This window comes from Triticum urartu, chromosome 1, assembly GCF_003073215.2.
Source record: "Triticum urartu cultivar G1812 chromosome 1, Tu2.1, whole genome shotgun sequence".
Lineage (NCBI taxonomy): Eukaryota > Viridiplantae > Streptophyta > Magnoliopsida > Poales > Poaceae > Triticum > Triticum urartu.
The window spans coordinates 64050108-64121303 of record NC_053022.1 but is presented as its reverse complement, the minus strand read 5'-3'; the positions used below and the strand labels follow the sequence as shown (position 1 = coordinate 64121303).

Genomic DNA, 71196 nt, shown 5'->3' with positions numbered 1-71196 from the left:
GCAAGGCGACCTCCCGGACTCCAGGCGTAAAGGGGATAGAACCCCCAAGGGCTCCAAGTCTGGCCTTGAGCCGGACACCGCGCCGGAACCTTCAACGGTTCCGGACTCCGGTAGGCAGCCTCCTTCCAAGAGGAGCAAGCCTACCGAGCCGGTGACCTCCGTCCAACCGGAGGCACCGGAAAATTTGCTGGAGGTGCTTAATGGCGCCTCCATCGACGAGGAGCACCGCACTACTATGAGTGCGGTGATCCAGAAGGTTCAGTCCGCCAAGAGCGGACTGACTGAAGCCTGTGTCAGCCTTCTAACAGGCTTTGAGGTAAGTAAAGAATATGTAAAAATATTACCGCATAGACAGTAGCCCCTGATGCTCTGTTCGGCGTTCGGAAAGAAAAGCCGAATGGAGGATCTAATAACATTCGCAGGAGTCTAACATAATCAAGTCAATATGCGTATGCAGGCTTCGCTGCTGGCCTCCGCCGCACTGACTGCGGAGGTGGATACGCTGAAGCAAAACCTCGCGCGGTCCGAGAACGAGCTCGGCCATGCCAAGAGGCAACTCGAGGAGAAGGAAGGTAAGTAATACCTTGCGCAAGTATATAGAGAAGATGTGGTTGCAAAAAATGACAGGATCAACGTGCTATTATAGGGGGGCACGACCGAGGTGGCAACCCTTAAGAAAGCGCTGTCCGAGGCCGAAAAAGAGCGGCCGCGGAGCGCACAGAGAGAGGGAAGCAGGAGGCGCGGATGGAGGAGGTGCAGAAAGAGCTCCAGGCTCTCGTGAAAAAACACGAGAGTTTGGAGCTTGACTCAAAGACGCAAGCGTCCGAGCTTGCGGCAGCCCTCGAAAGCGCGAAGTCTGCCAAGGCCGAAGCCCAGAAAGCCCTCCAAGAAATTGAAGCGATGAAGAAGATAGCGGCGGGTAAGGCATTCATTATGCAAAGCAAGCACGTGAAAGTGAATTACTTGTTACTTACCCGAGTCCGCAGCTCTCCAGGAGCATTCGCAGATTTGCCCCGCAGTGCGTCTGATGCCGCCGCCTACTACCGAGCCGAGAAGGGGAGCTCGACGGAGAAGGTGTTCTGGTCTCAGTATGCTGAGGCCGGACACCTAGTGCCTTTGAGCGACCAGCTGAAGCAAATGGTCGAGCTCCACAAGGTGGCCGAACAGGCCATAAAGGGCCTCATAGTTCGGCTTTGGCCTGGAGAGGCTCTGCCTGGTAGCTACTTTGGGCTGGTGAGGCGGCTGGTGGATGCCTGTCCATGGCTTGAAGTAATCAAGCGCTCCGTCTGCATCGAAGGTGCCCGTAGGGCGCTTGCCCGTGCTAAAGTGCACTGGGGCAAGATGGATGCGGAGAAGTTGGTGAAGGACGGGCCGCCGTCAGGCAAGGAGCATCGCGTTCCGGAAGCATATTATGAGGGTGTCCTGAATGGTGCCCGCCTTATAGCGGATGAATGCTCCAAAGATGTAATTTTTTAGTAAACTTGCATTTGTGATCCTGTACGCTGAAAACTTGTTCATATGCGCTAAGCAACGCTTTTGAATTTAAAATATTACCTTCTGTGCGGCCGTTTATCAAATTTAAGAGATGGCGAGTCATCGGCTTCTGCCCCCATGCCACGAGTGCTGGGGTGTTCGGGATAAACATGAGAGCTCTTTTTCCCATTCTTGGGTCCTTCGAGGGAGGCGCTCAACACAACGAACAAGGCAATCGGACTATAATGCTTGAACACTCTCACTTAGCCATATAATTCTATAATTTTAAATTTCGGCGAAGCCCCTAGTGTTCGGAAGACCGAGTTCGGGGCGCTATCCACGCCTAGGCCGGACAAAGTCGACTCCTCGCTCTAAGCGGCATAAGTCTTTAGGGTCTCGAAAACCTCTCAAACAGCGACCAGCTCTCGCCTCATCATGACGGTCAGTTTTAGCTTTCTCTACTGAGGTGCTTAGCCCAGCTCAACTGGGGCACAATCGCAGTAGTTCTCCTAGTGCTACCTTAGCCGATATAATGGAACGTAAGTGTAACACCCCGGATATAACTTTCCCTATTTGTACTCCAACTCTTGCCGTTTCCGGCGTTAAGTTATATTTATTTCCTCGGGTTTGGGTTTTGTCTCCGTGTGTGGTTGTCGTTGTCATGCATCTCATATCATGTCATCATGTGCTTTGCATTTGCATACGTGCTCGTCTCAGGCATTCGAGCATTTTTCCCGTTGTCCGTTTTGCATTCCGGTGCTTCGTTCTCCTCCGGTGGTCATTTCTAACTTTCTTTCATGTGTGGGGATTAAGCATTTCCGTATTGGACCGAGACTTGCCAAGCGGCCTTGGTTTGCTACCGGTAGACCGCCTGTCAAGTTTCGTATCATTCGGACTTCGTTTGATACTCCAACGGTTAACCGAGGGACCGAAAAGGCCTCGTGTGTGTTGCAGCCCAACACCCCTCCAATTTGGCCCAAGACCTACCTAACTCTGCTCCATCATCTAGAGCGTTCGATCACGATCGCGTGGCCGAAAACTGCACCTCATTTGGACTCTCCTAGCTCCTCCTATGCCTATAAATAGGTCCTCCTCGAAATATCTCGGATCCCCCTCCCCGAAACCCTAGATCCGCTCCTCCTCGTGCCGCAGGACAACGTCCGCGCCGAGTCGGACGTGTCCGACCTGCGCGCCGCTGCCGCCAGCCACTCGCCGCCCGCCACGTGGCAACCCGGCGCCCCACATCGTCGCCTCCTCCGCCGGCCCGCCGCGGCCCATCGCGGGCCCTCTCCGCCGCCACTCGGGCCCGCGCCCCGCCGCCCGCGACCCGGCTCGTCCCGCCGCCTCCGCCGCTCGCAGCGCCGCCCTGCCTCCTCGCCCGACGCCGGCCGCCGACCGAGCCGCCCCGACGCACCAGGCCGCCGCCGCCTTCGCCGCTCGCCGCCCGCTCCAGCCCCCGCGGAGCACTCCGACGAGCGCCACCGCTCCGGCCGGCCCTCCCTCCTCTCCGGCGAGTCCTCGTCACCGGCGAGCGCCGGATCCGCTGCCGTGAACAGTGTTTTCGCCAGATCCGGTTTCGGTGAACAGTAAACCCTAGGGGTAAATTTCGTCCAAGTCTCGAAATTCTTGATCCATATGCTCCTGTTCGAGGCCCCGTAACTTTGCATCCGTAGCTCTGATTCATGCATATAGCATATCAAAATGTTCATATCAGAGAGTACATCATTTCATTCCATTGCATCATTTTCATTAGAGTTCATCTTGATGCCCGAAATGTTGTTAGAAGAGGGCTACTTGAGTTAATTGTCAGATCTGCTACTCCGTTTAGCACTTTTGTCATTTTTGCCATGATTATTGTGTGCATGATATGCCCGTGAGTTCTACATGTGTTTTGTTAAGGGTTTTGTCATCTTTCCAGAGGTGCAACCCATGTATTTTTAGGATGTGTGTGATGACTTGTGCAAGCTTGCAAAGTGGTGCACTTGCTAATTCTGTTTTCACGGACTTAGTAATATCACTAAGTCATGTATCTGTTTATCTCATGATGCCATATGTTCTTGTTGTTTCCTAGTGATCCGTGCCTCTTTTGAGGATGATCAATAAGGATGTTTTGTTAATATTATAGTGCTCTATCCATCCATGTCTTTGTTTGCAATTATGGAGCACCCTAGCTTGAGTCAATCGAGCTCTACTTTTGCTACTTTGTGAATCTGGGCAGATTGTCAACTTGTTTGCAATTTTTCCGGTGATGTTGTAGTTGATCCGTGCATGCTATGCTATTGTTCTTGCCATGTCTAGCTTGCATTTTGTGCCTTCTTGATGGGTGTATGCTTGTCTTGCCATGACTTGCACTGTAGTGAGTGTATCGAGCTCGTAAACATGCCTACTTGAGTTATATTTCAGCATGTGTCAGTTTTCACTAAGTATGAAAACTGATTATGTTTTTACTATGTTCACATGCTTGTCATTGTATTTTCTGATCCCTTTTGGCTCAAGGTCACTAAGGGACTTTTGTTAAGATCTTTGAGTAGCTCCATGCCATGCTTTACTTTGCCATGTTCAGGTCCTGTAGCATGTAGTTTTGTTGCTCCGAAGAGGGCTACCTGATCTGAAATTCCAGACACGTGTTAATTTCACTAAGTCTGAGATCTGTTTGCCATTTGCATTTTTGCCATGCTTGTTTGAACCTGTTAATGGATGAATTGGCCGTAGCTCAGTGCTAGACTTTTGTTAAGCATCTTGTGTGCATCCCTACCATGTATTTTGTTGTCCTGTTTGGGTGCTGAAGCATGTTCATTTCATTGCATTCAGAGGCCTACTTGCTGTAAATCACAGACCGGTGTCATTTTTGAATCGCTTGCCATTTCCAAACCGTAACTCCGATTCCGGCGTTCTTTATATCATTTTCAAGCGATTTCATCTCATCTTTCCAGTGGCACTCTTGGATTTCCATGTTGAGGCCAGGTTCATGCATTTCCTGTCATATCTTGCATTTTACATCCCGCATCGCATCCCGCATAGCATATCATCATTTCATCATGTTGCTTGGTCTTGCACGTGGTTGGTTGTATCCTTGTTGCTTGTTTGTCTTGTTTGGGTAGAGTCGGGAGACGAGTTCGCTAACGAGGAGCCCGTTGAGTTTGCTTTCGAGGATCCAGTCAACTCTGACAACTGTGCAGGCAAGATGATCATACCCTCGAAATCACTACTATATTTGCTATGCTAGTTTGCTCGCTCTTTTGCTATTCCATTGCTACGATGTCTACCACTTGCTTGCAAGCCTCCCAAATTGCCATGTCAAACCTCTAACCCACCAATGTCCTAGCAAACTGTTGATTGGCTATATTACCGCTTTGCTTAGCCCCTCTTATAGCGTTGCTAGTTGCAGGTGAAGGTTGGAGGCCGTTCCTTGTTGGAACATATATTTTACTTGTTGGGGATATCATTATATTGCTATGTTATCTTAATGCATCTATATACTTGGTAAAGGGTGGAAGGCTCGGCCTCTCGCCTAGTGTTTTGTTCCACTCTTGCCGCCCTAGTTTCCGTCATATCGGTGTTATGTTCCCGGATTTTGCGTTCCTTACGCGGTTGGGTTATAATGGGAACCCCTTGATATTTCGCCTTGATTAAAGCTTTTCCAGCAATGCCCAACATTGGTTTCATCATTCGCCACCTAGCCTTTTCTTTCCCTTGGGTTCTGCAGACTCAAGGGTCATCTTATTTTACCCACCCCCCCCCGGGCCAGTGCTCCTCTGAGTGTTGGTCCAACCGAGCGATGTCCGGGGCTACCAGGGGAAACTCTGGGCTGGCCTACCCGACGTCTGGCTCATCTGAGTGTGCCCTGAGAAAGAGATATGTGCAGCTCCTATCGGGATTTGTCGGCACATTCGAGCGGTGTTGCTGGTCTTGTTTTAACCTGTCGAAGTGTCTTGAATTACCGAGATACCGAGTCTGATCGGAACGTCTTGGGAGGAGGTCTATTCCTTCGTTGACCGTGAGAGCTTGTCATGGGCTAAGTTGGAACTCCCCTGCAGGGATTTGAACTTTCAAAAGCCGTGCCCGCGGTTATGGGCAGATGGGAATTTGTTAATGTCCGGTTGTAGATAACTTGAACCTTAACTTAATTAAAATGAATCAACTGAGTGTGTTGCCGTGATGGCCTCTTCTCGGCGGAGTCCGGGAAGTGGACACGGTGTTGGAGTAATGTTTGCGCAGGTTGCTCTCTAGTTTCTCGCTCGCGCTTTGCCTCCTCTTCTCGCTCTCTTTTGCGAATAAGTTAGCCACCATATTTGCTAGTCGCTTGTTGCAGCTCCACCTATATTTACCTTGCCTTACCTATAAGCTTAAATAGTCTTGATCGCGAGGGTGCGAGATTGCTGAGTCCCTGTGGCTCACAGATTACTATTACACTAGATGCAGGGCCTGATGATTCCGCTCCAGGAGACACGTATGAGCTCAAGTGGGAGTTCGACGAAGACTCTCAACGTTACTATGTTTCCTTTCCCGATGATCAGTAGTGGTGCCCAGTTGGGGGTGAACGGGACCGTTGTCGCATGTTGGGTTCTCTTTTATTTTGGCGTCGTAGTCGGGCCATGAGTGTTTGGATGATGTAATGTTATTTATGTACTTGATTGACGTGGCGAGTGTAAGCCAACTATGCTATCTCCCTTTTACTATTTATATTACATGGGATGATGTGAAGATTGCCTAATTTGCGACATATGCCTTCAATGCGATTATGCCTCTAAGTCGTGCCTCGACACGTGGGAGATATAGCCGCATCGAGGGTGTTACAGTAAGGTACCAAAAAATAGGGCAAACCCAACTATTGACCCAAGACATGATTCGGAGCTGATGCATATAATGCTATAAGTTCGGGGTGCCGCACTTGTGAAAGTGTTCGGACTTCTCACACCGTATTGTGGGGTACTTAAGCCCCTGGTGTATTGGCCGTACCAAAGTGTACGGGTGCAACATGTCATTAATGAACATATATTCATAAAAAAGAGTAACGCAATAATAGACGGAAGCTATGCATTGTTTATTTAAAAAAGCTGCGATCAAAGCAGAACGATACAAATAGTGCAATAAGCAAAAGATGGGACTATTTAACATGTCCTTTCCAGGGGCGAGCTGCGGAATGGTATGTGAAACAGGTATACTGCTCGTTATAGAGACCATCTTAGAGTTCCATAGTGCGGCGTAGCTTTCTGCTTCCCTGGTTGTATCGTTTGTGCGGCAATTTTTACTGCGGACAAGCCTTCCGAAGAATGGAGTCCTGAAAATAAGAGAAAATTAAGAAATCGGCAGCCCCTAGTGCGGTTTAAGCCGCGTTTCGGGCGTGCCGTGATGGTGCCCCTCCCCCTGTGCCCATGGTATTTCCAGAGCGTAGTTATGTACGCGCAATACTGGTTTCGCAAGTTCGCGAGGGCTGGGGTTGGGGCCGCATTGCTACGCTTGCTCGGAACGTGCCAGGCGGTCTTGTTGTAGGTTACTCCGGGCGCGCCGTTTGGAGCGATGTGGAGGCACAATGCTCCCCAAGAAGCCACTAGGGCCACCGTAATCTCCTCACGCCCTCGCACAATGCAAGATGCCGTGATTCCACTAAGGGACCCTTGAGGGCGGTCACTGAACCCGTACAAATGGCAACCCTTGGGGGCGGTCACCGAACCCGTACACTTTGGAAACCCTTGGGGGCGGTCACCGGTACCCGTCAAATTGCTCGGGGCGATCTCCACAACCTAATTGGAGACCCCGACGCTTGCCCGGAGCTTTACACCACAATGATTGAGCTCCGAACAACACCAACCGTCTAGGGCGCCAAGGCACCCAAGAGGAACAAGCTCTAGGGTGCCCAAACACCCAAGAGTAATAAGCTTCTCAAACTTCACTTCCACGTATCATTGTGGAGAACTCAAACCGATGCACCAAATGCAATGGCAAGGGCACACGGAGTGCCCAAATCCTTCTCTCTCAAATCCCACCGGAGCAACTAATGCTAGGGAGGAAAATGAGAGGAAGAACAAGAAGGAGAACACCAAGAACTCCAAGATCTAGGTCCAAGGGGTTCCCCTCACATAGAGGAGAAAGTGATTAGTGGAAATGTGGATCTAGATCTCCTCTCTCTTTTCCCTCAAAAACTAGCAAGAATCCATGGAGGGATTGAGAGTTAGGAAGCTCAAAAAAGGTCAACAATGGGGGAAGAACACGAGCTTAAAAGATAAGGTTCATTGGGGAAGAAGACCCCCTTTTATAGGTGGGGAAAAATCCAACCGTTATGCTCACAGCCCGCACAGAGCGGTACTACCGCTCCAAGGAGCGGTACTACCGCTAGGGCGGAAGTACCCCTTTGAAAAACAACAGCGAGGAGGAAAAAGGCCAGAAGAACCGCCGGAGCGGTACTACCGCTCGTCCTCATGGTACTACCGCTCGACCTCATGGTACTACCGCAAATGGTAGCGGTACTACTGCTTGCGAGCGGTACTAAAAGAAATACATCCGGGCCTACCACCGCAAGACTTGGGACGAGTTTTTGGTCCGGAGCGGTACTACCACTATAGGAGCCGCCGTAGTACTGCTCTGGAGCGGTAGTAAAAAATTATATCCGCTCCAATTCGCGGTAGTACCGCTGCAGCCTTTTCAGAACACCAAAACTGCCACAACTTTTGCAAACGGACTCCGAATTCGATGAAACCAAGTTTGTTGGAAAGCTAGCGACAAGGGCTAACACAATCTTCAAAGAAATATCAATAAAAGGCAAATGAGAAAAGGCCCATAAGAAAATGGTGAGAACCCTTCCTCGGAAAAGACCGGTAAAACCTCCAACATCGAAAACATCATAGAAGACAGATGCGAACTCCGTTTTCGATGAAACCAAGTTTGTCATCAAGATGACCATAAGCTCTAAGACTCACAAAGAGAACCAAACAAGAACCAAGAAAGATGATGCAAGGATGCAATGGTTTGAGCTCTCTACTAACGATACGATCAAGCTACAAACTTGAGAGCCCCCCTTGATAGTACGGCAAACGATCCTATAACCCGGTCTCCAAACTACCACCATGAGACCGGTAAAATAGAAAACCTATCAAAGGCAAACCTTTGCCTTGCACATGGTCCACTTGAGCTAGATGATGACGATTTTGACTCCCTCAAGTTGGACCATCTTTCTTGATTGCGTTGGCTTGATGAAGACTAGATGATTGCTCTCCCATAGTCCACTATGGGTGAGCCACTCTTCGGCACATCTTCACAAGTCCATTGTCACCACAATGGATGGCAAGCTTCAAGCACTTGATCTCTTCGCGATGATCCACTTGAACTTGCACACGGCAATCTTGATGACGATCACCACTTGATGCCATCCTCTCCATGGGTTGAGTGATATCTTCCCCTTGACACAAGCCCATGAACACGTACCTAACCCCACGTAGAACTCTCACATAGACCATGGGTTAGTACACAAAGCACAATGGACAATGCTTACCAAACCATGGGATCACTTGATCCCTCTCGGTACATCTTCTACGCTTTGTGAGTTGATCAACTTGATTCACTCTTGACTCAGTCTTGATCAACCTTGAATCTTTCCAACTCTCTTCATTTGGATGATGTCTTGAAGGTAAACATGAATGATCACACAATCTTATTCTTCAAGACATGCTTGCAATAAGCTCAACTCTCACATGACCAAGCTTTGGATAATTCCTTAATAGCACCTTGGTCAACCCATAAACTCCTTGAAACCAACACATGGACTCCAAGAAAAGCCTATGGACAAAACCTTCAAATATAACTCAAGGCAATCATTAGTCCATAGAGATTATCATCAATTACCAAAACCAAACATGGGGGCACCGCATGTTCTTTCAATCTCCCCCATTTTGGTAATTGATGACAATCACTTTCGAGAGAGTTTATACAAGGAATTATGCATCACCATGCAATGCAACAACCAATGATGCAAGAGTATGATATGCAAATGCTTAGGAACAAAACCAAAGCAAGAAGAAAACTCTGAAGACTTCTCCACGAAACTCTCTGAAACTTCTCCCCCATTGGCATCGATTGCCAAAATGGGCAAAAAGCTTAGAAGACCAATATAAAAGGTGTTCCTCCAAAAAATTGTGTATTTCTCAACAATAGAGTGGAATGCCATACACATATCCAAAGGTAATACTTGGAGGAAGACCAACTATATTGAGTCACAAAGATTGCTAAAGGAAGATATGCCACAAAGACATAACAGAGAGAAACACAAGCAATCAAGCAATCAAAAGAGACCAATTGAAGCAAGCAATCAATGGATATCAATTGAACCAACTAGACCAAAGATCCTATGATCCACAAGAAAAAAAGGATATTATGATATGAGCATAGGAGTGTTCTAAAGAAACTAGAGAGGCTCCCCATGATTTGTGGACACATAAGAATATTTGTATTTGGATACAAAGTGCACAAAATAGGATCATAGCTCCCCCAAAATCAATAGAAACTTACAACAAGTGCAAGTGAGCATATAGGAAACTAAGCCTAGTACTTGCAACAAACACATGGTTGAGCAACAAGTAAAAGAGGCAACTTAAGAATGGGCTCAACCAAAATTATGTGTGTGAGTCAAGGCAATGCACTTGAGAAGACTAATGTACGGATGAGCATCAAGCATCAATAAAGTCTTGAAGGAATGAGGCAACACGGTGCAAGGCCTATCATTCCCACACACAACAAGCAAATGGGTTCACAAGCTTACTAATAAGCATAAAAAGAACCTATGCTTGTGACAACCCGTGGTGAAGATAGAAGATGAAAGCCTCATCAAGACGAGGGATACCAATTAAGATGGCAAAAGCCTCGTAAAGATAAGCATGAGGAAAGTAATCTTCACCACACAAGAGTGCATCAAGATGCAACGAGATAAGACATGCACTCAAGGCAAAAGCTTTCACGGAGCCACCAAAGAAATAACAAAAGAAAGACAAGGTGGACGTGAAAGAAAGGATATCATCTAGAGATGTAATTTCTCTCAAGTGTATAAGGTTCTAGGTAGACGAAATCATGATGATATATATCTACAAAGAAGGATGTACACCCGAAATAGTTACAACATGAAGGAACAAGATATCCAAAAGGAAGTCATACATATACCAATAAGATATTTGCTTGAGAGCATAGCACAAGGCTAGATATGGTCTTATTGCATATAAATGAATTCCAACCACACGAACATCAAAGACATCACAACTAGCAACAAGACATCATTGTTGGGATGCTTTGAGAAAGGAAACAAGTATCACAAGAGAGAATGGATAACATGCCATGATACAACCTACGAAAGGTTGATGCAAGAAATGTGTGCATGAAGTAGATGATGATACTTGTTACCGAGATACCATTGGATGGATGTAGTAGATGCCAATTAAAGGTAGATAGTAGTTCATTAATCATCCTAGCTTGACTCCAATAAGCACATGGTGACACCACCTTCCTTGTGAGTGAGCCGAGCATCCAATGCATCTCCACTTGTTCCTAGAACAACAACACAAACAAAATGGTACCCAAACTCATTGGGACCAAAGAGTTAGAGAACCAACGACACATAGGACAAACTCCACACAAACATGTGCATATGGATATGAAAATGAATTACATGCACATCTCATCCAATTTGAGACATGGAGGAGTTTCCCCTATATATTGGGTCAAAGAAAGAAAGCATGCCAAAGATACTACACGAAGTTAATATGCATGCTCAAGACTTTCAAGAACCGATAACAAAAGACAAAGAAATACCAAGGAAAGAAAAGATACCAAATGAATAAATCATCACTTGGAGGGTATCCATAATGGATACAACAAGGAATGAGATATCCATTGATATACACAAAGAAGAGACATCAAACTCCCAAAAGAGAGGATGGTCCCAAACAAACCAAGCTCTCTACAAAGTTTCATGATGGCACAAAGTACCAAAACGAAAACGGATTGCCTTCCACCAACACACACTTGACAAGGATCGCAAGATGAGTGTTTTATAGAAAATAGGATAGCTCCCCCAAGACTAGTGCATTATAGAGAATTTGCATTTGAATACAAAATGCACAAGGTGGGATCACCACTTTCACTATATCTAGAAAACACTAGACTAGATCAAGAAACAAGATCCACAAGTGGTATGGAAGACAAAGGGACTTGATACAAACCTTGGCAAGAGAAAGGGAAAATAAAAAGCAAAGGCCAATGTAAAGATGATCAATAGATTCTACCACAAAAGTGAGTACCAATTGTCAAAAGACAAGAAGTAAACAGAAATAATTTCCGGTGGTAGATAACAAGGATATCCGACATCATCTTCACACCAAACAAAAAGCAAAATGCAACTTGTAGAGCTAACATGCCACCTAGGAACAAGATAATTTACAATATCAACTCTAGATGACAATATCTCAAATGTACACATTTTCTAGGCTAGTAATATACACGTAGCATATTACTCCCCCATAATGTGATACCAATTAAAGATAGACAAGAGGCAATTTAAAGGATCCAACAAGAGATAATTAATGGACTATTTAGAATTTGAATTTCTCATGAGAAGACATACCACATAGCGACTAGATAATCTTGAAATATCAATACTAGATGGTATTACTCATGTACACACATATATAGGATTGTGAGGTGCACAAAGCACATCACTCCCCCATAATGGGATATTCCATTAATCTCTCACAAGAGCCAACTAAGATATGACCAAGATGCACAAAGGCTCAACTAATGACACACATGTATATGATGTGCAAACCAACACACACATACTTGATTGCTCAAGATAATCAAGTTGGAAGCACAACATATACAAACACATGCAAGGAACAAAGCCAAACATGCAAAGGGGAAAGTAACTTTCAATGTAAACAATTTAAGCACGAGTTACCACAAGGAGGAACATTGGATATAAGATAGAAACTTGATAATCCGAATGACTTGGCTTGAGACAATAAGAATGATGAAGTCCCCTTAATTCTTCATAATGTAGCCAAGTCTCCAATGACCTCCAACATCACCTATTGATCAAGTTTGAGCTTGTTGATCCCCAACCAAGTTGGGTCCTAAGAGGTTAGTCACAATAGGCTTGGCTACCCAAATGGTTCTTTGCTTCAAACCACTTTGAGTACCAACAAACTTGGCAACCACATTGCCAACCTTATCCTTCCCAAGAGAATAGACATCATCAATAATAATTGGGTTGGATAAGTTACCACTAGTGCATGAAGAAGCAAGGTGACCTTTCTCGCGACATAGGTAGCAATGTCTACTCTTCACTTTCTTCTCACTTGATTTCTCAACTTGAGAAGCATTAGCTTGAGTCTTCTTGGGAAGAGGCTTTTCTTCAACATGAGGTTGAGCATGCGAATGAACTTGTGGCCGCTTCCCTTGTTGCTTGTCACTAATGGGCTTCTTCTTCAATGGGCAAGATCTAACATGATGCCCTTCTACTTTGCACTTGAAGCAAATAATCTTGGCTGAATTCTTGAATTGTTCTTGGCCCTTCTTCTTGATCATCTTGGACTTCTTCTTCTTATTGGAGTTGAATCCAAGTCCACCTTTGTCATTGGGGGATTTTTGCACACTCAAGATATTGTTGAGTGTGGATTTCCCTTCATGACTCTTTTCCAAGTCTTTCTTCAAAGAAGTGACTTGGGCCTTGAGCTCTTTGATTTCCTCTACATGGTTAGTCTCAACACAAGTACTAGAGGAAGTATAAACTTCATCGTTAGAGCAACGAGGCAAGGAAAGTAATTCATCACAAGATGTACCAACATTGTGAGTAGATGAATTACAAGGACTAGCACATGGCAATATAGCATTTTAACCAAAAGTAGTGCTAGTATCCACATGAGAATCACTAGATGTTACCTTAGCAAGCATGGCCTCATGAGCTACCTTTAGCACATTATGGGATACTAGAAGACCATCATGAGAGCTTGTGAGCTTTACATGATTTTCTTCCAACATCCCATAATTGCTAGATAGCAACTCAAGTTGAGCCCTTAGCTCAACATTCTCCTTCAATATGGATGCTTCACAAGAGATAGAGTTAGTAGCACAAGCATCATCATTAGCAACAAGAGGAGAAGACAACTTGGCAAGCTCTTTTAAGTAAGAAGCTTCAAGTTGAGCATGAGACTCGGTGAGTTTGATGAGCTCACCCTTGATGACCCTTGAGCCATTTTCGAGGTGCTCAAAATCCTCAAGGAGTCTAGCATGAGCAACTTCAAGCTTAGCATTTTTAGTTTTGAAATCATTGGCCACCTCGAGTGCTCTATCATAAGATTCCTTTATTCTAGATAATTCTAGAGCAAAGGTCTCCTTAAGAGATTCGGATGTGGTTTGTTCATGTTCAAGAGCTTGAGATAGCTCCGCAATCTCATTTGCGTAATCACGCTCATGAGCTTCCATTTTCTCAATGGTGACCTCATGCTCCTCTAGATGAGATTCCACCTCCTCAATGTATTTCTTGCCTTCAATGACAATAGACATGATTTCCATGAAGTTGGAACGAGCAAGTTTATTTTTGTGAAGAGCTTTAAAAATCATTTCCCCCTTAGTTTTTAAGGAGGCAACATTATAGTTCTCTTCATCATAATCAACATCATCATCATTCTTGCCATCATCAATATCATCACAAGATATATTGGGATTCAAAGTGGGAGATACCTTTGAAGCCTTAGCCATAAAGCAAAATGCAATCGATGATGATGTAGGATCCCTTGAAGCACCGTTCAAGACCACATCTTGTTCCATGGAGTGTTGGGTTTCCTCTACATTGTTAGCACCACAACTCGAGGAAATACAAGCATTTTTATCATGGCAACAAGATATAGCAAACATATCATCATGAGATTTAGTCAAGCAATTTCTACATGATATGCAAGGACTATCAACACAAGCATGTGAAACATTTGGAGTGCTCGAAGTGTTAAATCCCAAAGAAGGAGCATTGCAATAAGATAGTGATGAAGGATCATCCATAATAAGCATACTATCATCATTGCAATGACCAACACTACTCACCATACCACTACCTTGTGGCAAGCCACATGTAGGTGAAGTAGAAGAAGTTGAGAAGACTATACGGCTGGATGTGGAGGGAGAACAATCATCCCCACAAAACTTGGACACGCCATATTTATCTTGAAGCTTTGTCCACAACTCATGAGCATCCCGGAACGGCATGAGTTGAAATATAACTACATTGCTCAAAGCATTGAAAAGCACATTAGAAGCTTGAGCATTGAGATAAGAGTTTTTCTCATCCTCTAAAGATAATCTTTGAGGATCCTTTGGAGGAGAAAAACCCATATCCACAATTCGCTCTAAATTTGGGTCCATGACCCTAAAGAGATTAAGCATGCGAATTACCCAAACATAAAAATTTGTGCCATCGAAACTAAGAGTGTGAGAGAATCCTAATCCCCTAGTCGACATCTTTACTCTCTAGGCGGTTAAGCCTAACAAAGAGAGACGAGGCTCTGATACCAATTGAAAGATCGTGGATGTCGCCTAGAGGGGGGGTGAATAGGCGTTTTAAAATAATTACGGTTTAGGCTTGAACAAATGCGGAATAAACCTAGCGGTTAGTTTGTCAAGCACAAAACCTACAACAACTAGGCTCACCTATGTGCACCAACAACTTATGCTAAGCAAGATAGACTACTAGGTGATAGCAAGATATATGATAAGAAACAATATGGCTATCACAAAGTAAAGTGCATAAGTAAAGAGCTCGGGTAAGAGATAACCGAGGCACACGGAGACGATGATGTATCCCGAAGTTCACACCCTTGCGGATGCTAATCTCCGTTTGGAGCGGTGTGGAGGCACAATGCTCCCCAAGAAGCCACTAGGGCCACCGTAATCTCCTCACGCCCTCGCACAATGCAAGATGCCGTGATTCCACTAAGGGACCCTTGAGGGCGGTCACCGAACCCGTACAAATGGCAACCCTTGGGGGCGGTCACCGAACCCGTACACTTTGGCAACCCTTGGGGGCGGTCACCGGTACCCGTCAAATTGCTCGGGGCGATCTCCACAACCTAATTGGAGACCCCGACGCTTGCCCGGAGCTTTACACCACAATGATTGAGCTCCGAACAACACCAACCGTCTAGGGCGCCAAGGCACCCAAGAGGAACAAGCTCTAGGGTGCCCAAACACCCAAGAGTAATAAGCTTCTCAAACTTCACTTCACGTATCACTGTGGAGAACTCAAACCGATGCACCAAATGCAATGGCAAGGGCACACGGAGTGCCCAAGTCCTTCTCTCTCAAATCCCACCGGAGCAACTAATGCTAGGGAGGAAACTGAGAGGAAGAACAAGAAGGAGAACACCAAGAACTCCAAGATCTAGATCCAAGGGGTTCCCCTCACATAGAGGAGAAAGTGATTGGTGGAAATGTGGATCTAGATCTCCTCTCTCTTTTACCTCAAAAACTAGCAAGAATCCATGGAGGGATTGAGAGTTAGCAAGCTCAAAGAAGGTCAACAATGGGGGAAGAACACGAGCTTAAAAGATAAGGTTCATTGGGGAAGAAGACCCCCTTTTATAGGTGGGGGAAAATCCAACCGTTATGCTCACAGCCCGCACAGAGCGGTACTACCGCTCCAAGGAGCGGTACTACCGCTAGGGCGTAAGTACCCCTTTGAAAAACAAAAGCGAGGAGGCAAAAGGCCAGAAAAACCGCCGGAGCGGTACTACCGCTCGTCCTCACGGTACTACCGCTCGACCTCATGGTAGTACCGCAAATGGTAGCGGTACTACTGCTTGCGAGCGGTACTAAAAGAAATACATCCGTGCCTACCACCGCAAGACTTGGGACGAGTTTTTGGTCTGGAGCGGTACTACCGCTATAGGAGCCGCGGTAGTACTGCTCTGGAGCGGTAGTAAAAAATTACATCCGCTCCAATTCGCGGTAGTACCGCTGCAGCCTTTTCAGAACACCAAAACTGCCACAACTTTTGCAAACGGACTCCGAATTCGATGAAACCAAGTTTGTTGGAAAGCTAGCGACAAGGGCTAACACAATCTTCAAAGAAATATCAATAAGAGGCAAATGAGAAAAGGCCCATAAGAAAATGGTGAGAACCCTTCCTCGGAAAAGACCGGTAAAACCTCCAACACCGAAAACATCATAGAAGACAGATGCGAACTCCGTTTTCGATGAAACCAAGTTTGTCATCAAGATGACCATAAGCTCTAAGACTCACAAAGAGAACCAAACAAGAACCAAGAAAGATGATGCAAGGATGCAATGGTTTGAGCTCTCTACTAACGATACGATCAAGCTACCAACGTGAGAGCCCCCATTGATAGTACGGCAAACGATCCTATAACCCGGTCTCCAAACTACCACCATGAGACCGGTAAAATAGAAAACCTATCAAGGGCAAACCTTTGCCTTGCACATGGTCCACTTGAGCTAGATGATGACGATTTTGACTCCCTCAAGTTGGACCACCTTTCTTGATTGCGTTGGCTCGATGAAGACTAGATGATTGCTCCCCCATAGTGCACTATGGGTGAGCCACTCTTCGGCACATCTTCACAAGTCCATTGTCACCACAATGGACGGAAAGCTTCAAGCACTTGATCTCTTCGCGATGATCCACTTGAACTTGCACATGGCAATCTTGATGACGATCACCACTTGATGTCATCCTCTCCATGGGTTGAGTGATATCTTCCCCTTGACACAAGCCCATGAACACGTACCTAACCCCACGTAGAACTCTCACATAGACCATGGGTTAGTACACAAAGCACAATGGACAATTCTTACCAAACCATGGGATCACTTGATCCCTCTCGGTACATCTTCTATGCTTTGTGAGTTGATCAACTTGATTCACTCTTGACTCAGTCTTGATTAACCTTGAATATTTCCAACTCTCTTCATTTGGATGATGTCTTGAAGGTAAACATGAATGATCACACAGTCTTATTCTTCAAGACATGCTTGCAATAAGCTCAACTCTCACATGACCAAGCTTTGGATAATTCCTTAATAGCACCTTGGTCAACCCATAAACTCCTTGAAACCAACACATGGACTCCAAGAAAAGCCTATGGATAAAACCTTCAAATATAACTCAAGGCAATCATTAGTCCATAGAGATTATCATCAATTACCAAAACCAAACATGGGGGCACCGCATGTTCTTTCACAGGTCCTCTCAACAACCAATTGATTCTACTGGCAAGCTGTTAAGCCAATGCCGAGCTGGTCCTTTAAGCTTGAGTGGGAGGTATTTGATGGCGTGTAGGTCATCACCGCGGGCCATGTGGATATGAAGGAGATAGTCCTCGATCCATACCGCAGGATCTGTTGTGTCATCGTATGATTCGATGTTCACGGGTTTGAAACCCTCGGGGATTTGATGATCCATTACTTCATCTGTGAAGCATAGTGGGTGTGCGGCACCTCTGTATTGGGCTATATCACGACGCAGCTCAAACGAGCTTTGTCTACTGTGTTCGGCCCGGCCGGATTTACTGTATCTGGAGTGACGATTACCGTCTCGTGCCGTAGGGCGCCCACGCGATCCGTAGATCGATCTTGTTTGCCTTGCCTTGTCCTCCAATATATCTCGCAGGTCTGGCGCATTTTCCCGTGCCTTGGTATTTTTTGAGCTGCGTCGGGGTGCGGCTTGAGTGGAGGGCCGAGAGGCCTCTCTGTCGCGGCTACGGGGTGGCCGGTCGGCCGCATCATACGCTGGTGATGTAGGTTTAGGTGCTTCCTCCTCTAATCGGGGTAGCAACCTGCTCTTTGGGTAGCTCTTGGAGGGGCGTTCGAGTTCATACTCTTCGGTCGCAAGGACTTCAGTCCATCTGTCGGCTAGCAAATCTTGATCAGCTCTAAGTTGTTGCTATTTTTTCTTGAGGCTACTCGCCGTGGCCATAAGCCTACGTTTGAATCGCTCTTGTTCGACGGGATCCTCCGGCACGACAAATTCGTCGTCGTCGAGGCTTGCCTCGTCTTCGGAGGGAGGCATATAATTATCGTCCTCGACCTCTCTGTCTGCCGCTTTCTCATGAGGGCTGGCTTCTCCATCCTCCTGTGCTGAATCTTGCCGGAGGTGGTTGTCTTCGGCACTGTCCGGGGTGTTATTATCTCCCGTGCCAGAATCACCGTTTTTGCTTTGGCGGGATTTAGAGCGGCGCCGCTGACGCCGGCGCTTAGGCTGCTTCTTGGAGGGGTCATCCTCCGCTGTTCCATCGCCATTGCCTTCTTTTGGGGTGTCCACCATGTATATATCATACGACGAGGTGGCTTTCCAGTGCCCTATAGGCGCTGGTTCTTGATCGTCTCCTGCATCGGCGTCCATACCGTCGATGTCTTCGGAGTCGAAGTCGAGCATGTCGGTTAAATCATCGACAGTGGCTACGAAGTGGGTGGTGGGTGGGCTTTGAATTTCTTCATCATCCGCATCCCAACCTTGCTGACCATAGTCCGACCAGGGCTCTCCTGATAAAGAGAGAGACTTGTGAATTCAGAATATCGCTGAAGGGCGAGTGCTGAAAGATGTCCGCGGCGGTGAACTCCATGATCGGCGCCCAATCGGGTTCGATCAGTAGGGGCGCGGAGGGCTCGGAGTCTGGAGAGGAGTCCGGCTCCTTGGAGTCACGGGCTTCGCAGAGAATAGGGCTGGTGTTCGGCTCGATCGCCGTAGAGATTGCAGCCCCCGAGGCGGCGTCCAACCACCCATCCTCGATTGGCGCAGTTGGCTCCGAATTAAGGGTCGGAGCTGATGCGGGTGCGGCCTCCAGGGCACTGTTCGGCGGCAGAGCTAGATCATGCCCATCGTGATAGTGCGGCGCGCTCGGTTGCGGCTCGAATCCGTCGAAGATCAAGTCTCCGCGGAGGTCGGACGTGTAGCTCAAACTTCCAAATCTGACCTGATGGCCAGGGGTGTAGCTTTCGATCTGCTCCAGATGGCCAAGCGAATTGGCCCACAGTGCAAAGCCGCCAAATACGAAGATCTGTCCGGGGAGAAAAGTCTCACCCTGGATCGCATCGTCGTTGATGATCGGAGGAGCCATCGGGCCTAAAAGTGACGACACAGAGGAACTCTCAATGAAAGCACCAATGTCGGTGTCAAAACCGGCGGATCTCGGGTAGGGGGTCCCAAAGTGTGCGTCTAGGCGGATGGTAACAGGAGACAAGGGACACGATGTTTTTACCCAGGTTCGGGCCCTCTCAATGGAGGTAAAACCCCACTCCTGCTTGATTAATATTGATGATATGGGTAGTACAAGAGTAGATCTACCACGAGATCAAGGAGGCTAAACCCTAGAAGCTAGCCTATGGTATGATTGTTGTCCGTCCTACGGACTAAAACCCTCCGGTTTATATAGACACCGGAGAGGGCTAGGGTTACACAGAGTCGGTTACAATGGTAGGAGATCTACATATCCGTATCGCCAAGCTTGCCTTCCACGCCAAGGAAAGTTCCTTCCGGACATGGGACGAAGTCTTCAATCTTGCATCTTCATAGTCCAGGAGTCCGGCCGAAGGTATAGTCCGGCTATCCGGACACCCCCTAATCCAGGACTCCCTCAATGGTCAATGAGGGTGAGTGTAGCAGCTACAACGATGAGGGAAGATAGGGCGGGCGTGGTGGCGCCGACGTTGGGAGCGATGAGGATCTATATACCCGCGAATGGACGCGCTCCGGCGGGAAACAGGGGTGGATTTGCCATGTGCTGGTGGGGGAAACGGATGTGAAACGCGACGGTGACCATTAATTGGCTTCCAACAGAAAAGTGGTTGCGGCATTGGCAGGGGTGAAAGCGGTTGCACCATTGTCTGGGCTGCCCGCAAGAGGAAGAGGTCGGGCTGAAACTTCTCTCCCATCTGAGTGGTTCGAGATGAAGGTCACTCCATGTTGACGCCCCCGCCTCTAAATATGAAGGCTCGTGGACTCGATTTAAAGTGTGCTTCATAAATTTTGCAAGCAGAGGGGCCTATGACGACTCTACAATAATGACATTTTCGGTCAAAATCATCGTATCGACGATTATTATGCCAATTGGTCTGATATGATGACCGAACTAAAGTTGTTTTTTTATGCATGCACAATCTTATGCGAATTATTTATCGAGGAATTGAAGAACATCGAGATTTATTTGACAGACGATGAATTATACATTGCTATGATTTTAAAGTTCGGATGGTCTTGTTTTGTTTCATTCGATATGATGCAATATCCCCTTTTGATTAACAAGGTCAAATCATTAGCCACAAAAGAAATAAAGTCATCAGGCTGTTGGCGAAGTATCGGGTGAAAATGGCTTTTCAGTGCAAATCTAGAAATTTCTATTCAACACTGTTGGATCGATGGCGGACGTCCTAGATTAAAGGTGGGACTGCTAACATCTACTTAAACGAAAATTAGCGGATAACCCCCTCTCTCTATTCATCATCATGTCAATAGGGCTTGACCCTTCGTTAATTTCTGGATCAGATCGTCTTCATCGTCATGAGCGCCGCCGCCATGCACCTTCGGCCGGCGCTTATCGCAGCTGGCCGCGACCTGCCCTCCGCTTGTCCGAATGAGCCTTCCATCGTTAGGGAGTGGCCCTCTGCTGACGGCAACTCTCCCTCTGCTCACTGCGTCTCTATCCATAAATTCTCTTACAGATAACTGAATTCATAGTTTCATACATTTAAAGATTAGATGTCTTTCACGGTGTGGTTTTTAAATGAATACAACTTCTGAAGTCAAACTGCATAAGCAAGCTTACACGTTTCATCAATAGACAAATGCAACATTCGGATACGATTTCTGAATTCATAGTACAAAGCAAGAATTCTGCTGCAGAATGTGACTATAGAGCTTTGGCTGCCAAATTCATTGAGTCATCGTCGCCTGAGGTATAACCACGGCTGTCAAGCCATCGTGCGGAAGGAAGTCTCGCGGCCACGAAGTCGTATCGTCAGCGGCAGTTGCGTGGTTTCCGAACCACCGTTGTGTGTCGGTGAAGATGTTGTCGCTGAGTCATCGTCCTGTGTGAGCGGAGTTGTGGCCGTCGAGTCACCAGTTCGTTGGGCAGTGTCCAAGACGCCAGTTGCCGTCGCTCGAGGCATCGAGGCACCGTCGCCGATGTGTGACGGGCAGCCACCCAACCGTCGAGCCACCGTCGCGTGGGGTGAGCTGCGGTCGCGGAATCGCCTCTGCGCGGTGAAAGAGCCTGAGCCAAGGCCGCGTGGGGATAACGCCGCGCCGCCAGAGGGCCGGTCACGGCCGGCTGAGGGCAGGGGCCATGCGGCTGTGGAAGGTGTAAATGGCGGTGACGCTCAAGACGATGAAGACGATCTGATTCAAGAATTAACGAAGGATCAAGCCGTATTACCTGATGATGAAGAGAGAAAGGGGGTTATCTGCTAATTTCTGTTCAAGTGGATGTTAGCAGTCCCACCTTCAATCCAGGACGTCCGCCAACAATCCAACAGTGTAGGATAGGAATTTTTACATTTTCACTGAAAAGCCATTTTCATGGGATACTTGGCCCAAACTATTAGCCCCGAAAGAAATGAGAAGAATGTTTTGAAAGCGGCATCGAAAGAGATCGCACAAACTACGTAAACGCCATGTAGAAGACGGAATTATGAGTCTAAACCCCCGGAGAAGGGCGAGAAAGAAAGGCAGGCAGCATTAGGTTCCCAGCCACCTCGATGCAGCAGCAAATACGGCGATGCGGCGCCGTCGCCTTCGCCGCGCTCCGGCGGGTCCGCCACTTCCCTCACCCCACCGTCGCCGCCGCTGCACCTCCTACGGCGGCGTGGAGACGCCCTTGCACTCCCCGCCTGTACTCCACCGCCGGTGAGCACCTCCCGCGTCTCTCCTTGCTCCATCTGCAGTATGATCTATCTCCGCTTCCTCCACCCCCTTTAGCTTGGGGTTTGTGTGCGGTAGTAGAACTGCGCCGTGTATCCGCTACGGATTTGCGTATTTTATGTCTAGGCCTCTCTTTTGACATTTCCGCCGCTCCAAGAGGAGAAACCTTTCTGGCTCGAGGAGGGAGAAAGAAGTCCAATACTTGATCTCATTTATTTGATTCGGGCACTATTTTGCTTTCCCCCAATTTTGCACCAGACATGAGCCACCAGCTGCCTGCAAACCTGGTACAGATCATGGAGCAGAGAATGAGATTGATAGAGCAGAAGAGTGCATACCTCCAGGAGCAAATCAACCAGGTAATTTCGGATGGAAGACCTCCTCTTTATGCCTCTTGTACACTTCTGTTTCTTCCTAAGGCGGTAAGGTGTCAAAACAGAATAGTGTAAGAACCAACACAGCCATACTGTGATTATCTTTGGTTTGATTTGGGTGTGGTGTTAATGAAGTCAGCCGGCTGCCTCACCGGAGGAATACTCGAGGGCTAACAAGGAGTTCCACAAGCTGGAGAGCACCATTGAATTGATCAAGGAGCTGCGATCAAAGCAGAAGGTGAAGATCCCATCACGTTGTATGTTGTCCGACTTACGGTATGAAAAGTTGTGAACAGTCTGTTCATTGTTAGTAGGAAATTGAGGGATTGACATCCTTGGTGACAAACTCCGTCGAAGAGAAAGACATGCGTGAAATGGCAGCTGAGGAGCTCCTTGAGGCTGTTGAGGAGGAGAAACGACTGCAGCATGAGTTGTTCAGAACTTTGCTTCCGAAAGATGAAGCTGATGAGAGGGACTGTATATTGGAGGTGCGAGCAGGTAAGACAGACCCTGCCCTCTCCATCAATATAATCCGTCCTTTTAGTTGCCTGCTTGTGTTTGCTCATTTTCATCAGGCCAGTAGTGGTTGACGATGATATACTGTTGCAGGAACTGGAGGAGAAGAAGCTTCTTTGTTTGCTATGGATATATTCAAAATGTCGGGTGGATGTTCATGTTTCGCCGGATCAAATGTCTGTTGTGACCCTTGGTCTGTCTTATTAACTAACTTGATTCTTCTATGTTATAGGTATGAGAAGTATTCCCAAAATAATGGGTGGAAATTTGATACTATTGACATAATGGAGTCTGCTGTAAAAGGATACAAGGTACTACAACTCTGTGGGTAACTCCTTGTTGTGAATGTGCACATGGTTTATCACTACACCATAAATATCTCCTTGATCTTCTTTTTTTGAATTTTCACCGGGGGGGGGGGGGGGGGGGGGGGCCGGGGGGGGGGGGGGGGGGGGGGGGGGGGATTCCCCACCTGAATTGTATTCATTTTGCCTATAAGGCTTTGCAGCCCGTCGCAAGATAGGTTCAAGTGAACCAGAAGTACAGAGGGCACAAGGAGTAGAGATAAAGCAAAATAACACACTGACCACACACGTAACAGAGGAGAACAATGAGGGAGAACTCAACACCACACAACACACCAAAGAGCACCGTCAGTGAAATCGAACGGCATCGGCCAGCCGAGTCCAAGCCACGACACTGCATCGTCGACGCAATCGAAAGGCTCCGCGCATTCGAGACTGCACAACGCCGCGACACCACCTGTGTCGAGGGGCACATTCGAAGGGGCACGCGAGGCCGAGACGATGCCACGATACCTGTGTGCCACCAGCATAGTCGAAGGGCATCGCCTAGCAGACCAAACCACGACACTGCACCGTCGATGCACCAAGAAGCACTCCGCACGAACACCACCGAAGAAGAGCACAAAACAACTGTCGACCCCGAGCCGGCCACACCACCACCACCGAGCCGCCACCCCACAAACATCAACGGCACCACCTCCAACCACTGGTCTCTGTAGCCAAGCCAAGCTCCAAGACGAGGCCCTCATGAGGGAATGTGACGTTGAGCGCCACCATCGTCTAACCCAGGAGACCTGGGCCGAAGTTTCCTCCGGAGCATCACAGACAGGCAAGAAGGCGAGCACAGCAACACGACGCCTTCAACAAGGGGACAGTGCAAAGCACTGCCGTCGTTGGCTTTGACCGCAACCGAAGCTCGGCTTTCACCGGCTGTGTCACCACCCCCACCCAATAGCCTGGAATCCACCAAGACGCCCTCCGCCAGCAATGTAGAAGAGGAAGCCACAGCCTGCCCACGAACAGAAGCTGCCACACCACGCGGAGCCTCCAAATGCAGGCACCGAACCGAGCAAAGCTCGATCCAAGGCTAGGCAGACTAGTGCCTGCTTGGCGCCGTGGTCACCGCACACCTCGTGCATCGACGCCGACGCGAACACAGACCCCATGCCAGGGCCTAGCTGGCCGGAAGAGCCGAGTCGCGCCCAACTTGCAGCAGATGAACCCTAGCCTCCTGCGCAGACCCACCGCGGCCCTCAAGCCGAGGGGGATGGCCCCGTCGCCGCCTTCATGTCCGAGGAAGGAGGCCAGCCACCGAGCAGCCGCAGCCGCCACGCGCACCGTGGGTGCCCCAGCTTCTCGCGCCCGATTGGATCTGAGGCGCAGCAACAAATCGGACGGGAGCCGCAGGCCCGATTGGATCTAAGGGAGAAGGACGCCCGTCGCGCGCCGACTGGCCGCAGGTGACAACCGGAAGGCAGCCGGTGCACACAGAGGCAGAAGGCAGGGCACCGAGGTCGGCCGCGGCGTGCCGGAGCGCCAGCCAGAGCACCGACGCGTGAGACCTCAGGACTGAGCTCCGCCGTGCCCGAGAGCAGCCATGCGCCGCAGCAAGGTCCCCGTCGCCGCCGTCAGCCTCACGGCTTTGCGTTATGGCGTCGTCCGGCGGCGGCGGAGAGGGGGACGGCCGGATTTTTAGTGGCGGCGGCTAGGTTTTGCAGGTTCCGCCCGAGTCGCCCACACGGGAGCGACGCGGGGGCGCTAGGTTCTAACTTGCATCTTGTACATACGGAATCCCTCTGAAGTTCTAACTTGCATTTTCTTCAATACATAGGAAGCTAGTGGGACCATTTCAGGTCCTGGGGTATACGGGAAGCTTAAATTTGAGAGTGGCATTCATAGAGTTCAGGTATGAAAAGTTAATAACAAGCCATTTTTCTGTTATCCATCAAATTGGCCTTCTCATCCTTTCAGTTATTTGACTAAACACAATTCATGGCAGCGAGTTCCAGTAACTGAGAAATCTGGACGTGTGCACACTAGTGCTGTATCAGTCGCTGTTCTTCCTCAAGCTGATGAGGTCGGAATTGGCTATAGCCATTATTTTGATAGAGCCTTTTTCTTCTGAAGTTCTTTCTTTTCATCCCTGCAATTTGTGGCATGACTAGTAGTTCTAAACATGGCTTCTGCAAGTGCAGGTTGATGTCCAACTGCGTAATGAGGACTTGAGAATTGATACCTACAGATCAGGTGGCTCCGGAGGCCAGTCTGTCAATACGACTGATAGTGCTGTTAGGATAACTCATCTTCCAACTGGAACAGTGGTTGCAATACAAGATGAGAGATCACAACATCAGGTTGGAAAGCCATAGGTTTCCCTTTCAAGTCAGAAAATGTATACTTGTGTGGCCCATCTTTTTTGGCTTGTCCATTCATAGCATTGATGTCATTAGCATAAATCCATAAACTTAAAAAGATTGCTTCACTCCCAATGAACTGTCTGTACATCTCATGCCCATTATTATGTGTTGATAAATGAGTCTGCTCCATTAATTTTATATCTCTGTAGAACAAGGCCAAGGCTCTCAAAGTTCTCCGGGCAAGACTATATGAATTGGAAAGGCATAGGCTCCATGCAGACCGGTCGAAGCTCCGATCAGAGCAGGTACCTCACTATTCGTTAGCTTCCCATATCAATGCAATTGATGGGATCACTAAGCCCTAACCTTCTGGTAGATTGGAAGTGGTGACAGGTCCGAGCGCATCAGAACATACAACTTCCCGCAAGGACGTGTCACCGACCATCGTGTCGGGGTCACGCACCACTCCATAGTGGACGTCATGGAGGGAGAGAGCCTGGACGTCTTCATCGAAGCGCTGCTGCTGCAAGAAGAGATGGACGCAATTGCTTCGTTTGCTTCATGAGCCCTAATTTTTGTGGATTTCTTCCTGGAGTGACAAACCACATCATAAACACACAGAACACTGAACCAACGAAGAGAGGAAACTTTAGGATTCACACAGTGTATTGTTCGGCTGTTCTGAGTTGACATGTTTCTCCGATCCTTGTTATCTCGGGTTATGGTCTTACGGTCATTTGCTGTCTTGTCATTGTTTTGTGACTGACTATTGGTTCTGATATTTTTCCCCGTGTAATTTTCTTTGGGGTTACTCCCAGATTTTCTGCGGTTACTTCTTTATAGCAAAAAAATGCCCTGGATCTTTGGCCACCTTTGAACTGAATTGAAATGCTAAATTCTCTTAAGAAAACTATATTAATGTGGAACCTGAGGGAGAGAAGATCCTGGGCAATGGGGGATTTGTTTGTTTTGCGTAGGCCATATGGCAAGGTAGGGCAGCCGCCTACCTTGATTTTGTAAACAATAAAACATGTATGCATACAACTTTTACTACTGTATTATTTTGAGGATCATGCAACTTTATTCAAGGATATTAAGAGGTGCAGATACATGATCTTGTGGCATTCCCAGCCAAATATGACGGCCGTAATCTTCTCTTTTTTTTTGAGAAAACTTCCAGTTTATTCATCTTTAATCTTGACATTACAATGCATACTAGAAATAATAAAAATTACATCCAGGTCCGTAGACTACCTACGTTAATCTATCGGCTTCAAAGTTTTTTTTTTCGAAACGGAGGCAAAACTATTTGCCTGATTGATTAATTAAGAAGAAGAGAATTGCTCGGTTAATTTACGAAAAACCAGGCGAAAACCGATACAGACTCCCAAATGCGGACTACTCGCAAAGTAGGAAACACCAAAACCGCTTAAGCGGCCCTCTAAACAAACAACACCCGCAACCCTCAACACTTGAAAAACACAATGAAACTCCTAACAAGCACACTAACGAAAACTGACCACCCTCCATCATGAAACCACGGACGCCTTTCGGATGGCGCCACACTTCTTGTTTTTCTTCTTCTTTGGTTTCTCCTTACTTGCATCTTCTTTGCAGGGTCACTTGTCTTGCCAGATGTCGGCTGGTGAGCCACCCATTTGTCAAGAAAATCGTAAAACCCATTGAATTTCTTGGTGTCGTTGTCATCAACCAAGGGGCTCGTGGGAACAGGCACCAACCAACTGGCAACATCAACATCATCGACCTGAGGAACCACTGACAGAACATCCTCCACCGCAGGAACCAGCGACACAATCGACTTCGGCACCTTTAGTTGCTCACATGATAGAGATGAAACATGTTCCTTACACAACGTCGTCGATGAGTCCACCTCCAATCGCTCCAAGGACATAGGCGAAGCAAGGTTCGGACATATATCCCGAAGCTCGGGCATGAGTTGCAACACCGGAGTCGCAAGCCCGACGATGGACTCGCCCACAGCGGGAGGCAACGCAACGGAAGAAGCAGACACCGATGGTGAACTGTCCCGAACACGAGGAGAGAAACAACCATAGGGCTCTGTCCCCCGGACCTCCGTGGAGTCAACAACTGCCACACCAAGAGGCTGTAGTGTGGCCTGCAACATAGCCGGCACAAGGGAGAGCCTACTCAAAGCAGCCTCTGCCCGCTCCAGGAAGCTCTCAATTCGTGCCTGCTAGCCTTGAAGCAACCCGGTCTGATCAGCAAGGGCGGTCTGAAGCACCATAGAAGATGGGGTTGTCGGGCTAGCAGAAGCAGAAACCACAGACGCCCAAGACCCACGGCGAAGCGCAGTGAGGGGGAGCGTGGATTTCATTTGGCCCTCTCTTAAAGGAGGAGGTGGATGTTGTTGGGTGCCAGGGCGAGAGACGGGCGGGACGACATGACATGCCAATGAACTGAGAGGACGCCATGGGTTGCGTCAGTTGCACGCACGATGACCGTTCTCCAAGCAACGAGAGCATCGGAAGGGATCTCTACAAACCGCATCACGGTGGCCACGGACGAGGCATCTACAGCAGCAACCGTGAAGCCAAGCGGGGATTGGCCGTGGAGCCAGAGCCAAGGCCGGCGACGCCAAACGACGTCGGCCCCCCACCTTCACCCATCCTAGATCCGAAGATGCCTCAGGAGCAGTAGCAACAACAACAACAACAGCCGGATCGCTCACCCTGCTGGAGCATCTGGCAGCCAATGGCGTCAGCTGGGTGAGCTCCTCGTCGTCGTCAATGTTGTAGACTTCATCAGCGAGGGAAACCCACGACACGGCCAGCGGCGGCCGCGAGGCCCGCACAACGGCGTCCGGAGCGAGCACCTCCTTGGAGCTCTGAGAGCCCGGCCGCGCCGGAGCAAGCGCTGAAGGCAGAGAGGGCTCCTCCCCGACAGCAATGGCCGTGACGACCGGGCAGGGGCTCGCCACAGGCAGCAGCGCCCCTTCCAGCAGGAGCTCCGGAGGGGCCACAGAGACCTTGAAGGCGTGCGGTGGAGGAGTCCGCTGCAAATCAAGATCCAGGACGAAGGGCGCCGCCAGGAGCAGAGGAGGTGGTGGTGGTGGCGGCTCCAGCTCAAAGAAGACGAGCGACGGAGCAGGGAGGGTCGTCCGGAGTTCGCAGGTGGCCGAGGATGCGGCGAGCAGCCGGGCAAGGGTCGCCGGCGCCGGGGAAGGCACCGAACGCGGCTGGGATCTCATGCCCTCGTCATGCACACCCCGGGTGCAGGAGAGTAGGGAAGAGTTGAAGGAAGCCGGATCCAGGAGCTGCGGCCTCGGAGGAGGCCGGATCTGGGCGCGGCGCTCGCGGAGGTGGTCGGAGCGGCTGATCCGAGCGGCGGCGGCCGCGTGCTCACGCGGCATCGGACGCGGTCACGGTCATGTTGAATTTCTAGACTTTGAGGATTTCATTTTTGATGGTGTTCCTTGGGTGCTCGCGTAGGCTTCTACCTTGGTGAGTGTACTGGCACGCATCAAAATCATTAATACGTTGGACAATCTCCCGAACAACTGAACAAAAGTAGCACTTTATCCTGGACGTCTCTGATTACATTCCAAACAGTCCAAAAACTACATACAGGCCAAAGGCCGAAGCTTGTCGACACGGCAGGGCTTCAAAAACTGTAGGATCCGTGACCCAGGAACTCGCCCTGATCAGTGCGGCCGCAGAACAACGTTTACCAGCTACTCCAACAAAAAAAACGCGAACCTTGAAGAAAAACAAAGGAGAAATCCCCAGCGGCCTGCGAGCACGAGGCCTCCCCTGCTCCCCGCAGCATTCGCAGCCTCCGAAAACTACCCCAACCCAAAACCCCAGCGCCCCCTTCCCAAACCCTAGCCCCTCGGGCGGCCGGACGGCCTCCTCGCCGGCCCGGCCAACACACCGCGGAGGTGCCGCGGCAGCCCGCCACTCGCCCGGCCCTTCCGTCGCCGGCGCCTCTTCCGCGCCGTTCGCCCCGCAGGCAGGGCAGGCTGCAATCCGCGCTCTGCATTCCGGCAGACCTCTCCAGGCGCCAAGGTAAATTAGGTTCCAATCCGACGTCTGAGGCCGGAAACGCCTCCGGTTGCCATGACTTTAGTTAGGGGCGGCGAGATGATTCTTGCGAGGCTTCCATGGAGATTCTGTTTAGTTGCTCAGGGTAGAGGTGCTGAGCAGCGCCAGTGAGGTGTTATCTGTTTGACTTTAGCTTGTATCTTGACAATCCCCGTGTCATCCTGCCTTGCCTCATGAATTTGCCCCTAGGAAGAGACATTTTGTTTACTCGACGGCCGATTGATTCATGCTATGATCTTAGTGTCGTTTAGGATGTCACGCCCCAATTCGATTCGGTTCCGATTCCATGGCAGCTGTGTGATTTGCATCGTGCCTCTGTTTGCGAGAATGTCATGTGGGAACAGAGTCATGTTGAATAGCAATTCCGCACATATCTCTGCTTTTCTCAGCTTTTCGGAAATTAGCCCTTGATTGCCGTGTCTGACAAACATTTTATTATTGACATAGATGGAGGAAAAGGGACAATCTACATGGTTGGTCACTAGTCATGTCTAAGTTGTTACAAACTAGACCGAGGTTTCATACTTCTGTTTTTCCAGTGCGTGAAGGCTGTGGCTCACTTGTATTTAGATTTTGGAATGCAACTACGGTCTTGTTCCATTAGATCACAAACTACACTTGAAAACGTGTGCACAACAGGACACATCTGACTGTAACATGCATGGTTTGTTTAATCTTAAGTCTATGATGTCCTCTCTGAATGGACCAAAACTTCTCCATCCATGTCTCAATAAAAAGAAATAGATGTGACATTGTCATCTTCTAGCTATTTGGTTTTGTTTTCATCCTTTTAAGGGCGATGACTCTGTGCTTGCAGATGACCAGGTGGGATGAAATTCTCACCCTTCCAGTTCAGAACCCAACCATATTGGAGTTTTCAGCAGCAGATATCACGTGGTCCATGGTGGAGGGCTGGAAGGACTCAATGGACAGGCTTGCACTCATTCCGTTTTCTAGGGTGGGTGATTTTGTCAGAGGAGAATCAAACAACAAAGCATGCCCGACAAGATTCCACGTTGAGGCACGGAGAAGGCGTTCTCCAACCATGACCTGCAAACCAAAAGTCGACGGGATACTTGAGTATATTCTGTAAGTAAATGGAAGCATGCCTAGTGTTTATGCATCACATGTTGTGTGAGTGGCTGGTTGTGTGCCTTGTCCTTGATGCTTTTGGCTTTAGCTGTTTCCTAGTTGAGATGCTAGAATTTAAACAGAATATTTGAATACGGCGACACCATTCCATGCAGGTATTGGTGTTCTTTTGGTCCAGATGATTATAGAAAGGGTGGTGCTGTCCGGCCTAGCAGATCCTCTTGCGGAAAGAGGAAAACACCCGCTGGTCGCCCTAATACAAAGAGGGGGTGTGTTTGCCATTTTATTGTGAAGCGTTTGATCGCTGAACCATCATTGGCTCTTGTGATATATAACCACAACAAGCATGTAGATAAGAAAGGCACACCATGTCATGGTCCCATGGACAAGATGGCTGTAGGGACGAAGGCAATGTTTGCACCTTACATATCGGATGAATTACTTCTTGAAGTTATGTCTTTGCTCTATGTTGGTATTCCTGTCGAGACCATAATGCAGAGACATACTAAAATGGTTGAAAAGCAAGGAGGACCATCAAATCGTGATGATCTTCTTACTCACAGATATGTTAGGAGGCTGGAAAGAAAAATGCGGCGTTCTGTTTATGAACTTGATGATGACGATGCTGTTAGTATGAACAAATGGGTTGAAAATAACCAGGACTGCGTATTTTTCTATGAAGATTTTTCTGATAATGATACCTTTGTCTTGGGCATTCAGACAGATTGGCAGCTACAGCAGATGATTCAGTATGGCAACCGCAGTTTACTGGCTTCTGATTCAAAGTTTGGAACAAACAAGTTAAAGGTCTGTCAATGTCATCTGGTTCATTTTTTGTTTTCTCATAGTACTTTAGTTTGCTTGATTTCTTAGTAGTATCGTTGTTTGCCATTTTGCAGTATCCTGTACATAGCATCCTTGTTTTCGACCAGCAGAAAAATGCAATTCCTGTTGCTTGGATCATCACTCCCAATTTTACACATGGTGAGATACATAGATGGATGGGTGCTCTATATGATCGAGTTCGTACAAAAGACCCGATGTGGCAGTTGGGTGGCTTCATTATTGATGATCCCTTGACCGATATGCGCACTATAAGGTAACTAATGCTTCTCTGCCAGTGTACTGCTTCCTGGGTTTGTGGTGCCTGAGTATATTGCTTGCTGAACAGGGAAGTGTTTCAGTGCCCGGTGTTGATTTCCTTATGGCGTGTCCGTCACGCTTGGCATAAAAATTTGATGAGCAAGTGTTCAGATTTTGAGAGGCGTTCAATGATGGCTAAACGACTCGGGGAGGCAATATCCAGCATCTGTAGAGGAAATGGTGATATAGAATTATTTCAGGCCTTCCTGGAAGATTTTATTGATTGCTCTGGCTTTGTGGACTACTTCAAAGCTCTATGGCTTCCAAGACTTGGTTGGTCCATGTACCTTGCTTTTCTAGCCAAAATATCTGGATTTTACTTGTTACAGGGTATTTGATAAGTTCTCTTATCCAACCATTTAATCTCAATATCTTCCAGGGGCATGGACGGACATCTTGAAGACCAACCCGTTGGCTACTGCTGAGGTAGCTTCAGCAATTGAGAGATACCATCACCTGCTAAAACTTCGGCTGTTGAATGAGGCAGATGAAAGCATCTACCAGCGTGCAGACTGGTTGGTTCATAAGTTGGGTACGAAGGTTCACTCGTACTGCTGGCTGGATGAATTTTCTGGGAAGGACAGCTTCTCTCGTTACTGGAGGAGTGAGTGGAAAACTGGTCCAAACCCATGGCAGCAGGGATTGCAAATTCCGGATTCTGATATTGTAATTGAAGGCAACTGTGCTAGAGTGGTCTGCCAGAAACACAAGGAGAAGTCCCATGCCATACTGAACCCAGGTTCTGAGCTTGCATTGTGTGACTGCAGCTGGTCAAGGAAGGGAAACCTTTGCAAACATGCAATGAAGTCGGCAAAGGTTTGCCGTGACAGGGGATTGGCACCGCCATCTTTGGCGCTGCTTCGCTACTACCAGGCACTGGCAAATGTTGTTCATTGCCCACCCAGTGACTCTGTGATATGCGACCATGCAATCGCGGTGGCAGTTTCTGTGAGAACACAGTTAGATGCGTTGCTTTCCGCCACCAACGGCAGTTCTCCAGATACCTCACTTTTCAAGGGTCCACAATCAACCAGTGACAATGAACCCAGAGAACTTGATGTTCGGGAAGCCCACATTGAAAATGGCAGTGAAGTTCCCGCTGACGAGGATAGCGATGAGGACAGTCCTGCTTGCAAGAAAAGAAAGCCTAGAGGACCATCTGATGAAGACGAAATCGCTACAGCGACGCAAGTTTCTGAAGCTGAGAGCAGTCAAGCAACTTCTATACGGGAACTTGATCGATCTCAGGATAGTCCTGCTCCCCAGGAAAGAGTGCGCAGAGAAACTTCTGACGGGTATGAAGGAACTGCAGTGATGGAAATTTCTGATGACGAGGAAGAAACTGCAGCGGTGCAAATCACACAACCTTCTGAAAGTGAGAACAGTCAAGCGACTTGTGTGCAGGAAGTTGATCGCAATCAGGATAGTCCTGCTCGCCAGGAAAGAGGGGGCAGATAACCTTGGGACGGTGATGGAGGAACTGCGACGGTGCAAGCTAGCGATGGCGACAAGGAAACTGCAGCTGCTTAAAGAAACTGATGGACTGAATGATTCTTCTGTCGAGGTTAGATTAGCTGATCGGATAGATGGGACATGACGCCTTAGGCCTCTCGTTTCTCGTCTGAAACCACCAGTTTGTTTGTGCGGTTTGTATGTTTTCAGCTACCAAAACTTCATGCTTACTGAATGAAGTCAGGCAACACGCAACCAATGCTTATCCTTGTAGCGGATCAGGGAACCATGTGAATAAAGCGCAACAATCTCATGTACGTGGTTTACAATCACATGAGCTTGTTACTTTGTCCCCTGTATTACGACGATTTTCCCCAAATGATGGGCAAATCTGAATTGCTGCTGATGGAGGTTATGTTAATCTTCTCTTCCCGCAGCGTGCTCGTACTGGGAGCGAGCAAGCTCGAAATAACAAGCCGCTTCATGGCAAGAGTGCATACATCTACTAAATTTCAGCCGACACGACTCATAACCTTCACCAAACTGAACTTTCATGGGCGTGAAACGAGCCTCGTGTTCTACCCGAGCTCCCCAACCCAAACACCAACAAAATCAGGACAAATCCCTCAATCAATACTTGTGGAGTACGACAATGGAACAAATGATTCGAACAGTTCTTTATTGACGATGAATGAACGCTTATATACAATGGCAACAGTCGCCTCTAAGGGACGCGATGGTTCATCGAGATGCCTTCCAAAAACTGCCGTGATCGGTTGCTGGCCACACATGTGAGAAGGAGCAGGGACTATCCCCTAAAAATCGTTTTTAACATGTACTGTACTAATTTGAACTAAAACCACAACGAGTAATTTGGAACGAAGGAAGGATTTTTTTTTGAAACTATTATGATTTTTATAGCAAATTCAGAAACTATACACCCTAATGAAGAAAAATCAAGAGTATCACCCCGTCGGCCTCCTGTTGACCGAAAAGAGACATTTCGGCCTCCTAATTTTAAATAATCCTAAAATTCATCAATTAATTACTACTAATAAACAAAGTCACAAAGAACCAGTAGCAAAAAGAATCATCTAAAAAGAATACTCCTAGCTCAAATTATAGGCAATCTAGTGATTTGAGAAAATTCATGAAAATTCAAATTCAAACTTCCAAATCTAGTCAAACTTGATATCTACAGAAACTTCATAAAATTTCTAATCTAATGCAAAAAGAATCAAATTAAAATACTAAAAATCCTATTTGATATGAATTTTCTAAAAAGTAGAGCAGGTGTTGGCCGAAGAGGGACTCTTTGGCCAACTGTTGGCCGAAAAGTCCTTTTTGGCCAACTGTTGGCCGAAAAGTCCTTTTTGGCCAACTGTTGGCCGAAAAGTCCACAAGAGACCAACGGGGTGATACTTTTGATTTTTCTCCATTAGGGTGTATAGTTTCCGAATTTGCTATAAAAATCATCATAGTTTTTTTTTAAAAAGGGAGTATATGGGACGGAGGGAGTACTTTCTACTGAGTGTGGAGTTCTCTAGGCATAGTCATATTTGTTCGTTGGATCTCAACCCGCCTGGATTCTAATGAATTCGAAGATGGAGAGAAGGCAGAGTGAGCTAGCTAGGGATGCCATTGGGAATTCTCAAAAAAAAAAAACTGGGGATGCTATTGGTGCACTGTATTCATGCAAGGGTTTCGGGTAGTGCCATAGGGGGGGTTTGAGTTGACACAAACATGAAGAGATTCTCTTTGGGGTTTCTGGGCTCTTTCCCTAAGATTTTGGTTTGTTGCGGTGTTGGTTTGATTTGGACTGGTTCAACCATCCATAATCTCAGGCATCCAAATTGTTCATGGTTTGATTCGATTGGTTCAACCACAGGTATCTCATGTGTGTAATTTGTTCAATTTTATTCTTGTGCGCGGAATAGTTCACCCCGGTTGCTTTGAACCGTGAGTTCGCCATCGGGAGATGAGGACGGCGATGACAGAAGCATGTGTTAAAAATTGAGTGATCATTTAATGAAGTAAGTAACAAGCTTTCCACTCACCAAATACGGGCTTTCAATGAAGATGAATTACAACTTCCAATTGTTGGATCACAATGTGCATATCCTGAAACACCTGACTCCACACCATTTTTTTAAAACACTGATTTCAAACACAAAAAATACTGAACTCTATGGCATGCCTCTTGCCTCATGTGGCCAGCAATGGTGACGGGGCAGTGCCACACCAATGGTGAGCTTAGCGAGGAAGCAGCATAGGTGAAGCTGCTGCGGAGGGGTGGCACCAGGATGTGGGGCCTCAATACGATTTGAGCCTCACCAACAGTTTTGTTAAGCAAGTAAGGTGGGGCTTATGGATGACTACCAAAATTCTACTCTAGAAGCCACCCATAAGCCCCCCAAAAAAATGGCCTAAGTAAGACTTCCAGAGTAACATCATCATTTATGAGCATATCAGGTAGGAGTATATTACAACTACACAAACAACAAACAATAGACATGCTCGATCATGACTCATGAGGCATGGAAAATCATGTAAACAGTTCGCAAAATTTAGCACATGTGGAAGAGTGCTCAAATACAGAGTTTGCATGTGTTGTGCCAGAAAAGGATTTGGATGAGTTGTGCAAGGGTATCAAGACCTGCACATTTCATTTTTGGCAAATGTCCACCCTGCCATTATACCAAGTCATGTTCAGGAAATGGTACTATGCTCTGGGTAATTTTCAATCTGCCATCACACCACTTCTTTGATTTTCCATTGTGTACTGAATGGGGATAAAGATTACGACCACTTGGTGGATTTACACAATATTGCAAAGGAACTTGCACACTCAACAAGATTATGCCAAATGACAAAAAAGAAAGAACTGTGTAGTTATATGGAATAATAAAGTTTTGACTCGCTTAGGTTTCCTCGATCTACAAGTCTGAAGACCGATTGCGATAAATTATCATCCAATAGAGTATAATAAGGAATAGGACACGGAGGTGAAGCAGCTACATAAATAAGAGGATCATCTAACATGACAGGACTAGAATTTACGGTGAGGTGGTTCCAGGATAGGGATTCATTAAATTCAAGCAAAGCCTCCTTGCGGTTCACTTAGCAACAACAAACAAATGGAAGCAGATCAAACAGACGGGCGATTTTGGTACCCCAACGTTATGATTGCAAGGTCCCAAACAACCCCTTCGCATCGTCATCTGCTACTGTGTCCGTTGAACCTGCAAGAATGATAATACTGATTATTGAACAGAACAATTGGCTGCCCATTTGAAGTATTCCGGTAGTTATTCACCTTGCTGCTCCTCCAGTTTCATGGGCTTCTTGTCCTCCTTGGGTGTTGGGTTTGACAGTGGGGTCGACGATGGCGTTGACAACGGCATTGAGCTGGCTGCGGCAGCCGCTGCCGCAGCAAATGCCAGCGCCGGCTGCTGCATGGCATTGAACTTGAGCATCTTATCCCTGTCCCTGCTCGACTCGCTGCTCTTAGGGGTCTTCTTCTTGGGCGGCTGGGCCGCGGCGGGCTTCTCCTTCTTGTTCTTGGCCTCCCTGGCCGCCGCCTCCTCCTCCTTGATCTTGGCGGCCCTGGCCTCCTCCTCGAGCGCCCGGAAGGCCGCGTCGAGCATTTCCCGCGAGCGCTTCCGCGCGACAGCAGCCTCCTGGACGCGGCGCTCGGCCTCCTCGCGGGCGGCGGCGGCGGCGCGGCCGATGGACTCGTGCGCGAGCCGGGCCGCGACGAGGAGGATCCGCGCGGCGCGCTCGTCCATCACGCGACGGGCGGCGGGCGCGTAGGTGAAGGGCCGGCCCTCGGCCTCCGCGGCGCACGGCGGGCAGACGAAGGAGACGGGGTCCGGGACGCAGGCGACATGGGCGACGAAGAGGCCGCAATTGGAGCACTCGGCGGTGGGGCCCGGCGGGGCGACGGCGGGGTCGAAGTGGGGGTCCTGCCCGGCGGCGGCGGCGGCGATGGCGGCGGCGTCCGTGTGGAGGAGGAGGAGGCAGGCGGAGCAGAAGGAGGCGGGGTGGTAGAGGAGGACGCAGGAGGAGCAGAGGCGGCAGAAGACGTCGTTGTGGCGGACGTGGTGGAGCGGCCAGGCGTCGCGGCCGGAGGCGCAGCGCTCGCCGCCGCAGCCGCGCGGGGCGGGGGCGGTGGAGGAGGGCGACGGGCGGAAGGGCGGCGTCATCGCTGCGAGCGGCGGCTTTAGAGGGGAAGGGAGGAGAGGGGAGGGGAGGGGAGGATTAGGGTTTCTGAGGGAGGAAAGGCTCGGCCGAACGGCTCCTGGGGGAGAGATTTTCCTCTCCTTTTTTCTTTCCTTGCGGGAATTTCGTGCTGAGACGGGGTTCCACGAGCAGAGGAGGTAGGTGGGAAGAGGCTTGGATAGTTGGATTGCCGGTGGAGTGGGAAGAGGGAGTGGAAGGGGGCTGCATGAAAGCTCGGTAGATCGACTCGCTTCTTTTTCCCATGAAACTTTCTATATCTATTTATCATGCTATACTATGGCAGTGCAAAGAACATATAAATAAATAGATCACCTAACGACGACTATAATCACTGGAGCGAGTCAAAGATGCATCATCCTGGGGGTCCGTGACCTCGCCACGCAGAATGACGCCCTCCTTCTGAATATCCTGCACGGACTCCACTCTATCTCCTTGTCTCGCTGGGCGACCTGGGTTCGGGGCACCTTGGGGGAGCGCCTTCTTCTGGACCCCCGTAGCTCGGGGCTTGCTGGCGAGCACTGGGCCGCGCTTCGAGGGCTTATGCCTGTCTACTGCGCTCTCACTCGCGTCTCGCTGGGATATGGCAGGATGACGGCCTTCTGGGAGGATCATTGGCTCCCCTGTGGGCCCGTGCGGTGTGCTTTCCCGGCTCTGGCCTCCCATGCGACGTGCTCGGAGGTCTCGGTCTGGGCTGTACGCAACCTTGGGCTGGACGCGATGCTCGTGCCCCGGCTTTCCACTGCTGCTGCCCGGGAACGCCTTCTCCTGCTCCCACTCATTGGGGGGGGGGGGGGGGGGGGGGGGGGGGGGGAGGGCGAGGGCGAAGCCGACCATCGCAGCCTGATCCTCTGTGATCAGAAAGGCGGGCGACTGTCGTCGAGCGTAGCCTATGGACTCTTCCGCCTAGGCGGCGAGGTTGTGGAGAACGCCGCCTTTCTCTGGAGATCGCCGGCGCCCTCCAGGGTTCGGTTCTTCGCCTGGTTGCTGACGCTCGGCCGTATCCACACTCGGGACAATCTTCTGAAGAAACACATCGTCGAGCTGCTGGGCGTCGGGTGCCCGGAGTGTGGGGCGAGCCTGGAGATGCCTGATCACTTGATCTTCGCCTGCCCCTTCGCGCGTGCGTTCTGGGGCTCTCTGCGCCTCACCACTTCAGGGGCCTCTGTGCGTGCCCTGCACCTCTTCGACGCCTCCATGGCGGTCGGCGCAGCCTCGCCGCATGCGTTAGTGCAGCTATGCTGCTGGCACCTCTGGAAGCGGCGAAACGCGGTTGTGTTCAGGCAGGAAACGCCGTCCCTGACCGCCACTTTGAAAGCCTGCCGCGACGATGCCATCCTCTGGCGCGGCCGGTTTCGCTCTGCGGATCGTGGACATGTTGATGCATGGCTGCTGGCCCTGCGTGAGTAGTACGACACTGCATGTAACATAGCTGAAGGGGGTTCCCCCTGCCTCCTTCTCTCTGCTGCCTCCCCGGCATTTGTACCATTGTATTGGATGTTGGGTTTGAGAAATATATTCAGGTGGGGGGGGTCCCCCCGGTGAAAATTCAAAAACAAAAGACGCGTCATCATCGTCGCCTCTCCTTCATCGGAGTCATGCCAAACTTGTTGTATTATACAGTCAAAAAGACATCGTGCTAAGGCCCATGAAAACAACGCATCGGAACAACAACCTGATAAAAAGAAATATAGACCCCTGCAAAAAAGGAGATAAAAAGAACTATAGATAGAAATGATCCAACTTGTACATAGTGCGCCAGTGGGCGGGCCAACAAGAAGACAATAGCTTAGGGCTGTTGTTTTAAGGCCCGGGAGTAAATGTATGTTGTATAAAATTTCATGGGCTAGGCTGCTGGCCATAACCTATTTAGCCTTGTTGAAGCTCCACAGGTGTCTGTACACACGACTGAAGACTAACATCGATCATATTCTGTGAGATCTGTCGGAGAAAGACCTTCATGTGCCCATCTGACGACACTAAATGTGTCACCAGAATGCGTATTAGGCGAGGAGAACCTTATTCCATGTCAAGGGAACCGCCACCGCCTCGTCTTTCTGAGCAGGACACAAACCCTAAATAAACTCATAAAAACACCTAAAAACAGAGTAAGATCCCTTCTGCCAGCAAGGGCTAGGGTCCAACACACCTCCATGGCCCTAGGTCCAGCGGAGATGAGGTGGACCGGCGCCAGCGAAAGGCTGAGAAACCCTAGGTTTTTTTGTTAGGGAAAAGTGTTGGAAATATGCCCTAGAGGCAATAATAAAATGGTTATTATTATATTTCTTTGTTCATGATAATTGTCTATTGTTCATGCTATAATTGTGTTATCCGGAAATCGTAATACATGTGTGAATACATAGACCACAACACGTCCCTAGTGAGCCTCTAGTTGACTAGCTCATTGATCAAAAGATAGTCATGGTTTCCTGACTATGGACATTGGATGTCATTGATAACGGGATCACATAATTGGGAGAATGATGTGATGGACAAGACCCAATCCTAAGCATAGCTCAAAGATCGTATAGTTCGTTTGCTGTAGCTTTTCCGAATGTCAAGTATCATTTCCTTAGACCATGAGATTGTGCAACTCCCGGATACCGTAGGAGTGCCTTGGGTGTGCCAAATTCACAACGTAATTGGGTATCTCCGAAAGTATCTATTGGGTTGGCACGAATCGAGACTGGGATTTGTCACTCCGTATGACGGAGAGGTATCTCTGGGCCCACTCGGTAATGCATCATCATAATGAGCTCAATGTGACCAAGTGGTTGATCACAGGATCATGCATTACGGCACGACTAAAGTGACTTGCCGGTAACGAGATTGAACGAGGTATTGGGATACCGACGATCGAGTCTCGGGAAAGTAACGTACCGATTGACAAAGGGAATTGTATACAGATTGATTGAATCCTCGACATCGTGGTTCATCCAATGAGATCATCGTGGAGCATGTGGGAGCCAACATGGGTATCCAGATCCCGCTGTTGGTTATTGACCGGAGAGGCATCTCGGTCATGTCTGCATGTCTCCCGAACCCGTAGGGTCTACACACTTAAGGTTCGGTGACGCTAGGGTTGTAGAGATATTAGTATGCAGTAACCCGAAAGTTGTTCGGAGTCCCGGATGAGATCCCGGACGTCACGAGGAGTTCTGGAATGGTCCGAAGGTAAAGATTTATATATGGGAAGTCCAGTTTTGGCCATCGGGAAGGTTTCGGGGGTTACCGGTATTGTACCGGGACCACCGGAAGGGTCCCGGGGGTCCACCGGGTGGGGCCACCTATCCCGGAGGGCCCCATGAGCTGAATTGGGTGGGGAACTAGCCCCTAGTGGGCTGGTGCGCCCCCCCTTGGGCCTGCCCTGCGCCTAGGGTTGGGAAACCCTAGGGATGGGGGCGCCCCCCACTTGGCTTGGGGGGAGCCACCCTTGGCCGCCGCTCCCTTGGAGATCCATCTCCCTAGGGCCGGCGCCCCCCAAGGCCCCTATATAAAGAGGGGGAAGGGAGGGCAGCCGGACCCCTTGCTCTTGGCGCCTCCCTCTCCCTCCGTAACACCTCTCCTCCCCGCTTGCGCTTGGCGAAGCCCTGCCGGGATCCTACTGCATCCACCACCACGCCGTCGTGCTACTGGATCTTTATCAACCTCTCCTTCCCCCTTGCTGGATCAAGTTGGAGGAGATGTCTTCCCAACCATACATGTGTTGAACGCGGAGATGCCGTCCGTTCGGCACTAGGTCATCGGTGATTTGGATCACGTCGAGTACGACTCCATCAACCCCGTTCTCTTGAACGCTTCTGCGCGTGATCTACAAGGGTATGTAGATGCACTCCTCTCTCCCTCGTTTCTAGATGACTCCATAGATTGATCTTGGTGATGCGTAGAAAATTTTAAAATTCTGCTACGTTCCCCAACAGTGGCATCATGAGCTAGGTCTATGCGTAGTTACTATGCACGAGTAGAACACAAAGCAGTTGTGGGCGTCGATATTGTCAATTTGCTTTCCATTACTAGTCTTATCTTGATTCGGCGGCATCGTGGGATGAAGCGGCCCGGACCGACCTCACACGTACGCTTACGTGAGACTGGTTCCACCGACTGACATGCACTAGTTGCATAAGGTGGCTGGCGGGTGTCTGTCTCTCCCACTTTAGTCGGATCGGATTTGATGAACAGGGTCCTTATGAAGGGTAAATAGAAATTGACAATTCACGTTGTGGTTTTGGCGTAGGTAAGAAACGTTCTTGCTAGAAACCTATAGCAGCCACGTAAAAACTTGCAACAACAATTAGAGGACGTCTAACTTGTTTTTGCAGCAAGTGTTTTGTGATGTGATATGGCCAAAGGATGTGATGAATGATATATGTGATGTATGAGATGATCATGTTCTTGTAATAGGAATCACGACTTGCATGTCGATGAGTATGACAACCGGCAGGAGCCATAGGAGTTGTCTTTATTTATTTATGACCTGCGTGTCAACATAAACGTCATGTAATTACTTTACTTCATTGCTAAAGCGTTAGCCATAGTAGTAGAAGTAATAGATGACGAGACAACTTCAAGAAGACACGATGATGGAGATCATGGTGTCATGCCGGTGACAACGATGATCATGGAGCCCCGAAGATGGAGATCAAAAGGAGCAAATGATATTGGCCATATCATGTCACTATTTGATTGCATGTGATATTATCATGTTTTACATCTTATTTGCTTAGAACGACGGTAGCTTAAATAAGATGATCCCTCGCAATAATCTCAAGAAAGTGTTCCCCCTAACTGTGCACCGTTGTGAAGGTTCGTTGTTTCGAAGCACCACGTGATGATCGGGTGTGATAGATTCTAATGTTCGAATACAACGGGTGTAAGCCAGATTTACACACGCAATACACTTAGGTTGACTTGATGAGCCTAGCATGTACAGACATGGCCTCGGAACACGGAAGACCGAAAGGTCGAGCATGAGTCGTATAGAAGATACAATCAACATGAAGATGTTCACCGATGTTGTAGTCTGTCTCACGTGATGATCGGACACGGCTCGTTACTCGGGGATCATGTTATACTTAGATGACTGGAGGGATGTCTATCTAAGTGGGAGTTCATTATATAATTTGATTAGATGAACTTAATTATCATGAACTTAGTCTAAAATCTTTACAATATGTCTTGTAGATCAAATGGCCAACGTTGTCCTCAACTTCAACGCGTTCCTAGAGAAAACCAAGCTGAAAGACGATGGCAACAACTATACGGACTGGGTCCGGAACCTGAGGATCATCCTCATAGCTGCCAAGAAATATTATGTCCTACTAGCACCGCTAGGTGACGCACCCGTCCCACAGAACCAAGACGTTATGAATGCTTGGCAGACACGTGCTGATGATTACTCCCTCGTTCAGTGCGGCATGCTTTATAGCTTAGAACCGGGGCTCCAAAAGCGTTTTGAGAGACACGGAGCATATGAGATGTTCGAAGAGCTGAAAATGGTTTTTCAAGCTCATGCCCGGGTCGAGAGATATGAAGTCTCCGACAAGTTCTTCAGCTGTAAGATGGAGGAAAATAGTTCTGTCAGTGAGCACATACTCACAATGTCTGGGTTGCATAACCGCTTGACTCAGCTGGGAGTTTATCTCCCGGATGACGCGGTCATTGACAGAATCCTTCAGTCGCTTCCACCAAGCTACAAGAGCTTTGTGATGAACTTTAATATGCAGGGGATGGAAAAGACCATTCCTAAAGTATTTGCAATGCTGAAATCAGCAGAGATAGAAGTCAAAAAGGACCATCAAGTGTTGATGGTGAATAAAACCACTAAGTTCAAGAAAGGCAAGGGTAAGAAGAACTTCAAGAAGGACGGCAAGGGAGTTGCCGTGCCCGGTAAGCAAGCTGCCGGGAAGAAGCCAAAGAATGGACCCAAGCCCGAGACTGAGTGTTTTTATTGCAAGGGAAGTGGTCACTGGAAGCGGAACTGCCCCAAATACTTAGCGGACAAGAAGGCCGGCAAAACGAAAGGTATATGTGATATACATGTAATTGATGTGTACCTTACCAGTACTCGTAGTAGCTCCTGGGTATTTGATACCGGTGCAGTTGCTCACATTTGTAACTCAAAGCAGGAGCTGCGGAATAAGCGGAGACTGGCGAAGGACGAGGTGACAATGCGCGTCGGGAATGGTTCCAAGGTCGATGTGATCGCCGTCGACACGCTGCCTCTACATTTACCTACGGGATTAGTTTTAAACCTCAATAATTGTTATTTAGTGCCAGCTTTGAGCATGAACATTGTATCAGGATCTCGTTTAATTCGAGATGGCTACTCATTTAAATCCGAGAATAATGGTTGTTCTATTTATATGAGAGATATGTTTTATGGTCATGCTCCGATGGTGAATGGTTTATTCTTAATGAATCTCGAGCGTAATGCTACACATATTCATAGTGTGAATACCAAAAGATGTAAGGTTGATAATGATAGTCCCACATACTTGTGGCACTGCCGCCTTAGTCTCATAGGTGTCAAACGCATGAAGAAGCTCCATGCAGATGGACTTTTAGAGTCTCTTGGTTATGAATCATTTGACACGTGCGAACCATGCCTCATGGGTAAAATGACCAAGACTCCGTTCTCAGGAACAATGGAGCGAGCAACCAACTTATTGGAAATCATACATACTGATGTGTGCGGTCCAATGAGTGTTGAGGCTCGCGGTGGCTATCGTTATGTTCTCACCCTCACTGATGACTTGAGTAGATATGGGTATGTCTACTTAATGAAACACAAGTCTGAGACCTTTGAAAAGTTCAAGGAATTTCAGAGTGAGGTTGAGAATCAACGTGACAAGAAAATCAAGTTCTTGCAATCAGATCGTGGGGGAGAATACTTGAGTCACGAATTTGGCACACACTTAAGAAAATGTGGAATAGTTTCACAACTCACGCCGCCTGGAACACCTCAGCGTAATGGTGTGTCCGAACGTCGTAATCGCACTCTATTGGATATGGTGCGATCTATGATGTCTCTTGCCGATTTACCATTGTCATTTTGGGGCTATGCTTTAGAGACTGCCGCATTCACTTTAAATAGGGCTCCGTCGAAATCCGTTGAGACGACACCGTATGAATTATGGTTTGGGAAGAAGCCTAAGCTGTCGTTTCTAAAAGTTTGGGGATGCGATGCTTATGTCAAGAAACTTCAACCTGAAAAGCTCGAACCCAAGTCGGAAAAATGCGTCTTCATAGGATACCCTAAAGAAACTATTGGGTATACCTTCTACCTCAGATCCGAAGGCAAGATCTTTGTTGCCAAGAATGGATCCTTTCTAGAGAAAGAGTTTCTCTCGAAAGAAGTAAGTGGGAGGAAAGTAGAACTTGATGAAGTATTACCTCTTGAACCGGAAAGTGGCGCAACTCAGGAAAATGTTCCTGTGGTGCCTGCACCAATTAGAGAGGAAGTTAATGATGATGATCAAGATACTTCTGATCAAGCTCCTACTGAACTTCGAAGGTCCACAAGGACACGTTCCGCACCAGAGTGGTACGGCAACCCTGTCTTGGAAATCATGTTGTTAGACAACGATGAACCTTTGAACTATGAAGAAGCGATGGCGGGCCCGGATTCCGACAAATGGCTGGAAGCCATGAAATCCGAGATAGGATCCATGTATGAAAACGAAGTATGGACTTTGACTGACTTGCCCGATGATCGGCGAGCCATAGAAAATAAATGGATCTTTAAGAAGAAGACAGACGCGGATGGTAATGTGACCATCTATAAAGCTAGGCTTGTCGCTAAGGGTTATCGACAAGTTCAAGGGGTTTACTACAATGAGACATTCTCTCCCGTAGCAAAGCTGAAGTCCGTCCGAATCATGTTAGCAATTGCCACATACTATGATTGTGAGATATGGCAAATGGACGTCAAAACGGCATTCCTTAACGGTCATCTTAAGGAAGAACTGTATATGATGCAGCCGGAAGGTTTTCTCGATCCTAAGAATGCTGACAAGGTGTGCAAGCTCCAACGCTCGATTTATGGGCTGGTGCAAGCATCTCGGAGTTGGAACATTCGCTTTGATGAGATGATCAAAGCGTTTGGGTTTATGCAGACTTATGGAGAAGCCTGCGTTTACAAGAAAGTGAGTGGGAGCTCTGTGGCATTTCTCATATTATATGTAGATGACATACTTTTGATGGGAAATGATATAGAGCTTTTGGACAGCATTAAGGCCTACTTGAATAAGAGTTTTTCAATGAAGGACCTTGGAGAAGCTGCTTATATATTAGGCATCAAGATCTATAGAGATAGATCAAGACGCCTCATAGGTCTTTCACAAAGCACATACATTGATAAGATATTGAAGAAGTTCAATATGGATCAGTCTAAGAAGGGGTTCTTGCCTGTGTTGCAAGGTGTGAAATTGAGCTCAGCTCAATGTCCGACCACGGCATAAGATATAGAAGAGATGAGTGTCATCCCCTATGCCTCAGCCATAGGTTCTATTATGTATGCCATGCTGTGTACCAGACCTGATGTAAACCTTGCCGTAAGTTTGGTAGGTAGGTACCAAAGTAATCCCGGCAAGGAACACTGGACAGCGGTCAAGAATATCCTGAAGTACCTGAAAAGGACTAAGGAAATGTTTCCTGTTTATGAAGGTGACGAATAGCTCATCGTAAAGGGTTACGTCGACGCTAGCTTCGACACAGATTTGGATGACTCTAAGTCACAAACCGGATACGTGTATATTTTGAATGGTGGGGCAGTAAGCTGGTGCAGTTGCAAGCAAAGCGTTGTGGCAGGATCTACATGTGAAGCGGAGTACATGGCAGCCTCGGAGGCAGCACACGAAGCAGTCTGGGTGAAGGAGTTCATTACCGACCTAGGAGTCATACCCAATGCGTCGGGCCCGATGACTCTCTTCTGTGAAAACACTGGAGCTATTGCCCTTGCCAAGGAGCCCAGGTTTCACAGGAAGACCAGGCATATCAAGCGTCGCTTCAACTCCATTCATGAAAGTGTTCAAAATGGAGACATAGAGATTTGTAAAGTACATACGGACCTGAATGTAGCAGATCCGTTGACTAAACCTCTCCCTAGAGCAAAACATGATCAACACCAGAATTCCATGGGTGTTCGATTCATCACAATGTAACTAAATGATTGACTCTAGTGCAAGTGGGAGACTGTTGGAAATATGCCCTAGAGGCAATAATAAAATGATTATTATATTTCCTTGTTCATGATAATTGTCTATTATTCATGCTTTAATTGTATTATCCGGAAATCGTAATACATGTGTGAATACATAGACCACAATGTGTCCCTAGTGAGCCTCTAGTTGACTAGCTCGTTAATCAACTGATAGTCATGGTTTCCTGGCTATGGACATGGGGATGTCATTGATAACGGGATCACATCATTAGGAGAATGATGTGATGGACAAGACCCAATCCTAAACATAGCACAAGATCGTATAGTTCGTTTGCTAGAGTTTTTCCAATGTCAAGTATCTTTTCCTTAGACCATGAGATCGTGTAACTCCCGGATACCGTATGAGTGCTCTGGGTGTACCAAACGTCACAACGTAACTGGGTGACTATAAAGGTATACTACGGGTATCTCCGAAAGTGTCTGTTGGGTTGACACGGATCAAGACTGGGATTTGTCACTCCGTATGACGGAGAGGTATCTCTGGGCCCACTCGGTAATGCATCATCATAATGAGATCAAAGTGACCAAGTTTCTGGTCACGGGATCATGAATTATGAAACCAGTAAAGTGACTTGCCGGTAACGAGATTGAACGAGGTATTGGGATACCGACGATCGAATCTCGGGCAAGTAACATACCGATTGACAAAGGGAATTGTATACGGGGTTGCTTGAATCCTCGACATCGTGGTTCATCCGATGAGATCATCGAGGAGCATGTGGGAGCCAACATGGGTATCCAGATCCCGCTATTGGTTATTGACCGGAGAGCCGTCTCGGTCATGTCTACATGTCTCCCGAACCCGTAGGGTCTACACACTTAAGGTTCGGTGACGCTAGGGTTGTAGAGATATGAATATGCAGTAACCCAAAAGTTGTTCGGAGTCCCGGATGAGATCCTGGACGTCACGAGGAGTTCCGGAATGGTCCGAAGGTGAAGAATTATATATAGGAAGTGCAGTTTCGGCCATCGGGAGAGTTTCGGGGGTCACCGGTATTGTACCGGGACCACCGGAAGGGTCCCGGGGGTCCACCGGGTGGGGCCACCCATCCCGGAGGGCCTCATGGGACAAAGTGGGGAGGGGAACCAGCCCATAGTGGGCTGATGCGCCCCCCTTGGCCCACCCCATGCGCCTAGGGTTGGGAACCCTAGGGTGGGGGGCGCCCCACCTGGCTTGGGGGGCACTCCACCCCTTGGCCGCCGCCCCCCTAGGAGTTCCCATCTCCTAGGGCCGGCGCACCCCCTTGGGGGCCTATATAAGGGGGGGGGGGGAGGGGGCAGCCACACCCTTGAGTCTTGGCGCCTCCCTCTCCCCTGCTACACCTCTCCCTCTCGCAGTATAACGGTGAAGCCCTGCTGCGGTGACGCCCTGCATCCACCACCACACCGTCGTGCTGTTGGATCTTCATCAACCTCTCCTCCCCCCTTGCTGGATCTAGAAGGAGGAGACGTTACGCTGACCGTACGTGTGTTGAACACGGAGGTGCCGTCCGTTCGGCGCTAGGATCTCCGGTGATTTGGATCACGTCGAGTACGACTTCCTCATCCCCGTCCTTGAACGCTTCCGCGTGTGATCTACAAAGGTATGTAGATGCAATCCGATCACTCGTTGCTAGATGAACTCATAGATGGATCTTGGTGAAACCGTAGGAAATTTTTTGTTTTCTGCAACGTTCCCCAACAAACTAAGTAAGAGGGCCTACAGACCAATCAACCTATGTTAGCTCTATGAAACGTGTAGCTCATTCAGAGGTTGACATTGATCCAGGTCTGTAGACAAACAACATATTTGTCTTTAACTCCGTATAGAAGCAAAGATATGCCCTCTTTGAAGCATCTCCTCCAAGAAGTGACTGAAGGGTTGGCGTTCTTGAAGATTTTTCTATTACATTGCAACCAAATATGCTAGCCTCCAAGAATAAGAAATTCAAGGCTAATTTCTGTATGCAGAGTTTTCAAAAGAAGCAAAAAATCATCATAAACCAAAGTACCTCAAAGGTGTGCCAACAATTGGAGATTGGTTTTTTTTATAGCTTACCATGAAGGAAATATGCCCTAGAGGCAATAATAAAGTTATTATTTTATATTTCCTTATATCATGATAAATGTTTATTATTCATGCTAGAATTATATTAACTGGAAACTTGATACATGTGTGGATACATAGACAAAACACCGTGTCCCTAGTAAGCCTCTACTAGACTAGCTCGTTAATCAAAGATGGTTAAATTTTCTAACCATAGACATGTGTTGTCATTTGATGAACGAGGTCACAACATTAGGAGAGTGATGTGATGGACAAGACCCATCCGTTATCTTAGCATATTGATCGTTCAGTTTTATTGCTATTGCTTTCTTCATGTCAAATACATATTCCTTAGACTATGAGATTATGCAACTCCCGGATACTGGAGGAATACCTTGTGTGCTATCAAACGTCACAACATAACTGGGTGATTATAAACATGCTCTACAGGTATCTCCGAAGGTGTTTGTTGGGTTGGCATAGATCGAGATTAGGATTTTCCACTCTGAGTATCGGAGATGTATCTCTAGGCCCTCACATCATAAGAAGCCTTGCAAACAAAGTGACTAACGCGTTAGTTACAAAAGATGATGTATTAAGGAATGAGTAAAGAGACTTGCAGGTAACGGGATTGAACTAGGTATGTGGATACCGACGATCGAATCTCGGGCAAGTAACATACTGATGGACAAAGGGAATAACGTATGTTGTCATAACGGTTCGACCGATAAAGATTTTTGTAGAATATGTAGGAGCCAATATGAGCATCCAAGTTCTGCTATTGGTTATTGATCGGAGAGGTGTCTCGGTCATGTCTACATAGTTCTCGAACCCAAAGGGTCCGCACGCTTAACGTTCGATGACGATATAGTATTATATGAGTTATGTGATTTGGTGACTGAATGTTGTTAAGAGTCCTGTATGAGATTACGGACATGAAGAGGAGTCTCGAAATGGTCGAGAGGTAAAGATTGATATATAGGATGATGGTATTCGGACACCGGAAGTGTTCTGGAGGGTACCGGATACTTATCGGGTCACCGGAAAGGAGTTTCGGGCACCGCCGACAAAGATATGGGCCTTATGGGCCAAGTGAGGGAACACACCAGCCCTGGTCCGCCCCTTTAGAGGTCAGCCCTATGAAGAGGAGAAGGAAAGAAGGGAGGGCAAGGAATGTGTGGATTAGGATTCCTACTTCCTTCCCTCCCCCCTGCTCTTTCCTTCCACCTCGGTTATATATGGCAGGGGGGACACATGGCTTGGGAGGGACTCCAAGTAGGATTCCTCCTACTTGGGCGCCTCCTATGGCAGCTCCTCCCTCCCTCCCACCTATATATATGAGGAGGGGGGCGTCTAGCACACAACAGACAATTGCCTAGCTGTGTGCGACGCCCCCTCCACAGTTTACACCCTCGGTCATATCTTCATAGTGCTTAGGCGAAGCCCTGCGAGGATCACTTCACCATCACCGTCACCATGCCATCGTGCTGACTGAACTCATCTACTACCTCGATGTCTTGCTGGATCAAGAAGGCGAGGGACGTCACCGAGCTGAACGTGTGCAGAACTCAGAGATGACGTGTGTTCGGTACTTGATCGGTCGGAGCTAGAAGAAGTTCGACTACATCAACCACGTTGTCAAACGCTTCCGCTTTCGGTCTACGAGGGTACGTAGGCACACCCTCCCCCTCTCGCTGCTATGCATCTCCTAGATAGATCTTGCGTGAGCGTAGGAATTTTTTTGAAATTACATGCTACGTTTCCCAACATACCACATATGCCAGGTGGCAACTAAAGATATAGTTACAATGCCAAAGAAGATGCAAGATGGTTTCTTCAGCAAGTTGGTTCAAAAAACTTTCTCTTCACTATAGCTCCAGTATTGAGTTAAGGAATATCATTACTGGTATCTTCAACCAAAGAAAATTGGAATGCGGAGAGCTGCAAAGACCCCTATAATAATTCAGTAGATAAGCTTTTGGATGGTCGCGACCCACGATGAACTCCTCATCTTGTTTCCCGAACTAGGCTTTCGCCCTACTTTTTTTAAAAAGGAGTGACCTCTGACCTCTGCATTTGAGCGATGCATACGTCCACTTTATTAATTATTCTCATAAGACCTTACAAAGTCATACAATAGCAAAACTAAAGCCACCGTCTAAGCAACAACTGTCGCTACACCTATCCAATTGATGAAAAGGCACTGATAGCCTGGGCCTAATACCAACAGACATCGCAACCAAACCTAAACATCTGAGACCTGAGGTCCCAACCAGGACGCCTGCCTGGTATGGGGCACCTACCAGTCTGGCACACTCCTCAACTAGGAGTCCAGGACGCCTACCGGGTATGAGGCCGCCGCAGCCACCTGCCACGAGTCCATCTTCAGAGCTGTACTGTTGCATCTATCGTGCCAGGTCTCTCTGCCATCAACGCCATCATGACGCCAGACAACGTCGCCCTCCTGCGCGAGTCCATCCTCCCACATCGAACTCCGAATCTGCACTGCATCACACCATCAAGATCCGTCACCATCAATGTATGGATGAAGCACCGCTCCACCAAAGAAATCGTCCGCTGGTCCCGTGAAGCAAGGCGCAACACCAAGTAGAAGGCCGAAGCGCACTGCCACCAGCAGCCCCGCCACCAAGAGTTGTTCCCAGCCGCCGACTTCAAGAAGGAACACGACACCAGGGTTCTGTCGACACCCAGAACAGGGGAACAAAAGCTTTCGTCATAGCTCTAGGAGGAGGCGGAAGGGAGAGGATCCACCCCAAAGCCTCCAGGAAGGGGATCGGCGCCAAAGGCGTCAACTTTGGGGAGGCCGGTGTGCCAGCCAGGGGTTTCCCCCGAAACCTCACCCGCACGCCAGATCCGCCAGTCCGGCAACCGGCGCCAGCACGGATCGGGACAGATCGGAGCAGGGGCGGATCTTTTACATGAAGCCATGACGGATTGCGAGGAGCCGCCACTGCGCCAGCGTCCACAGCCCCCACGCCGCCCGCGCGGCTGTGGGAGGCTGCCCACCAGAGCCTGCCTGCGCAGCCCACCGGCTGCACCGCGCCCACCAGCCGGGGCCGCCGCCCCGGGGAACCAAGGCCCTCCACCGGAGAGGAAGCGCCAGATCCCGCCGCCACCATCATTGGGGCCGAGCACCCGCGCCTCGGAGGCCCTCAGGCGGCGGCGGAGGGAGGGGAGGAGAGGGGGAAACGCGGCGGCGACGCCAGGGTTGGCCCCCGAGTCGCCTCAGAGGAGGCGACGCGGGGGGAGGCGACTTGTGCCTTTAAAATTGGGGGAGAATTTCACTTCCCCGGCCTCTGCACCAACTAGGGATGCATACGACCATTTTAGTATGAGTACCAAGATAAACATGGTCCTCAGAATTTTTTAAATGAGTATCAAGATATTTTTTTGATGAGTGGTTTCACTACACACCAAACTTGTTCCTCAATAAATGGGGAAAAACCCCTGTGCATCACCTGTCAATTATAGGAATTGAACTCAGGTCGTTAGGCTGCACAACCGCATGCCCAACCACTGAGCCAAGGCTCTCGATAAAGCAAACATTCATACAGACCAGTCTAGGAACATAAGCGTAGGAAAGCAAGAAGAAACAAAAAAGGCACCTAGTGGCAAGCTAAGAAGACAACGAGCGGGTGGAAGCGTAGGAAAGCAAGAAGAAACAAAAAAGCCACCTAGTGGCAAGCTAAGAAGACAACGAGCGGGTGGAGATCCGTCACGCAGAAGCCAGGAGAGCGTCCAGGCGGTCGCGGTCTCGCTGCCTAGCGAGCGGGTGCCAGTGCTACAAGAAGGCTTTTAGATGGTCGCGACCCACAATGAACTCCCCCATCTCTTTCAAGCTGACAGTTTCTCCTTCTCGATGTTTTCCATCTGCAATCAAATGAAATAAACCTTGAAGTTGTAGACAAAAGCTAAATCAAACCCTGGATTTTAAATCCCAGAAATTGGCACTCTGAACTTGTAATCCCGGTTTATTTTAGACTCTAGACCTGTTTGGCACACCGGGAATACAACATCCCCGGCCGGGTGACCAGCTACTCTCACGGACAAGAATTTGGGCCAGCCCACTATAACACAACAAGAATTCATGAAATTTAAAAAATGTTCACACATTTCTAAAATTGTTCAAAAGTTTAAAAAAATGTTCCTGTTTTATGTTTTTGGCACGAATTCAATTCATTTTGTGTTTCTCAAAAAGATAATTGGAATTCTGAAATTCTGTTCGCATTATAAAAAACTGTTCGGAAAAATGTTCAGAATTACAACAGTTTTTCACAAGCTATGAATTTTTTTTCGGATTTATAGAATTGTGTCGCATTTGTTGAATAACTTTTTTGGAATTTCATAAATTATCTCGTAAATAATATTTTTTTAAAATGTTATGGATTGTTGGCTGCGGACTCGACTGGGCCGGCCCACCAGACATAAAGTGATTTTTTTTCTTATCACGCGCATAAAAATTCCTTCTTTCTTTTTCTTAACACGGGACATAATAAAATCCGTAAGACAAAAACATGCCATGGAGTCGAACTTTGGACCTGGCAGGGTTGACATGATTTTGCTAGCCACTACAACAGACAACTATGACTTACATAATAAGTGGCCGAAAATATTTAATCAGAAACAAAAGTGTCAAACTTTGAAAACTTTTTTAGGGGCAAACAAGTATTGAACACGTATTTATTTGTGAAATCTTCGAATGTTATAAAGTGCGTTTTGGAAAATTTCGAATACTTTTAAAAAACCAACAACTTCCGAAAAGAGAACACATTTTGAAACATAAACATTTTCTTAAACCTTAAAAAAAAATTTAAGGTGCAGACACTTTTTGAAACATAAAAATTTTCTGAAACCTGAACAAAATTTTAAAGTGCCACTTTTTCTACAATGTAAAAAAATGTTTACGTGTTGTAAAAAAATGTATCATAACCTTAACAGCATGTATGTGACATGTGTTTTGAAAAAAGTGCATGCAAATTTTAAAATATTGAACCATGTAAAAGAGTGTTCGTGTAGTTTTATAAAATGTTTATAGACAATAAGAAAATGTAAAACAGGTATTTGTAAAAATATTACCATGTACTGAAAAAAGTTTTGAAAACATTTAATTTAAAAATCTCCATAATGTATGTGTGCGTTAAAAATGTATATTGGGTATTGATTAAAATTAGACATGAGTAAAAATGAAAAAAGAAAAGAAAATGTAAAAGAAAAACACTAAGAAACAACAAATTAGTGTGCGCACATGAGCGACTACGCTACTGGGCCGGCCCAATTCAGCAAATACCGGCGAAGTCCTCTCAATGTTTAAAATAGACCGGGATTAAAGAGTTTGGTGTGCTGATTTCAGGGATTAAGAGTTTGAAGATTGATTTAGCTTTCGCCTATAAATTCAAGGTTTGTTTTAGACTTTTTCCTATTATTAACACCTCCAGTTACTTTTGCCCGTCAAGTCCATTTGGTTTCTTCCTCGCGCAAAACAAACACCTGAATGCAAATGATTTCTTCGTGTGACGAATAAGATTAACCGCAGATTCGCCGCACCAAAAATCTCTTTTCAGATCAATCACCTCCCATTGCCCGTCCAAACACCACCACCACCACAATCCTACATTGTTCACGAGATCGACATTGCGGGGCTTCTGGTTCACGGCCTAGGCATTCCGCTCCCAGATCAAAATCAAGAGGTGTGTGCGCAATAAAATAGTAACAACACACGACATTGTTCCTTGTGTACTCCTACGGCAATCCTCGCCGACCCCCTACCTCACCTCACCTCGCACGGCCAGCACATTTCTTGCAGTGAACGGACACATGCCTTGCCACTCACATCACTCACTCCTACTGCTACTACTCCGGTCTCTCTCCGGTGCCCACCTGTTATAAATACCACCCACATCTTTTGTCTATTCAGCATCCAACTTCACCTCGAGCAGGGCGAGTAAAGGAGCCGCAGAGAAAGGAGTGAAGAGAGGCAGGCCCCAGGCCATAATTCTCACTCTCAGCAGCCAAATCAAGGACAGGCAGGCGCAGAGCGGAGGACCAAGCTCGCAATGGGCATGGGCATGGCTTCTCCCTTGCTTTCCTGCGCCATCATGGCGCTCCTCGCCTCCGTCCTCCCCCCGCCGTCCGTCGCCGGCGACCCCGACCTGCTCCAGGACATCTGCGTCGCTGACCTCTCTTCCGGTAAGCCGCCACGGCCTGATTCCGTGCGTGCTCTCTGCTGCTCACAGATCAGAAAGATGGTGCAAATTAATCACGTCTTCGACTTGTGTGCAGGGGTGAAGGTGAATGGGTTCGCGTGCAAGGCCACGGTGACCGAGGACGACTTCTACTTCAAGGGGCTGGGCGCCGCCGGCAACACCAGCACCACCTACGGCTCCGTGGTGACCGGCGCCAACGTGGAGAAGGTGCCCGGGCTCAACACCCTGGGCGTCTCCATGGCGCGCATCGACTACGCGCCGGGCGGGCTCAACGCGCCGCACACCCACCCGCGCGCCACCGAGATGGTCTTCGTCCTCCAGGGCGCCCTCGACGTCGGCTTCATAACCACCGCCAACAAGCTCGTCTCCAAGACCATCGCCGCCGGCGACGTCTTCGTGTTCCCGCGCGGCCTGGTCCATTTCCAGAAGAACAACGGCGCCGGCCCCGCCTCCGTCATCTCCGCCTTCAACAGCCAGTTCCCCGGCACGCAGTCGCTCGCCATGACGCTCTTCGCGGCCACGCCGCCGGTGCCCGACCACGTGCTCACCACGGCGTTCCAGGTCGGCACCAAGGAGGTGGACAAGATCAGGTCCAGGCTCGCCCCGAAAAAGGCCTGACTAAACAATGCTTACGTACTCCTAAGATGTTTCTTCCGAGTGACATGATTCAGTTCCTGATTTGTGCTATTTCTACTCACTTTTACTCACCTGCGTTGTTTTCTTGATTTGTTGGATCCTCATTGTGTAATGCTGCCCTGAAGTAGCAAGTACAAAAGCTGGTAGGTCTGTGCTGCTTGTAATAATCAGACCAAGTCATTTGTTGGTTCTAAATCTAATCATTCCACCATTATGGTTGCAGCAGCTTCACAACTCAAGAACCGTCCCCTCTTTGTACTTTTTATCGATTATATTCTTTGCTTCTGCGTTGGAGTATGATAACTCCAACAACAGAAAAGAACCTTTGTGGCCCTGCAAACATCCGAATGAGTAATCCGACGACCAACATAAAGAACCACCGATGCCACATGAGAGCATCTCCGATAGAACACGTAGATGCAAAAATACCTAACTTTTGCATCTCCGAGGGCCAAAAATACCTCTCCAACAGATGGTGTAGATGATTTTTTTTTACATCTTTGCCTCCTGAAGATGTAAACTATAACACCCCTCGGTGTAAATTTGCATCTCCACCTATAGAAGATGTAAAATCGCGACCGTCCGCCAACTGCCCAACTGCCCTTCCTTTCCCTTCCGCGCGACCAGCCGCCACCCGCCCGACTCCACGACCGGCCAAATCCGCACCAAATCGCCCCCCCCCCCCCGCGCACCGCCGGGCCCGCCGCGACTTCGCTGCCCCCTCTCCCCCCTCCCCCCCGGTCCCCTGCCACCTGCCTCGTCGTTGAACGAAGCTTCTCTCGCGGTTGTGGCTGGCCTAAACGCCTTCCCCGGCGAGGTCTACGATGGGCTAAGCTTCTTCCTAGCCTAGACCCCCCGCCGGAGTTAGTGGAGGCGCGCCACTCCGCCCACCCGACGGCCGCAAGGCTCGGCCATTCTTCCGGCCGTGCGAAGCCGCCCGCAGGCCGCACCGAGCTCCCGACTTCTTCTCTGCCGACGTGCGGCCATCTCCTCTGTCGTGCAGTTGCCGCCGCCCGCACCCGCCGCCGTCGACGGCTGCGCAACCCGCAGCCGGCCAATTTCGTCCACCACACAAGCAAGGTATTCGACCAAATTCCCGAAGGTAAGAAAACGATGAAACTTGACGGGTTTTTTTTGTTGGGGATGGAAAGTTAGTTTGACGGTGATTTTCTGCATTGTAGATGAGCTCGTGTGACTCCTTTTTCGTTGACGATTCCTCGTCGGATGAGGAATTTGATTTGAATGAAGAAGAGGACATTGCAATGCTAGTGGCAATGCACAAGGGGAAGAAGCCGAAGCACAGTGGTTCCGTGTATGGCCGTGCGTTCATTCGGAGAGAACGGGTTCATGCGCACAAGAGGTTGATGCACAACTACTTTGGTTCACCACACGTTTTTCCGGAGCGGTACTTCCGACGCCGGTTCAGAATGTCCAAAGACTTTTTCATCCACATTTGCAATTCCGTGAAGCAGCATGATCGATCCTTCGAGCGGAGGAGGAATTGTGCAGGGTTGCTTGGACATAGTACCGAACAGAAGGTCACTGCCGCATTGCCCGATGGCCTACGGTGTTCCAGCAGACTACATTGATGACAACTTGGCGATGGCAGTGAACACTTCTATCTTCTATGTCAAACAATTTGCAAAGGTTATGGTAGAAGTGTTTGGTGCAGAGTACTTGAGAGCTCCCAATGCTTAGGACACTCAGAGGCTGTTGGAGATGAACAAAGCTCGTGGGTTTCTAGGTGTGCTAGGGTCCGTCGTTCGCATGCATTGGAAGTGGAAAAATTGCCCAAAAGCATCGCATGAACAATTCAAGGGTTGCGGGAAGGATGCCAGTATCCTTCTTGAGGCCGTTGCCGATCAAGAAAAAATGGTTTTGGCATTCATATTTTGGGATGCCTGGATGTTGCAATGACATCAACGTGCTCGACCGGTCACTTCTTTTTGCCAAGTTAGCAAATGGAGAAGCACCACCGGTGACCTTCGAAGCAAATGGTCGCACATATAACTACGAGTACTATCTTGCAGATGGCATCTACCCAAGGTGGAGTACTTTTGTCAAGCCAATTGCAAAGCTCCAAGGTAAGAAAGAACTCATCTTTCACAATGCACAAGCGGCGGCTAGGAGAGATGTTGAGAGGGCTTTTGGGATTTTGCAATCTCAATTTGCTATTGTGTGTGGGTCATCTAGATTCTGGGATCAAAAACCCTTTGGTATATAATGACTGCTTGTGTGATCATGCATAGCATGATCATTGAGAATGAGCGTAGATAGAGTTTTGATTACACCTTCTATCACTTGATGGGCATACGCGTTATGCCCATAAGAAGAGAGGAGCAAATTAAACGCTTCATGAAGGTGTACAATGAAATTAGAGACTCCAATGCGCACGATCAACTTCAGAAGTATTTGTTGGAGGAGTATTGGAAATATCATGACGAAAGAGGCGCCTAGTTTCATTTATTTGTTTGTTGTATTATGCAAAACTATGTTGTATGTTGTTGCATTTGATCTTGTGGATTCAATGAACAATGTAATAATTTGATATTGTGGACTTGTGCAATTTTTAAGTTGATTATCGGATGTATTATTTCAATTTGTGCGGCTGTACAGTGGCTACAGCGGCCGCGCAGCCAGCAACCGGTTTTGCATCTATAGTTTGCATCTTCTACCGGAGTTGCTCTTTTACATCTACGTTTTGCATTTTCTGTTGGAGTTGGAACTTTTTTGGAGATGCAAAAAGTACTTTTTAAAGATATAAATTTTTACATCTCCTATTTTACATTGCCAAATTTGCATTTTTTATTGAAGATGCTCTTACCACATTTACATGGTTTATTCCATGTATGTAAATGGCCGCGCAGCTCGTATTGGGAGATCGGCATTTTTTGTTCTCTTCTGAAAATTCAGTTAAGCATGAGCACAAAGAACATGTATAAACACATATGCCAAGAGAATAAGAGCAAGTGGAGGGAATGCATTGCTTTACGGCGAAAAGCGCATCATATCGTTGGGGTAGGGACCTGCTAATGCTATGGAGCAGAACGTAAATCAGCTTTCCTTCTCGCACTTTTTTAATGTGCCGGGCACGAACAGCAGGGCTCCGTGCCGTCACTTTCACATCAAGCAATTCGACGACCCCGTTCATACAGGAAAAAGGCCCACAAAGCTAAGCTCAACAGCGCCTAACTTGAGCAGTTTAAAACTTTAAATGGCATGCATATTCTTTTTCTTTTCCGGTGCATATTGTTGTTGTTGATGGCAGTACAGTACTAAGGACATGTACAATGCATAGCCTCGCATGCCATGTAGGATCGGATATGACATAAAGTAGGTTCGGATAGGGAAGTGCTTGAAGAGAAAAAATGTGGTCCGGTGACAAAAGCTGAAAAAGTTGAGTGAAAAGTAGAGATGCATGTTTACTAGAGTCTTTATTTTCTATTCTTAATGAGGCCTACTAGTGATAGCTTGCATTGAAGAGAAAACATTAATGTAGATGCCTCAAATTACTTTTTGTCATGGGGCATATGTATCCATATGGCACCATTGTACATGCTTTAAGAGATCTCTACTGGAGTAGTAATTGTCACCATGTGGTGAAATAGAACAAGATGTCGTTTACTGAAGGACAGAGACATTTTTATGATGACGTCTACACTGCTGGAGCATACAGCTAGGGAGGTTTTCTCCCAACATGGATTGCGGTGTAATCTCCAGATAGGAGTTGCCCCACCCTAGGTTGGAACGATTTACTTCTGCCGCAAAACGATACTCCCTCCATTTTTATATACAAGGCCACAAACTCATTTTACAGGTACCAAGATAAAATTTAATTCATACTTTGCAGGTCAATCTTTTTTTTGTTTACAGGAATCATTAATACGCTGCATGTATGCAAGGAAACTGAATGGAGGAACTAGTTAGTGTCATTATGATGGCATGCATGCAAGCATTAAACATGTTGCTAGTATGAGAAAATATCATTAATTTTTTTCTCTATTACTGTTTGTGGCCTTGTATAGATGCAAAATGTATATCCCATAGTGGCCTTGTATAAGTAAATGGAGGGAGTATTTATTTTTAGGCTTGTTGGACATGTTGGCCGTGTGCATCGCGCTATGCAGAGGCCGGGCATTCTTCAATGCGGTTGTATCACCTCAATATATCAATTGAATGAAATGTTCTTTATAAAAAAAACTCCTTCTTTTCAAAATAAGTGAAGTTCTAGGATTTTTTAAAAAGCTAAAGTTTTTAAAATTTGACAAAGTTTGTGGGAAAATCCACAAAGATCTGTAATATCAAATATATACAATATTAAAATATATTTCATAATGAACTAATGAAGTGATTATATTTCTGCTTCAAGAATCTCAATTAGAAATACTAATCGTCAGCCCGTGCAAGTGCACTGGCTAGCATTTAATAATTTTATGCACTATATGCACATTTATAAATACAACACATATATGTTTTTACGGGATCCCATGTTATTTTTTTCCCTTGGTCATATCAATATCAATCTAATCATGATGCCCGTAAATGATATATTGGTTCCCTTTCTTCTCAAAACATGTCTATATTAACCGCGAGCAAAGAAAATTACCTTGACCAGAGCCAATAAATGCTTATGCATGATCATATATGTCAACATCCAATTCGTCAAGTTTGAAAATAAACACATGGAATATCACTAATTCATAGATGCTTGAGATGAGTTCCTGCACCAAGATTGAAAATAAATGAAGCACACATATAAGTCATGGATCTCTTTGGACAGAAAGATAATGTGTCAAGCAGAACAGAATAACACATATTGTGTCATATATCGGAGCTTCCACTTTGTCCAGGATACTTTTTTGTGCTTGCTATGTATCCTAAATATATGAGGTAAATTGACACTGAACAAAAGATATTCATGTGTAGTACATAATATGCTACAAACAGGTATACTCCTACCTAAGTGATTTATCTACAAACATGAAAAGTACTCCATTCCATAGTAAGTGTCGTGGTTTTAGTTCAACGGAGGGAGTAGCATCTAAGAGAGTCGTTCCTTGAAAAAAATCGATATTCATTCTTAAACTGTAAATGCTTTGCAGAATTAAATATCAATTTTGCAGATTGTTAAGTAAGTCTAAAACCAATTTTGAGCTATTAAGCTAATTGCAACATCTTAATGCTACATTGACTTCAATCAGAGATTGAAGTGCACAATTGGATTCTCGTGATCTTATAAGCATTCATATTTGATATCTTAACTTGCATGAAATACTTCTACGAATTTCTAGCTTCTATTTGTTAAATCTGCAACATAACTACTTAGAAACAGTTTTTTGTTCACTTGAAAAGTCCGATCATATCTCAGACATACAACATTTCAAGTTTGTCTTCTATTTGTAGTAGTTGAAAACATAGTCTTAGTACAACATCCCATATGATTTGCAAGGCATACGTGTATCTCGAGATCGTCAATTTGATAAATGTGATAGGAGTGTATGTAAGGCCCACGTGTATCTTGAGATCTTCAATTTGATAAACGTAATACAAGTGTATGTAAGGCCAACATGTATCTCGAGATCGTGAATTTGATCAACGTAATACAAATGTATGTAAAAAAAATACCATTAGGAACCTCTTTCGAATATAACTTTGCCATATAGTTTTTGTAACATATAACTCATATTTCTTTGCTCAAATTGACGATATTTCGATATGCTCAGATATTATCAGTCGGAGCAGATGAAGTAGTTATGTTAAGTTGTCTTCGAACCATGGCAATGGTATGAAAATATAGACCATCACCCACAAATCACTTATCTTTGCACTTGTAAGATTGACTATAAGAGCAGCTCTTACAATATCCCAATATCCTTCCTTTGTCTGGCAGGAGTTTGGATTATCTTATGGCCCTTCTTGGTGCCAACTTCTTCAGGATGGTGATATGTTCAGATCGTGATCACCGATGTTTTCTAGTATACATAACGACTTCTCGGCTGTTGCTTCTTCAAGGTCTCGGTTTCAACAAGATTGATTCGCTAAGATGGATGCACAGAGAAGGCAAGAAGTTTTTCTCACGACGTTCTATCGGTGGATGCAGAAGGAAGATGGTGTTGATCTTTTTCAGGGACACAATTCAGCCTTTCCGCAAAGAGAGAGTAGTGGGAAGTCAAAATTGTTAGAGATCTAAACTTTGTCCATTGTGAGCAAGATGGAAACATCTATATTATTTTTTCAGTGCAACATGGAGATATATGAAAATAGACTTAATGTCTTGACCATAATTTCTTATTGGACCAAATGTGATGGCTAACATGCAGTAAAGGAAAAATCTATTTAACGCCCCCATTCCGTGACATAGCATTGTTTTCGTAACTAACCTGCACCCACTGCGAGCTCATGGGTCGGGCCATCTATCCGGTTTTGGAAAGCCGCCGATTCCTTGAAGCTTCTATTATGGGTTTTTCCTTTTCTTTTCTGAGTTTCTCTTCCTTTTTACCTTTTTCTTGTATATTTTAATTTTTTATTTTAGGTCCGTCCTACCACCCTTCCCACCTACCGCCGCCTGCCACTCCGGCAGCGGCGTCCACCCCCTGCAGCCTCTCGCCGCCGGCCACCCCGGCTCCGGCGACCACTCAGGCCGGTCTTCCCTCTCCCACCTTCGGGCCCCGCTACGGCATGGCCAGTCCAGTGCATTGGAGCGACATGTCCTCTTCCGACGAGGACGACCTTGGGCCGGTGCGCTCGTACTGCGAGGTCCTGAGGAGCGGCTCACCTCCGACGTCCCCTCCCCTCCCCCCTCCCCGCCGTCGGTTTCGCGTGTGGCTCCGGCTAGGGCTTCGCCGCCGCCGCTCCCTTGTCCCCAGGCCCGGCCTTCGCCTGTCCGGGGACTCCCCTCTGTCATGGTTCGTCCTGAGGCGGTGGAGCCGCCGGCGACCGGTCGTGGCGGCTGGCAAATGGCTGGCCGCAAGCGTCGCCGCCCCCGCCACCGCCCCGCGCCCTCCCTCCCCTCCATGTTCATCCGGGCTGATCTCCCACTAGATCTCGCCGACCTGTGCTTCAACTGTCTCAGCGATGAGCATGTCGCCGGCATGTGCACCAACGAGACCATTTGCCTTTGCTGCCGCCGTCCGGGTCATATCGCCAGGCAGTGCTGCGCGTCGCGCTCTCGCTCACCGCCTGTGCCGGCCGCCGCGCGCCCTGTGAGGGAGCGTCTTGGCCCGCGCACCGTCCCTCCGCCTCCGCCTGTGCCCCCCTCGACCCCCGCTGGCCCTGCCGCGCCAGTTCAGCAGCGCAACACCCCTGTGCACGCTCGCCTGGGTCCGGTCGGGCTTGCCGCTACTGGGGCGCTGGCGGAGGGCGGTCGGCGTCCCGTGGCGCCTGCGCACGCTTGCTTGGGCCCTGCAGCTTCCACTGACAGGGTGCCCACGGAGCCGGCGCAGGGTGCGACCATGGATGTGGGTGACCCGGGCAGGCGGGGCAGGCCGGGCGTGCCGGAGTCGAGACCGGCGGTGGAGCGCTGTGTCATCCCCTCGCTCGGCGGAGGTGTCTGCTGCGGAGGATGCGCTGCGTTGGAGCGTGGTTGCGGTCGTCATTGGCGGCCGGCCCCGGGTGGCGATGTGTAGGGTGGCCGAGGCTGTCGAGGCGGCGGCTCCGGAGGCGGTGGGTGTGTTCTCAGTGCACCGCTTTTGGCCGGCAGACTTCCTGCTGGTGTTTGATTCGCAGGTGGCGCGGAATGCGGCGCTCAGGGCAGCCTTCGTGGATGGCGACGGGTTCTTGCCGAGGCTCTTGCCGTGGAATAGGCAGTTGCAGGCTACCCGGAGACAATTCAACTACCGGGGGCGCGTCGGCATGGAGGGCATCCCGCCGCATGTGTGGAGCCGCGGAACGGCGCAAACTGTGCTTGGTTCATCGGCATGGGTGGAGAGGCTAGGCACGCTCACCGCGAGCAGGGCAGACCTGGGTTGCTTCGAGGCCTACCTGTGGACGGATGATCCTTCGCTGATTCCCAAGGAGAAGCTCATCATAGTGGAGGAGCCAGATGGGGCCATGAGGTCCAGATTGCTGATGGGCTGGTCTTGCCGACGGACGCTTTGGTGCCACTGGAGAAGAGTTTGCTGGAGTACAAGGTGATCATACATTTGATCCACACTGAGAACATGGAGCAGGGATCTGACCCGTCCTCCGGCGATGATGATGGTGGCGACGAGTTCGACTTCCCGGAGACTGATCCCCATGGCCCTGGCGGCGCACGCAACACTCGTCGCCGCTTCGCACACACCAGCGGAGTGGCCGACGGTGTTGGCCGGCCGAGGCAGGCGCCCCGCAGGCAAGGTGATGGGTTGGGGCACACGACAGTGGCGGTGGATCTACCCAGGTCTGTTCAGCCATGGAGAAGGCGGCCGGGCGGTGAGGGCGCCGCCGGCGTGGTCTCTGGCATCCGCAGCCCCGTGAAGCCGGATGCGGACAAGGCGGGAGATGGGCCCGCAACGGCTGACGCGGTAACGACAGAGGCTGATGCACAAAGGGAGGTGGGGCCTGAGAACCCAGTGGAACCGCTTTTGGCTGAGGCGGTTCGATCGGACCGGATCCGAGGCTTCCAGAGGGCGGGTCGGCCGGCGCGCTGGTGACACCTGGCTCCAGCGGCTCGAGGCGGTCGCTAGGTTGGGATAACCAAGGTGAGTGGATGACTCCGCCACGTGCGCTGGGTAGCGGGAACCAGCTTTTGCTCACTCCAGGGGGGACGGGAAGTTTTCAAATTTCGAGCCAATCTTCCGCCTCCTTTTTCTCCTGGAGTAGCAACAAGACCGCTAGGGGATCGTGGAACGTGGGTGCCAGTGGGAGGGCTGGACTGGAGACTTTCCTAGTCAGCTTATCCTATTCTGACTCGCCTGCGGGTGGGACACCGAGCCCGGTGGGTGGCCAGATTGAGAGCCTGAGATCGAAGTGCCAGAAGAGCATTGAGCCTTTGCTTCACCGCCCAACTGTGGTACGCAACAGACGAAAGAGGAGGACACCCCCCACCACGCTCAGGTGTAGTGTCAGGATTAACGGGTTCACAGGGGGCTCGTCAGTCAAGCAACAACAACGAACACTGATGATGCATCTTGGCATTGCTCGTGAGGGGGAGGTGATTGGAGATGAAGCCATGCAGGCGTACGTGGACCTCTTCTCTCGTCCCCTGAGCCAGCAGCACATCGCGGCCATTGTTGGCCTATTCGGTTGGCAGGCGGATGTGCCGCCGTTGGGACGTGTGGTGGACGGGGAGGTAGCGTAGTAGGCTGGTCCTAGTGGTCTTAGGGTAGGCCTCTCCTAATGGCTGACCCAATAATGTCTATTGTGGTGTGGAACGTGAGGGGCATCAACAACCCCGCTAGGCATAATGCAATAAAAAATCTCATTTCGTACTCGGGTGCTAGTATCGTGTGTTTACAGGAGACCAAGGTCCAGAACATGGACTTGGCCATGGTCCAGCAATGCTTAGGTTTCGACTTTGACTGTTTTTTCTGCTTGCCGGCGGTGGGCACTTGTGGGGGGATTCTGCTGGCTAGCAAATCTGCGACTGTTCGCCTAACAAACCCACATTTTACAGATAATACGGTCACGGCCAGGGTGGTGTTCAGCGACCTGTCCGGGTGGTGGTTTACTGGGGTGTACGGACCCCAGGAGGAGATAGACAAGATTTGTTTCATGCAGGAGCTCAGGGAGATTCGGGTTTTGCATGTAGGCCCCTGGATGGTGGCGGGAGATTTTAATCTCATAGCGGATCCCACACACAAGAGCAACGGCAGGCTAAACAGACGCATGATGGGCCGGTTTAGAAAGTGCATCTCTGATCTAGAGCGGCGAGACATCTATCTGAACGGCAGGCGTTACACGTGGTCCAATGAGCGCCAAGCTCCGACCTTGGAGAAACTTGATATACTTCTTGTTTCTGTGGACTGGGAGTCGCAGCACCCCACAGCCTTCTTATCGGCGTTGAGCACCAGCGTGTCATACCACTGCCCATTGCATTTGGCGCTTGACACTGATATGCGCCGGGGCAGGCGGTTCCACTTCGAAGCTTTCTGGACTAAGGTCGATGGGTTCCATGAGGTGGTCAGGTAAGCTTGGGATGGACAGCCATACGTGCAGAACCCCTTCAAAAGAATTGCTATCAAGCTAAAGGCAACAGCCAAGGCGCTGAAGAGTTGGAATGATAGATACATTGGCAGCATAAAACAACAAATTAGCATCGCAACAGAAGTGATTCTACGACTGGATATAGCTATGGAAGACCGATCCCTTTCGGAGGCAGAGGTGGCCCTGAGGAGACTACTAAAGTGAAAGCTGTTGGGTTTGTCCTCGATGGAGAGATCAATTGCGCGACAACGATCGAGGGTGCTTTGGCTCAAGGAGGCAGACGCTTGCACCGAGTTCTTTCACGCGCACGAGCCACCGACGACGCAAGAAATTCATCACTAAACTGAAAGTGGATGACGTGATAACCACCAAGCATGAGGAGATGGCCGAGGGGATCGACTCGTTCTTCGCTGGTCTACTCGGCGGGGCAACGGATCGCGCTTTTACGATCAACCTTGATGAAATCGGCATGCCGTGCAAAGACTCGACCCACCTTGATCATGATTTTACGAAAGAGGAGGTATGGGCAGCTATCTGCGCGCAAGGGCTGGATAAGTCACCAGGGCCCGACGGATTCACACCTAGATTCTACATGGCGTGTTGGCAAATAATCAAGGAAGACATTATGGAAGCATTCAGGGATTTTGGCAATATGGATTTTCGGGGCTTAACATCTATAAATCAGGCACTCATCACTCTTCTGCCCAAGTCGGCGGCTGCAATCAACGTACGAGATTACTGCCCGATAAGCTTGATTCACAGCTTCCCGAAGCTTGTGGAGAAGGTACTTTCCACGCGTGTGGTACTGGAGATGCCTGGCCTTGTCGGTGCACACCAGAGCGCATTCATAAAAGGCTGATGCCTCCATGACAACTACATGCTGGTCTAGGGCATGGCTAGAAGGTTACACGCCGCCGGCCGGCCGGCGGTGATGTTGAAGCTAGACATCACTAAAGCTTTCGACACCGTGGATTGGGCATTCCTGCTCAAAATCCTTCGACATATGGGGTTCAGCAGCAAGTGGATCTCATAGGTGACTCGACTTTTAGCCTCTTCCTCGACGCGGGTGCTGCTCAATGGAGTGCCAGGGGAGGTGATATATAATAGATATGGGCTGCGCCAGGGAGATCCCTTCTCCTCGTTGCTTTTTGTCACGGTGATGGAAGGGCTACACTACCTGCTTAAGCATGCGGCTGATGAGGGGGTTCTGCAGCCGCTCGCACCAGCCGGTTTTTATAGCCGCACCTCGATCTTCGCTGATGACGTCATTACCTTCATCATGCCTGACAGAAATAGCTTGAGGGTGTTTTCTCTGCTTCTAACCGACTTCGGAGTGGCCTCGGGTCTCAGAACCAACCTCGCCAAATGCTCGACGCACCCGATCAGATGCTCTAATGAACACTTACATCTGGTCGCCGAGGAGCTGGGTTGCCAGGTGCTAGGATGGCCGTGCCGCTACCTTGGGCTCCCGCTTGGGCTGAGGAAGATCACGGCAACCCAGCTGCAGTCGTTGGTGGATAGAATGGCAGATAGACTGCCGGCTTGGCAGGCGCGACTCTTGTACAGATCGGGGAGATTAGAACTGTTGAAGACCATGCTAGCGGCAATGCCCATTCACACCATGATTGCGTTGGACTTGCCGGCAAAAACTCTCGAGGCAATGGTCAAGATCTGTAGAGGTTTCCTCTGGAAAGGACGCCGGGATGTAAGTGCCGGACACTGTCTGGTGGCCTGGGAGAAGGTGTGCTCCCCTAAGGAGCACGGTGGGCTCGGGGTACCCAATCTACGGCTGCTCAACTTGGTGCTTCGAGCTCGATGGCCATGGCTCACTAGGACAGACCAAGACAGGCCATGGAAGGAATTCAACCTTCAGGTGCCGCCGGAATCAATGGCAATATACAAAGCGGCCACCAAGTGTACTCTGGGAGACGGAGCCATGGCCAAATTATGGACAGATTGGTGGCTCCCAGAGGGAAGAATTCAGGATCTAATGCCCCCTCTGTTCGCGGCCGTCAAGAAAAAGGCAGTGGCTGACTGCTCGGTGTGGCACGCCCTCTTGACGGGATGGTGGCAGGAGGTTTCGCCTAACATGAGCGCCCAGGGACTGATTGAATTTCTGGGCTTAGTGGATCGACTACAGGACATCCGACTTGCGGAAGGGGTAGACGACGAGATTGTATGGTTATGGGAGGCCAACGGATCCTTCTCCTCAAGATCGGCCTACCGGGCATTCTTCGCTGCTAGAGTGGAGGCGGCAGGCGCCGTCCAAATATGGAAATCGCGAGCCACTCCAGCCTGCAAATTCTTTGTGTGGCCGGCCATGAAGAACAGATGCTGCACGGCGGAAAGACTGGAGCGCCGACAGCTACCGCACCCAGCCGCCTGCCCTTTCTGTGACCAAGAGTCGGAGACAATCAACCACATCCTCCTTGGGTGCGTCCTGGCTCGACAAGTGCGGACAGTCGTGGCTAACAACTGGGCTAGGCCGACGTGGGTGCCACGGCATGACAGCAATCTGGTGGACTTCGCTGGACCCACAACGAGATATGAGGAAGGAAACATGGACACTCGTCGCCTTAGTGGCATGGATGCTCTGGAGGCACAGGAACGACATCGTTTTCAATGGTGCGGTACCGTCGGCGGATGTAGTGCTGAACAAGATTAACGCCGAGGGACAAAACTGGCGGGCAGCAGCTCTGCTGAGGGAAGATAGATCCCTACCGATGAGGGTGGACAAGTTGGATAGAGACGAGCAGTACCAATAGGTGTCGTGGTGTGGCTGCCTAGCCATGGGTGAGTTGTAAAAACCTTTGCCTTTGTGGCATTTTCTATCTATGATCTCGATACGTCATTGCATTGACGTATCCTTGAAAAAAATTATTTTAAATTCGTGAATTTTTTTAATTCATGAAAACTTTTACCTTTGTAAAAAAAGTCGAATTTGTGTTTTTTAATATGAACACTTTTAAATTTATGACCATTTTAAAATTTATGAACATTCTAAAAAACTTCAATATTTTTTAAAATAATAAATATGTTTTAATTCGTGAGTTTTTAAAAAATTACAGAGATATTTTTAAATCCATAAACATGTTCTGCTTTGACGAACTTTTTAATTTTTCTTGGTCACGCATTTTTTCCAAGCCAACAAAGGAATGAACTACAAGAAAAAAGCAAAGTGAGAAACTAGTCAAGGGTTACCCTTGCAGGAGCCCCGCAAGGGTCACTCTGGTGCGCTACCAGCGCGTCAAGTGGTGCATCCCGTCGCCGTCATGTGTCGCGTGCTGGACGCTCCCTTAAGAATTTTTTATTTCTTTTTCTATACGCATTTTCGTATTTTAGATGGGTTTTCCATGGTTTTTTTTTTGGGTTTCGAGTTTTGTCTTGTTTTCCCTAGGTTTTAAAGAAAAATCGCATATTTTCTTCATTTTTTGCGTGCTTTTTTTTGTGCGTCCACAAGAAGCACATATCTGCTTCCCATGGAGGCACTGAATTGCTTTCGCGAGTAAAGGAAAAATACGCATTTTTTCTTCCATGAGAAGCACAAATTTGTTCCATGAGATGCACAACTGTTCCTCTCGAAAAGGGAAAAAATAAAATTAAAACCTTGATTCCGGCATCCGTGTTTTTCGTGAATTTTTTTCTATCAAAACTATTAACATGTGATCTAGTTTCGAAGATCTTGACATGGGTAATCCAGTAGTGAAAACAGTTCGGAATTTAGACGCACGGTTCAAGATATAAAACATTTTAAATAAACGAAGGTATCAAAAATAAAATTCTCAGGTTGCGATAAGTGGCACACTTCATATGCGCCACTTCTAAGCACCTGAGAAGGTGTGAGTCATGTTTGCAATGGGTACCCCTTAATTACTAATTTCGCGGGACAACCGAACAAAGAGTCAGAGAACCGACCGAGACATTTGCCGGCCCATGAGTGTAGCGGGCTGAGCGTTTTATAGCGGGACACTATTATTCAACACAATGGACATGGAATAGAGGGGGAGATATATCTAGCTTATTGCGAGATGCGGCCCCGCCTTGCCCAGTAAACGGGTCGGCCCAACATTGTAGCTCCTTGGAGCGGTTTTGGTATGGACCGTTATTAGAACCTACCATGTGTTTTTTCCCCTCATTTGTTTCTATGTGTTTTTACGGGTTGTCAATGGTTTTCTTCATGTTTCCTTTTCCCATTTTGTTTTTTCAAATACCTGATGAACATGTTTTATAATACGTGTTTCAACATTTGTTTTTGAAACATGTTAAATATTTCAAATACACGTTGAACATTTATTTTGAATGGAATGAAACACTTTTTAATATTACAAGGACATTGTTTTTCCATTGTATTACAATGTAATGAACATATTTTTTGAAATTTGTGAATATTTTATGTCATTAAAATTGTTTTGAATGGCATGAAATATTTTTTGAAAAGTATACAAACATTTTTATACATAGCACACAATTTTAAAATGCATGAACACAATTTTGGAAGTGTGTAATTTTTTTTAAATGTCACATACATTTCTTTGAATGGCATGAAACTTTTTTTACATTGTATACACCTATGTTTTAATGTCATGGATATTTTTTTGAAGCTCGTAACAATTTTTAAATGGTACAAACATTTCAAACAATTTTCTACACTGCATTAATATTTTCCAAGTTTGTGGTGTAGGGTTTTCAATTTATTAAGTAAATTAAGATTTTCCATGAAAAAAGTGAATTAAGTTTCAAAATAATGTATTTATAACCTTTAAAACATACTCTCTCCGTTCCTAAATATAAGTCTTTTTTAGAAATTCCAATATAGGCTACATACGAAGCAAAATGAGTGAATCTACACTCTAAAATACGTCTATATACATTCGTATGTAGTCTGTATTGAAATCTCTGAAAAGACTTATATTTAGAAAGGAAGAAAGTATAAAGAAAAGAGTAGAAAACAAAAAGGAGAAAGGAAAAACAATGGAACGAGAAGCAACCGTTTTTTTAAACCCGGGAGAAACAAAAGTTTTTTTTGAGACAAC

General features: G+C 48.1%; 4 protein-coding genes across 4 annotated transcripts; 3 read left to right on the top strand and 1 right to left on the bottom strand.

Annotated features, from left to right (window-relative positions):
• Positions 1 to 22160: 22160 nt before the first annotated feature.
• On the top strand, positions 22161 to 26837 carry LOC125547572 (peptide chain release factor 1, mitochondrial-like). Its single transcript, XM_048711397.1, has 11 exons — positions 22161 to 22360; positions 22634 to 22734; positions 22889 to 22987; positions 23064 to 23247; positions 23359 to 23407; positions 23498 to 23576; positions 25402 to 25476; positions 25570 to 25647; positions 25766 to 25924; positions 26137 to 26232; positions 26304 to 26837. The coding sequence occupies exons 1-11, from the start codon at positions 22213 to 22215 to the stop codon at positions 26490 to 26492; spliced, it is 1257 nt and encodes a 418-aa protein (XP_048567354.1). The 5' UTR covers positions 22161 to 22212; the 3' UTR covers positions 26493 to 26837.
• Positions 26838 to 29645: 2808 nt separating this feature from the next.
• LOC125547561 lies at positions 29646 to 34028 on the top strand. Its single transcript, XM_048711386.1, has 6 exons — positions 29646 to 29973; positions 30827 to 31098; positions 31257 to 31908; positions 32001 to 32200; positions 32273 to 32517; positions 32624 to 34028. Exons 2-6 carry the CDS (start codon positions 30827 to 30829, stop codon positions 33700 to 33702), a joined length of 2448 nt encoding a protein of 815 aa, XP_048567343.1. The 5' UTR covers positions 29646 to 29973; the 3' UTR covers positions 33703 to 34028.
• A 2535-nt stretch (positions 34029 to 36563) lies between these two features.
• Positions 36564 to 38100, bottom strand: LOC125547548. Its single transcript, XM_048711377.1, has 2 exons — positions 37013 to 38100; positions 36564 to 36938 (listed from the first exon to the last, which is right to left on the bottom strand). Exons 1-2 carry the CDS (start codon positions 37899 to 37901, stop codon positions 36877 to 36879), a joined length of 951 nt encoding a protein of 316 aa, XP_048567334.1. The 5' UTR covers positions 37902 to 38100; the 3' UTR covers positions 36564 to 36876.
• A 16996-nt stretch (positions 38101 to 55096) lies between these two features.
• Positions 55097 to 56263, top strand: LOC125507888 (germin-like protein 5-1). The gene is made up of 2 exons (XM_048672435.1): positions 55097 to 55388; positions 55482 to 56263. Exons 1-2 carry the CDS (start codon positions 55256 to 55258, stop codon positions 56021 to 56023), a joined length of 675 nt encoding a protein of 224 aa, XP_048528392.1. The 5' UTR covers positions 55097 to 55255; the 3' UTR covers positions 56024 to 56263.
• The last annotated feature ends 14933 nt before the right edge of the window (positions 56264 to 71196 follow it).

Bases quoted from the DNA above. Each gene is read 5' to 3' on its own strand.
- LOC125547572 (XM_048711397.1), top strand. From the start codon at position 22,213: ATGCAGCAGCAAATACGGCGATGCGGCGCCGTCGCCTTCGCCGCGCTC. The intron at 22,361-22,633 runs GTGAGCACCTCC...ATTTTGCACCAG, and splicing joins CCGCCTGTACTCCACCGCCG to ACATGAGCCACCAGCTGCCT. The intron at 23,248-23,358 runs GTAAGACAGACC...ATACTGTTGCAG, and splicing joins TATATTGGAGGTGCGAGCAG to GAACTGGAGGAGAAGAAGCT.
- LOC125547561 (XM_048711386.1), top strand. From the start codon at position 30,827: ATGACCAGGTGGGATGAAATTCTCACCCTTCCAGTTCAGAACCCAACC. The intron at 31,099-31,256 runs GTAAGTAAATGG...CATTCCATGCAG, and splicing joins GGGATACTTGAGTATATTCT to GTATTGGTGTTCTTTTGGTC. The intron at 32,201-32,272 runs GTAACTAATGCT...CTTGCTGAACAG, and splicing joins ACCGATATGCGCACTATAAG to GGAAGTGTTTCAGTGCCCGG.
- LOC125547548 (XM_048711377.1), bottom strand. From the start codon at position 37,901: ATGACGCCGCCCTTCCGCCCGTCGCCCTCCTCCACCGCCCCCGCCCCG. The intron at 36,939-37,012 runs GTGAATAACTAC...TCATTCTTGCAG, and splicing joins GAAACTGGAGGAGCAGCAAG to GTTCAACGGACACAGTAGCA.
- LOC125507888 (XM_048672435.1), top strand. From the start codon at position 55,256: ATGGGCATGGGCATGGCTTCTCCCTTGCTTTCCTGCGCCATCATGGCG. The intron at 55,389-55,481 runs GTAAGCCGCCAC...ACTTGTGTGCAG, and splicing joins CGTCGCTGACCTCTCTTCCG to GGGTGAAGGTGAATGGGTTC.